Source organism: Pinus tabuliformis, chromosome 1_2 (assembly GCF_031772625.1).
Source record: "Pinus tabuliformis cultivar Carrire ecotype Pingquan chromosome 1_2, CPIR1, whole genome shotgun sequence".
Lineage (NCBI taxonomy): Eukaryota > Viridiplantae > Streptophyta > Pinopsida > Pinales > Pinaceae > Pinus > Pinus tabuliformis.
In genome coordinates this window covers 1,145,677,396-1,145,749,484 of record NC_142298.1, presented here as the reverse complement: position 1 = coordinate 1,145,749,484, position 72,089 = coordinate 1,145,677,396, and the positions used below count along the sequence as shown (strand labels likewise).

The 72,089-nt window shown below is 39.8% G+C and overlaps 2 pseudogenes; one reads left to right on the top strand and one right to left on the bottom strand.

The window, feature by feature from the left end:
• Positions 1-2,660: 2,660 nt before the first annotated feature.
• Positions 2,661-3,198, bottom strand: LOC149210268 (germin-like protein subfamily 3 member 3; annotated as a pseudogene).
• A 39,758-nt stretch (positions 3,199-42,956) lies between these two features.
• On the top strand, positions 42,957-53,885 carry LOC149210267 (endonuclease 4-like; annotated as a pseudogene).
• Positions 53,886-72,089: the final 18,204 nt, after the last annotated feature.

Below are 72,089 nucleotides of genomic sequence, written 5' to 3'. Positions count from 1 at the left end.
AGATCTTAAGTAGAAATATAAGAATGATAAAATGAATAAATATAGAGAATTATAAAGGAATTGGAAAATGGAGAAGTGTTGTATAACTTATAATATTGATATTAAAAGCAATATGCTATATCTCATCCCCTTCATAGAAGTTGGTATTCCTCCAATGAGAGTACGGTTGTGACTAAGAACCTTATGTACAATCAAAATACAATTAGGTTTCTTAAGATTGCTTCAAAATTCAGTCAACACTGGGGTTAGCACAAAGTTGCTAAGACTTTGCTAAACCATTGTGAATAAATGAGGTAGTCATTTCAAAGAATATTGATGTCAATCAAAATACAATTAGGTTTCTTAAGATTGCTTCAAAATTAGCACAAAGTTGCTAAGACTTTGCTAAACCATTGTGAATAAATGAGATAGCCATTTCAAAGAATATTGATGCCAATAAGAATACTCATCAAAAGTACAAATATTAAGGAAACTTCTCTCCAATATTTATGAGCATAAAAACAAATTGCTAAAACAAAAGAACTAAATTGTTATAGTTTTCCATAAGATTAGATAAACCAAAGTTAGTATTTATAGATGGTAGCAATCATTATCATAATCAACAACCACCTTTTCTATTCTTATCAGTAGTAGTTACCTTCACCAGTTGTTCACCTTCAACTAGCCCAACCACATAATATATACACCAATACACATCTATCACCTTATATCAACCACCTCTCAATGACTTCATGAATAGTTAAGTACTAATTGGGAAAGTATTGAAATAAAATTGAAATCTTATAGTGGAGCATCAATTATTTAAAAAACAATGGTAACATCTTTTCCCTTCACAAGGAAACGATTGACATGGAAAAATTTAAGAGGAAACAAAGGCTTGGACAAATTATTAAACCTACAAACTCTCGACAAATTATTAAACCTACAAACTCTAATAGATGTTGAAAAATCTTCTAACCAACTCAAAGTTTTATCACCTAACAAATATGAAAAGTTTTTTTTAACTTCAATATGGAAACAATGATATTATAGATGAATTTGTTGAAAAGTAGTTTAATCTCACCAAGATCTAAAAAGGTAGTACAATAAAAGTGAAGGATGAAGAGGATGTAAGATCTAAAAAGGTAGTATAATAAAAGTGAAGGATGAAGAGGATGTTGTAATAAAGATCTATATATATATATATATATATATATATATATATACAATGAAATTAAAATACAAAAGGTCAGTGTAAAGGAAGAATTTGAAAAAAAGAGAAAAAATGGGTTTGAAATTTTATATATAAGTTAACTCTTTTTAAAAAGAAAGCCTATTTTGTAAATAAAATAAAATAAAAAAAGCTTTAATATGGTCACAACCATATTATATGGAATTTTTCTTAGAGGTAATTTCTAACTTATGTGGTAGGGACTAATCTACCCTCTAGCACTTGTTTGTAGTTGTCAAGACCAAAGAAGCTTTCCATTCTTTATTAATCATTTCTCAATGTTGGAGCTCCAATGAATCTTGTGATGAATGCCAACTCTAAGATATTTGTATGAATTAACTTCCTCCTTTAATATGGTCACAACCATATTATATGCAATTTTTCTTAGAGGGTAATTTCCAACATATGTGGTAGGGACTAATCTACCCTCTAGCACTTGTTTGTAATTGTCAAGACCAAAGAAGCTTTCCATCCTTTATTAATCATTTCTCAATGTTGGAGCTCCAATGAATCTTGTGGTGAATGCCAACTCTAAGATATTTGTATGAATTAAATTCCTTTACATTGATAATCGCAAACATAAAGTTAGTGTAAATGGTCTTTTGAAATCTAATTATCACAACAAATTGAATAAAAACTCTTGATTCTTAATTTAACTTAAACAAAAAAATACAATTTATATATTTTGGAACCATCCATTCTTTAAAAAAAAACTCCCCACTTTGCATCTTCATAAAGATGACTGGAAATTTAATATTACATTTGCCAAACTGAAAATTTTCAAACCTAAATGAATCATCCAAAAATAGAAATTATTTCCAAATTAAAAAAAAGATATTAGAATGAAAGAACATATACAAATTCAGGTAAAATTTTATAAAAAAAATTACAATGAATTGATTAATTTCTAGTTATTATTATTTTATTTTTTATATAACATACATTTGCTAGGTTCCAAAATCTATAAATTTCAACCTGATGTCATTTAAGGCCATCAAAATGAAAAAAGATATACAAATTTTGATAAATTTTATAAAAAAATACAATGAATTAATAATTCAATTTCTAGTTATTAATTTTTTTATATGTAAAATGCATATGGTAAGCTCCAAAGTCTATAAATTTAAACATAATATCATTTCAAACTAACATTTCTTATTATTCAAAATTAGTTCCCAGGAAAACTTCACCAATCACTTCCGAAAGTTTAGAGAGAATTTACTGAATGAAAATCACATCCAACTTCTGGTACAGATTTCAGTTTCAACAAAACTTTTTTTATTTTTTATTCAGAAACATAGCTAAAAATTATGATAATGTGAAAAGCAACGGATATGTAACAACCTTACTAAACCAACATATCGTTAATGAATGAAATTTCATTAGAATGAGGCAGTACAAGTTGAAGCTTGAAGGATCGATACTTGAAACAGATATATATACATATATCCTAGTCGTTGCCTCCTAAGAAAGCCTTGAGGCGCTTCACCTCAACATAGGAAAGGAACGTAGTCCTCTCGATGACAGGAGGAATATTGCCGGCAAAGGGAGCGCCATGATGTCTCCTTTGTGGAGTCTTCTGTTGTACACAATATTGCTTAAAGATATGAATCCAGCACAGATTACTCCTTCAACCACCAGCAGAATCTCAGAACCTTCTAGATGGTTATGTAATGGAATGACGCCTTTGGGCACGAGGTTGAGTCTAGCTATCGACACGCCAAGGCCATTCACTGCAGAAAACTTTGCTGAGAAGGTCGGAGTTATAGCAGCACTGGGAAGGCCGGAGTTACAGCAGCACCGATGTTGTTGTTCACATTCCCGATATCTTCCAATCTGCAGTTAAGGATGAAGTCGCCTTGCAAGGATAAGCTGGGAGTGAGCGACAAGTCTGCCACTCAGAAATCTTGCGCACATGAAGGATGAAAAGAAAAATTACACTGGACTAGTACAATCGCTAGCAGGGAAGCAATATTGCAAGTTTCCATGATTGATTAATCCAATGCTATAATTTCAAAACCCAAAAAAGTTTATAGGGTTAGAGAATAACCTCATGAGTATCTTGACTACATATAATTGATTTCCATTTCACAGGAAATTTGTCCTTCCACTCCCTAAAACATTGTTTTCGCTCTGAAATCTACAGATCCAACCATTTTGGCCACCTCACAGAAATGGAGGCTTCTATTCACCTACATGCCAACGAACATCCAGATCAACTATTAACCTTCAAAATAATGGTGTTTTTTTCCAAAACAATGGCCAAACATGGAATGGAAAAATTACAGCAAGAAGAAGAGTATGGAAATACCAATGAACAAATAAACCAATCTTGCGAGAGAAAACTTTTTCTGAAAAAACAAGACAGGAATAAGTCTTTGTTTTAACCCATCAAGAAATAGTTAAGCAAGAAGAAACCATTCTGCGAGAAGAAACAGTTCAACAAGAAGAAGTTACTCATTTTAATTATTAACTACTTATCTGACGGTGTAAGATTATTCAATCGTCTAACACACTATTTAATGGTGTAGATTTGTACACAGTGGCATTTAGGAGAGTGGTTCCCAAAGGGAAATGCCTTATGGCGTAATTAACATGAAATTCCATTTTTATTATTAGTTGCAGAATGGTTTAATCATTTTAGTAGAATCAAATCTTTGCTAAGAGTTATTATTCCTACAAATTTGTTGTCAGTTTTTCCTTTTCTAGCCCTAACAGAATTGCCTCTTGTGTAGAAAATCCATTGAATTCTGATCTGCTAGTATGAACAATCTGAAAATAAATTTTCTTTTCACACAGTCACAGAATTTCTCTAGCAAATAGCAGTGGAATAGAACAGAAATAGGATGCACAATTTCACACAAGAAACAACACAATTTTCTAGGGAACCCAATAGAGAAAACCCTCACTTGCTTCAGAATTTTATTGAAGAAGAATAAACTACAGATCTCTTAAAACCAGCTTGTCTCAATCACAAAATACAATATTCTGTTTGTCTTAAACTAGGCTTGAAACACCTGCTGAAATGCTAATCTGCTCCTCGAAAATTGTGCAAACCTGAGCTCCTAAATCTATGTGCATTCCTTAGGAAATAGGTCCCTATTTCCTAGCGCATTCCCAACTCCTAAAAAATAGGAATTTCTCCTATTTTTCGGCGCACTTCTCAAGGCTGCCTTCCTTCTCCAACTCGCACAAGAGAAAACTTCTTGGCTCGTTCCTCCACAAGCTCTTTTGCGCACAAACTTGTCTTCAAAAGAATGAATATAAAGTGTGCCTTCGATCTCCTTATAAGCAATTCGATTTGGCTATTGTTAGTGAGTTTCTAAATTAGGAAGTTGAACTGGAGCTTTTCTAGTTAAAAAAAGTCAGAACACTTAGTTAACTGGATCCTCCTAAAATTTAGGAGGCTAACTCCACTTAAACATTCATTTCCCAATTTAACTCACACTAGAGGACAGATAACTCATTCCCCCACAAATTTGCGCTAGTCAAACTGCTTCTTGAACTCATCCACATCACCGGAACTCATGCATGATGATGAAGATCACTAAATCGATTCCTTGAATTAAGGCACAAATCAAGGAATCCATTCCTTGGCTAATTTCAACACTCCCTCTAAGCAAGGAAGGGATTATGTACAACTCCCAACTTATCTCTGTGATGAACAATACTACTTCTTACCAATGCCTTGGGAAGGATGTTTGTTGTCTGCTCCCCTGTTGGAATGTATGGTAGCTTGACTATCCTCTTCTGCACACAAACTCTAAGATGGTGATATCGGATTTCAACATGCTTTGAGGATCATGAAACATTGGATTCTCAGAGAGCTTAATGCACCTCTGATTATCAGAATTTATCATGGTAGGCTCCGTCCTTTTCCTGAAAATTCCCACAAGCAACTTCCTCATACAAATAGCATCACAAGCTAACTAACTAGCAACCATGTACTCGCCCTTTGTTGAACTAAGTGCAACTGATCTCTGCTTCTTGCAACTACTGGACCAAGAAACTACAGCTGACCCAATGCTAAAGATGCCACCTGAAGTACTCTTCCTGTTTGTGGAGCTCCCTGCCCAATCTGCATCTACAAAGCCCTCAAGCCTCACTCCATCAACCTGTTTGTACTACAATCCATAGTCCATTGTGCCTTTAAGATATCTCAACACATGCTTTGCAACAACCCAATGCAATCTGGTTGGTTAAACCATGAATTGACTCAGTTGGTTGACTGCAAAACAAATATCAGGTCATGTGTTGACCATGTACATCAACAACCCAATGAGTTGTGTGTATACTGTATGATCCACTTGCTCTCCTCTGCCAACATACACCTTCATCCAATTTGTGACTAGAGGTGTGCCCATGGGCCTACAATCTTGCATATGAAATCTTCGGAGAATCTCTGCTATGTACTTGCCCTGTCCCACGAAGATCTCACCATTACCCTGCCAAACCCCCAAGCCAAGGAAATAGTGCATAAGCCCCATATTTTTCATCTAAAACTCCTTTGCAAGGTCCTCCTTGTAATCCTGGATCAAGCTCTCACCTCTAGTCAATATAAGGTCATCGACATAGAGAACAAGAATGAGTGAAGTCCCTCCAACCATGATGTAATACAGGTTGGCATCCACCTCACTCTCAGTGAAGCCCAATCCTCAAAGGTAGCTGTCAATCCGAGTGTACCATGCTCTCAGAGCCTACTTGAGCCCATAAAGATCTCTCTTAAGCCTGCACCCATGTGTGTCTCTGCTAAACTGCTTGAACCCCTATGGTTGCTCTATATAGATCTCCTCCTCAACAACTCCATTGAGGAAGGTTGTCTTCACATCCATTTGGTGGATCTTCCACCCCATCTTCGCTGCAAGTTCTAGAATAGTCTTGGTGGATGAATACCATGCTACTGGGGAAAAAGTCTCCTCATAGTCTACGCCCTCAATTTGTGAGAAGCCCTTGGCCACAAACCTGGCCTTGAACTTCTCCACATTCCCATTTTCTCCATGCTTCAACTTGTACACCCACCTAGATCCAACTATTGATTTCCTCTCGGGTCATGGAACAACCTCCTGGACATCATTTTTTGTGATAGAGGAATACTCCTCCACCATGGCATATTTCCAAACCTACTGAGAAGCTGCCTCCTTATAAGAAGAAGGCTCAGTGTCCACCAACTCTGTCATCAGTTCCATATATCCAATGTACCTCTATCATTGTTTACTATGCCTAAACATGGTGCTAGGAGCCTCTTGAATCAACCTCTCAGCCCACTTGGTCTTCTTCCTCACTATGGTAGGTAGCTTTGGCTTATCTATCTGTTCTCAGCTTGGTTTCTTCTCCTCATCATGCTACAAATCCTCTTGCGCTACCCTCTTGCCATTCGACTGTGGTTGTGGATGACTCTGAGGTGTTGGTTGTGACTCCTGTTTGGGAGCAAGTAGTTCCTCCTCAAGTATTGCAATCTGCCCACGCTCTAAGGAAACTCTTAGAGCCTGATCCTCCTGGAATCTCACATCTCGCCTGAGAACTGTTGTCCTAAATCCTGGAAGATACATCTTGTATGCCTGATATGTCTCACTATAGCCACAAAGATACCCTTCTCTGTTGTGGCATCGAATTTTTTCTTGTTATCTTTGGACACATGACACTAGACCTTTGTGCCAAACATCCAGAAGTGTGAAACATTAGGCTTCTTGCTTGTGGAAACCTCCTCTAGTGTGACTCGTCCAAGCACCTTGTGTGGACTCCTATTCTACAGAAATACCACATTGTTGCATGCTTCTGCCCACAAGAACCTAGGCAGATCTTGATCATGAAACACAGCTCTGGAGGAGGAGGATCCAGAGGCAAACCGACCTGGTCGGGATTCAATCTCCAGACCAATGACCTTTATGAAACCTCCGCCAAAGGCCCCAGTTTGCCGCCTCAGCCGAGATTCGACCCCCAGACCAATTATGACCTTTATAAAACCTCAACCAGAGGCCCCGGTTTGCAACCCCAACCATCGGTGAACGAAAAGAAGGTGGTGGATTAGCGATTGGCCTACTTTATGTGTAACGAATATCTCACTCGCGGGACATCGCTAGGAAGACCGTGGCAGCCGCGGGATTCGAAACCCAATTGGCATGAAAGTGACAATAAATCGTAGGCTAAGTCCGGCTCTTTCGATCAGGACGGAGACGAGAGCAGAAGAGAGAAAGAGAGAGTGTATCATACCATCACGGATTTTCTCCAAGAGGGTGACGTCCATCACCCCGGCATAGTGAATCCCTCTCAGCTAGCGGCCTGGCTTGGATTCTAATATTAAATGTTAAATTCCCATGCATCTCCCCCATTTAAGCAAGAGCAGTCCGCCCATACAGATCGCAAGGATGTGATAGTGTGTTCGAATCTCAGGAAGATGGAGATAATTATGATGTAAATTTTCATTAAAGTCATGTTTTCCGTTGCGCGGAACAGTTGGCTATATTGCAGGTTTGCAGTTAAACGATTCGATTTTTTCGTATTTTGGAATTTCAAAGGGCAACAGGGTCTTCCGACAGTTTGGGGTTTGGTCGTCCACTCATTTTTCAGACTCCGTCGGTTAATGTGTTCTAAAACCAGAGGTTGGTTTTACATACGAGCATTTTAGAACCGGTAATAGGAGAGATATTCATTTTAGAAGTGGGCAAAGTTTTATTATTCTTATTTAAAAATATCGATTTCCAAAGTGTGTCTTCCCATTGGATTTAATTTAAGATTTTTTCTTCTTTCATTAAATATATTGGCAAAAATAAAGTGTTTTGAATTTAATTTTATGTTTTTTCACAGGCAATTTTTAACGTTTTGAGCATTTGTTTTTATGGGCCAATCATATGGATAATGTAAAAACGTGTCTTCATTCCATGATTTTTAGCAGCCTCTCCGCATCTTAAGCACTTTAAAGGTGATGCTGAGTGTGACCCACACCACGCATAATAATAGACGATGGATTAGGATTTGTGATTTGAGCTTGTTGTATGCAGGAAAGGCATTGATCTGTGATTCTTGAAACCTCACAAGGAGGATTTCATCCCAAAAAGGAGCCAATGTTAGCCTTGAAGACAAATGACCCAAAAAACGGATCCAAATATGCCTCAAAGTCTCCAAGTGTGCTTTAAAATTCACGCAAAGGGATCCAAAAATGCTCCTCGAGTCTTCATAAGTGTTTAAAGTCATCCATAAATCAAAATCCGTGCAAGAGGAAAGCCCTTGGAAGGGCGGAAATACACTATCGAGAGGCCTAAATCATTCTTAAACCATGAAAAAACCAACAGGCGCAGGCTTAAATAGTGGTTGCACAGCAGCCGTTAGATCTGGTCGATCAACGACCCATATCTAATTGGTGGATCGCATCGGCGGAGGAAAATCGACGCAGGCCATGGGGCGATGGCAATGGTGATTGGCGATTAAACGAGGACCGTCGATCGCGCACAAGGATCGATAGCCCAAATCACATCAGCGGATCGCAGATCGGGAAGACCAAGGGGCAGGGCCTTTACATATTCATATATGTGATTACGATCATATCGCATCACAACATCGCTATCAACAAAAACCAAAGGGCGGGGCCTTTTGCACATATGTAGTCGCGATGCGATAACCGGACCCGATGGGGTTCTAAAACAAGATTGCATAATATTTGAAATCCGCGGAAGCCCCATTTTCAAAACATTTTGTGTATTTCCGTTGTTTTAAACGAAATACAAAGGGAAACAGGGACAACGCTGATGCGATAAAGCCCAGACCCGAAAGGGCCTGGGAAGTGATATTTATGATTTTTGAAGTCCGGCAAAGCCAATTTTCCTGTGTTTTTAATGTTTTTCCGGCATATTTAAAATAATAAAAGAACAAAGGAATCCTACCACCTGCAATAGGTGACAACGACACGAAGGGTAGACCTGGTAGATAAATATGCCATGTTTAATGACTTTTGAAGTTTGAAACGTTGAAAGCTTGGCGGGATTTGTCACAGTTGCATCATTTCACTGTTTATAATAGAAAGAAGTCCCCGTTTGCATTTAAAAGATAATAGAGGCCCGAAGACCCATTCTATCACATAAACAAAGGCCGAGAAATAAATGTCGGAAGACAGAGGCCGAGAAGCAATCATGGGCATCGACAACGCGGTTTAGCAAACCAATAGAATCGATTGTGGAGCACATCTGGCACAAGAAAGCTCCCTGCCAGCACAGCCTAAAATATCTGAATATGGTTAGTCTTCTGTCAGAAGAAGAAACCATCGAGCGATGCTTGCCCATGGAGGGAATCAAACAATTAAGGCACAAATCAGGCAGATTAAGACTCCGAGCCTTCTAGAGAGCTTAGGAGCATTGTAAACAAGATATAAATAGCTGAAAACAAGATGTAATAGAGGTTCAAGTTTAGGAGATTATTCCTCCTATGTTCCTTCAAGCTTCTCATCTGCATTCTTTAACAATATAAGCTTCTTTTTCCATTACATGTTCAATGTCCATTCTCTTTACTGTTTTATGCTTGCACTCGAACAGTTTTTCATGTTTTCTTTATGTCTAAGGCTAGATAACTATCATCTTATCTCTGCTTTGATATATTAGATTTGCAAGCTTCTTTGTTGCCTGTTGCTAGCCATTTATATGTGTTATTATATATGCATCTTCCAGTACAGTTAATAAGCTCATTTGCTGCCTGTAGCTAGCCATTCACATATGTTCATGTATGCAATCTGTTGATACAGTTAGTATTATCCATATATTCATTAAATCTACAAACTATTGAGCATTAGTGGTCTAAAGCCTTGTGTTGTTGAGGGTGTTCATGCATGTCCTGAGTGAGAATAGAGCTGAAATGGTCATCTGACTTGTTCCAAACCATCGTTTATTCCAATAGTTCAGAGAACAATATTGAATATTATATGTTACCAGGCATCTCCGATCTACAACCTAGGAGAGATTCTTGGAGTGCTAACATAATTGGCGTCGTTGCCTAGGAGAGGAAACTAAAGCTTAGCTTCCCTGGGAGACAACACAGACCCAACTTTGATGATGGAAAAATTCTGGGCACTTTTTGGTTGTAATCATCCATCTGGTGACTCTACTGGAGGACGAACCTCTTGGCAACTCCTCGTCATAGTTCTGGCTCAGTTTGTGAGACATACTCGGAGAAATCCTTAGAAGCCACAAGCTGATCCAGTACCTGACCCGGAAAAAATCATCAAAGAAAGAAAGTCATTGCAGAAAGGAGCATCAGGTTCAGGTAAACCCAAACAATCTTCTATACCTCTTCAAAGGCTTATAATGGAACAAATATATGTTGAGAGTATAGCTTCTAATACTAGCAGTGAAGAAAATATCTTAGAGATTCATAAAGCTCCTTATTCTTTAGGTTCTCCTTTTGTTTTAAGCCCAAAGGAAACCTCACCTCCTATCCATCATACTCCCTTAGTCCCATCAATCACTCCTCAGCCCTTTTTCATTCAGACTTCCAGTACTCTTATAGCCACCATAGCTATGGCAGGCCCATAAGCACCTACCAAAATGGAAAGAATCATAGCTGCTAGGTATGGACCTCTAGTACTGCCCACTCCTTTGAATGCCATGCCTACTTGATATTATCATAAGTTGGAGGAATGAGATTGCCCTAGCCACAGTCAAGAAGAAGAGATACGCTACCCTAATCTAGAGGATGCATTCATGAAGAGAAGCCCTAATGATATCAAGAAGGATCCCTAACCTATACACTTGTCTCTACGCAAGTCTAGAAGGAGGCCTACAACCCTAGATGCAGATGGAAGGAAACCCTAATGTAGACCTAAAAGGCTGCCCTAAACGCTGATCTAATCCAACCCTAAACGCTGGTCTAATTCAACCCTAACTGCAGTCAAACAAGAGAGTCTTAGCCACAGCATGAAGAGTCAAAAAGACAACATGTAGGCTGCCCTAGACAATGTGAAGGGTTGTGTCGATAGCAGAGTATTAGCAACCGTATAAAGGGTCAAAGGGACATCGTGGAGGCTGCCCTAGATAGCGTGAAGGGATGTATGGATAGCAACTTCTCAAGGGAGGTAATCCGCACTCATTTCAAGGATTATTGCCAAGTTTAGAGGTGCTTGTTATGGTACTATTGATTCCCTAACCAGAGTTGTAGAACTACAACAGTGCACCAAAATTCAAGTATAAGTATGAGGATAATTTTATGATGAGAATGTTGTTATAAGAATCAGTGTAAGCATGTACAACATGGCAAGCACATCAAGATGTAATGGGACAATAGTTGTGACATGGCAGCAAAGGTACATGGTGCTGCAAACTCATTGGACAACACAATGATGGGACAACAACATGTTGGGACAGCAACATGATGGGACAACAACTTGTTGGGACAACATCATGTTGGGACAGCTCTATGATTAGGACAGCTATGACATTGTGCAACAGTGGCATAATAGGACAATAGCAACAACAAGTACATGGTGGCTGTATATAGTGGTATGGTACATGGGACAACTGCATTTAGTGCAACAAGTTCATGGTGCTGCAATAGTATGGTACATGCGACATCAACAACAACAAGGTGCAGCAAGCATAGTGCTGCAAGCACATTGGGACAACAGTATGGTATTTGGTGCAGCAAGTACATAAAGTAGCAATGGTGCAAGAAGCACATGGGTGACATCATGGTGCAACAGTAGCACAAGGTATAACAGTGCTAAACATTGGGACAACAGTGTAGCATAATGTCTAACACTGTGATGATGGGTGTAGCATGGTGCAGCATGGTGAGGTGCAACATGATGACGAGATGCAAAACGATGATAGGTGAAGGAGTCACCTTGGAGAATCAGTTGAAGTAGCATGTCTTCAACTGATCTCATCTTCTTAGAAATGATCTATGTACTCTCTCTCTCTCTCTCTCTCTCTCTCTGTTGAACTATTGAAGAACATATAAGAAGAATTCATCAAGGGGTTCCCCACATTGGTGTTTGTCCCTGGCTAGCGCCACATTTTGTGTCCTCTTGTCTTGGCTTGTCTTCAACGATTTATGTTTATATTCTATTATAGTTTACTTTAATGCTGATGTGATTTCTAATCTAGAAAATATATTGAGCTAATTGAGAAAATTGAAATAAATTTATCTGAGCATAGAACATACCTAAAATTAACACAACTCCACTAGATCCCAATCCTCATTTTTGTCCAAAGATGCCATTTCATCAACCATGGCCTCTTTCCAAAGTTTTCCATCCTTTGAATCTACTGCCTCCCTGACAATTCTGAGATCATTATTAGTAATAAATAAAAAAAAAGTTGAATAGAAAGAAGATGGACTATACCTTTCTGGTTGCCTTCTCTCCCTAACTGATCTTCTCAAAACTGGAGTTTGTGGTTCTTCCTCTTCCAATTCTTGTTCCGTTGTAGAGTCTGATTCTTCCTCCTTTAGCTCAACCTCTATCTTCTCATGTTTTTTGGTAGGACTTCATGTTTAATAACATCTTTCACGTCTCTAAACATCACATCTCGATTGTACACAACCTTCCTTGTTTCTGTGTTCCAAATCTTATAACCTTATAAACCATCCTTATACCCAATAAAGATGAACCTTTCAGATTCACTATCCAACTTGGTTCTTTTTTCCTTTGGAATATGCACATATGCATCACAACCAAATACCCTCATACGTGAAAGCGAGATTTTCTTACCAATCCATACCTCATGTGGAGTCTTATCCTCCAACGCTGATGAATGTGATTTGTTAACTAAGTAACATGCAGTCTCCACTGCCTCTGCCCAGAATTCATGTCCTAACCCGACACCACTGAGCATGCTTCTTGCCTTTTCCATCAATGTCATGTTCATTTTTTATGAAACTCCATTTTTTTGAGGTTTGCATCGAGATGAACTTGTCCCTTAGTCCTGAAAAATGTGAATTCCTAATGACTGAAGGGACCGTGCTAGGCCATACCATTTCTTGCCAAGAGTTACAGGTGGATCCTAACAAAATTGCTCTCATCAAGAAGGTTCCACCTCCTCAAAAGGTAAAGGATGTTCGGAGTTTCTTGGGATTAGCAGGATATTACCGGAGATTCATTAAAGACTTCAGCAAGCTAGCCTCACCATTGTTTGGCCTGTTGGAAAAAGATGTGGAGTTTAAATGGACTGACGATTGTCAGAAGAGTTTGAATGAATTAAAGGACAAGTTGGTGTCAGCCCCAATCCTGAGAGGTCCAAACTGGGCCCTACCTTTCCACATCCACACTGATGCCTCGAACAAAGTCATAGGTGCAGCTTTAGGACAAGTTGAGCAAAAACTTCCATATGCCATTTACTTTGTTAGCAAAAACTTGTCCAAAGCTGAGCTGAATTACACTGTAACCGAGAGAGAATTCTTGGCTGTGGTCCATGCACTGAACAAGTTCCGATATTATATCACTGGCTATCAAACATTTGTACATACTGACCATGCTGCAATTAGATATTTAATGAATAAACCAGATGTGAATGCTCGTATTATTAGATGGTTACTTTTGTTGCAGCAGTTTGATTTGACCATTGTTGACAAACCAGGAAGAGAAAATGTTGTTGCTGACTTTTTATCTAGATTGGATTTGTCTGCAGATGAGGATGGAGCAGTGGATGACCAGATGCCCGATGAACATCTGTTTGCTATTTCAGTACTCTCTCCATGGTTTGCTGATATAGCAAACTACCTTGTTTCAGCACAGTTCCCTCCGCACCTATCTTCAAGAGAGAAGAGCAGAATCATCAGAAAAAGTGCCTCATTTACTTGGATCGGGGGCAATCTGTTCAAGCTTGGCCCCGATCAGATCTTAAGGCGTTGTGTAAGGGAGGAGGAAGTCTTTGATATCCTCCTCACCTGTCATGATGGGCCTTGTGGAGGACATTTTGCAGCAAAGAGAACTGCCTTCAAAATCCTGCAGGCAGGCTACTATTGGCCCACACTTCATCAAGATGTCAGAAGATATGTCAGCCAGTGTGATGCCGAAGAATGGGGAAACCGACCCAAAGGGATGAGATGCCTCTCCAACCTCAGGTGACTCTTGAGCCATTTGAGAAGTGGGGTATGGAATTTGTGGGCCCAATCAACCCTCCTTCGAGGCAAAGGTCTTACATCATTTTATGTACTGACTACTTGACAAAGTGGGCAGAGACTAAAGCAATCAAAGCAGCAACAGAAGAAAAGGTGGCCGAGTTCCTCAGAGAAAACATCTTCTATAAGTTTGGTTATCCAAGAGAGCTGGTCACCGATCAAGGGAGCCAGTTCACATCCAACCTGGTTGAAGACCTACTAGCTCATCACAAGATCAAGCATAGGACTTCCACCCCCTATCACCCTCAAGAAAATGACTGAAGGGATCTTGACTAAGGTGGTGAGCAGCAGCAGAAAGGACTAGGCAGATCGCCTGGTTGAAGCCACATGGGCTTACAACACCACTTGGAAGACCACAACCGGCTTCACACCTTATGAGCTGGTCTATGGGAAGAAAGCTTTGCTGTCCATTGAATTTGAATATAACACTTTGAGGATGGCAGCTCAGCTGGACCTAGATCTCAGCCATGCACAACAAGAGAGGTTATTGCAGCTGAATGGACTGGATGAGCACCGGATGCAGGCCCTCCTTCACTCGGAAGTGGTTCAAATTCAGAGAAAGGTGTGGCATGACCAACATCTCCATGACAAGCAATTCCAGCCGGGAGATTGGGCCTTGTTGTATGACTCCAGATACAAAGATTTCAAGGGGAAGCTGAGAACCAGATGGCTAGGGCCATATGCAGTGGAAAAATGTCATGACAATGGGTCTGTTCTTATTCAGACCATTGATGAGGAAGCCATCCCCATGCTTGTCAATGGGCATCGATTGAAGATCTACAGGAAGCCTCTCTCAAGACAAGAGTTCATCAAAACTATGGAGAAGTCAGTGTTGGTCATAGAGAAGGGTTCTGCCTCTGCTTTGGGCATACCCTGAAGAATCTAAAAAAAAATAAATAATAATAATAATAATAAATAATAAATATCCTTGGGTGAAAACCTTTCTGAGGCGCCCAAGGCAGGTGGTAGGGGTGAAAACCTCATTGAGGCGCCCCTATTGTCTTTCAAAAAAAAAAAAAAAAAAAAAGATAAAGATTTGAAAAGATCCTTGAGTGAAAACCTCTCTAAGGCGCTCGGGGCAGATGGCAAGGGTGAAAACCTCATTGAGGCGCCCCTGTTATCTTTCAAAAAAAAAAAAAAAAGAAGAAGAAAAATGAAAAAGAAAAAGAGAAAAGAATAAAAAACAAGGTTAGCAAGTTCATATTGTAAAATTGCATGCAGGTTGCAGGTGTCTATGGAGGAGAGGAAGCCTCTCAACTCAAAGCCAAAGGTCCTCATCATGCTGTCAAGACACCTCACCAGCACCTCCTCCAGGAATACTCATTTTCTCCAAGGTATGTGCAATTTTATTACAGCTTGAGTCTTCTACAGGAAGACACAGATTTTCTACAGGAAGACGCAGATTTTCTACAGGAAGACGCAGATTTTCTACAGGAAGATGCAGATTTTCTACAGGAAGGTGCAGACTCTCTACAGGAAACGCAACCTTTCTACAGGAAGCTCTGTATTTCTACAGGAAACTTCCTGTAGAAGCTCAGAACGGCCCAGAATCCATTTTATGAGGAGATCTAACGACTAAGGATCGGTTTGGACGCATGCAAGCTATTGTTATCTCCCTTGCACATTGTTGTCACCTCGTCCTGCCATCCTTGTCGACATGCAACGAAGTTACCTGCACCAGCAAAGCAGATCGATGAGTTCTCAAGAAAAAGCAAGTTTTAAATGAAAAAACGCTGGAGATCTCATACCATATCCATCTCAGTCATCCAGAAGCCCTGAGAGCGTGATCGGGAGGCCAGATCCTTCGTCATGCAGCATGCACCCAAGGAGGAAGAACTGTTACCAGACATCCCGCGGGAGTCCTGTAACAGTTGAGCCCGCTAGAGTGTATACTCTTCACAGCGCTGGCCATATGCAGTGAACGCGGACGCATGCAGCCAAGCATCAAATCCATCATCGGCAGCCTGTAACCGTGAACCTCCGGGCCTGTGTAAGTTCACCAGCAGCAGGTAGATCCACTCATCATCGTCCAAAAACCGAAACATCGTGTGCAGCCGCACAGGTAAGTGTCTCGACCCTTCCTTCCATCAGATCACATGAATTTTACTTTGAATTGATTGCAAAGTGTAAAGGTGAATGGGTTGAGCGGCTGTATGGCCAGTTGACTGGCCACGTCGACCGGTTAATGGTCCAGTCAGATGTTTGGGTGGCGGCCGTGACAAAAGGAATGATCAGCACACACGTGAGAACAATCCCCATCGGAAAAAACGGATTTAGCAGAAGAAACGGCGGCGGATCTGCTGAAGGGATGATGCGGTAGTAAGTGAACTCGCAGAAAAATGATGAGACGACATCATCCAACGGTCCGGCGGGGACAACTCACCTCCGCGCCACGGATTCCGCCGGTTCAAATCTAATCGGCTAGATTGATCGCATGCATTTATCATTCGCCGTTTGAACCTCGAGTGAACATTCAGATCCCTCTGCAGTTCGAAACTCCAAGCCTTTGGCTTTCAGAACGGCTGAGAAGCACCACCGAGAGCGCAGACCAACTGCAGTCTTCCCCAGGAATCACGCGCTGCTTCTACAGGAAAGTTGCTCCTACAGGAACGCAGTTTCTACAGGAAGGCGGATGCCTCACGTAAAAAGGTGGCAGATTAAAAGGTAACCCTGAACTCTTCATGCAATTGGTTTTTAAAGGTGGCAGAATCGTCGTCCACAGTCTGGTCATAGAAAATTGGTGAAATTGTTGTCTGTTGTGCCTATACTGTCATTCTACAGGATGTCAGGGTAATTAAACTGTGTTAAGTTCCTCAGGGATAAGTTTTGTGGATTATGTGCATGACAGAAGCGTAATTCTATGCTCTGCTTCAGTAGACCAAATTTCTTCCACAATCACCACCTCTGGTTAAGGAAACTGTTTTATCATGCCGGGTGGGTTTATTAGACGAGAACCCATTGATTCAACCAAGTTGAGGGAAAATCAGGAGGTGGTGGAGCTCTTCACACGAGCACAATGGATATCCTTTTGTGACAAGCTGCAGGGTTACGACGATGAAGTGGCAGAAGAATTCTTGCAGGCTTTGAGGCCGAAATCCAAGACACTGGCCACAATAAACTTCAGGGGCCTAAGCCTCAAGCTCACCCCGCAATATATCAGTCGAATTACTGAACTTCCAATGGGTCTGCTGTGGGATAAGGAAGAAAGGAAGTTGAGCCAGCAGGCCAAGAAAGAATTCTTTCCACCTGAGGAGGAATTCTCGGAGGACAAAAATGGGGTGCGAAGAACAAGTTTGTTGCCACCATGGAATGAAGTTAGCCTGCAAATCATGAAGTATATAACCTGTGAAGGCCGTTATAGCATCGTGTACGGGTATCACTTTCGTTTCTCACTGAATTGAGGCACCGGATTGATCTCCCTGTAGAAAAGAAACTGAGCATTCCTTATTTCCTACTATAGTCTTGACTCTTTGATTGAGTGTGCCACAAAGCTAAAAGAAGGCATACCAGATCAGGTAGCCCACCATGGGTTGATCAAAATTCTTGTGGAGGATGCACTTCATTCATATAAGGTTCCCCTCTCATGGGAATCATTCAGGAATTTGACAAAAGATGGAGACATAAGGATGCTGACTGAAGAAAGTGGTTCCTCCAACAGTGAGGAAAAAGAATCAGTGGCCGCGGGAAAGAAAGAAACAGGCCAGAAGACCCCGACCACAGTGCAGAAGAAAGAACAAAAGAAGAAGCATGAGAAAAAGGATGACCAAGAAAAAGGTGACACACCCATCTTGTTAGCAAGAGAGAAGAGGTTGCAGAGCAGAACGGACAAAGCTGAGATGGTCCACATCAGCCCAAGTACCTCATCAGCACCCGCAACCAAACCAAAAAGCAAAACCCATGCAGCAAAGCAAGCCAAGGTGGCGACACCTGTGTCTACAGGAAAGCAGAAATAGGCTTCTATAGGAAGCCGGAAAACAGAGAAAGGGTCTTCTACAGGAAGCCCGAAAATTATTGGGAAAGGGTCTTCTACAGGAAGCCCGAAAGCTGTTGAAAAAGGGTCTTCTACAGGAAGCCCGAAAATTGCTAAAACAGGGTCTTCTACAGGAAGCCCTGACAAAGTGAAACCCAAGGAGAAGAAGGCTGATATTCGTGAGAGGGAGGCAGCAGCTGTGCTGGCCGCCCTCAGCACGCCACCTAAGCCCAAAGAGAAAAGAAAGAGGGAGGCCCCTCTATTCTTTAAAGCTCGAAGAAGTGTCTGAATAAAGACAGGCAAACCACAGCCTCCGTCCAGCAGCCCGATTGTTATTGAAGATACCCCTACTTCACCCAAGGAAAAGTCTCCCTCAAGGATCACAGTCACCTATGAGAAGGGGAGCCCAAAGAAGACTAAGTGGCAAGCAAGGTTAGACTTGTTGACCGAAAAAGCTCGGCTACAGGAAGCTGAAAATGTTCTACAGGAAACTTTGACCCGGCTACAGGAAACAGAAAGGAGGGAAGAAGAAGGACCCTCATCACCACCAAGGGAGGGTGAGGTAGAGCCACCTGAAGAGGTAGAAAAAGAACATATACCAGAACCTAGCCCTTCGCCTAGTCTGAGTTCATACTACACCTTTTTAGAGGCGGGCAAAATCATACCGCAGAAATTTACTGTGCCTCTATTTTTTGCATTAGAGGAAGAAAGAGTCTGTACCCACACATGGATGCAGATCGCTAAATCAAAGGGTGTGGCAGACATAGGTCCCTTACAAGAGCAACTCAAGGAGGTCAGGAGTGAATTCGCCATGGCTAAGCATGTGGCTAATTGCCAACGTGTGCTTCTACAGGAAGAAAACCAGAAGCTGAGATTGCAGCTACAGGAGCTAAGGGCAGGGGCAGGTACATCCTCCAAAGACACCACAGAAGAACAACAGGGCAAAAAGGAGCTGACCACCAGTCTTGAGGAGCCAATGACACTTCTACAGGAAGCAGAACAGCAAGCCCAAATTGAAGTGCAAGCTCTAAAAGAACAGCTGCAGCAAAAGGAAGCACAATTGGCCTGCATGGCCAGTTGGGCCATGGAGGAAATAAGGTGCAGACAACCTGCAAAATCCTATGGTTTGTACTTGAAAGACCAATGGCTGCAGTTCCAAATAAACACCTTGGCACAAAGAGGTATTTCTCAGATCCAAAACCCACAGCAATTTTTTGAATTGTGCAGTACTAGTTCGTCAGAGGATAAGGCTAAATTAGCAGAGTTCTACCTCCACAATTTGGGCTTGCCTAATGAAGCTTCCTGGGATCCCAATACTGCCTTGGGTGATATGCAATTAATGGCGTTCGCTTCATGGTTGAACCATGAGGATCAAAGAGCAGCAGAAGAAAAATCGGTCATGAGCCGAGAAATAAACGAACCATTGCTCATTCGAGCGGAACCAGAGGATCCAGTAGCACTCATCTCAGCACACCAACACTTGTCTACTGATCCCACAGCTTCCTTGAGATTTATGGACCAACAGGCCCAAGCCATAGCTCATTTTGAAGACATGGAAAGACTGTTAGGAGAAACTGCTGCCCAAGCATGTGCACGCAGATGGAATACCTTGGCACACAGTTTGAAGATCCGAGAGTACCATACCCCAACTCGGATGAGGGAAGCTTTGGTAAGGGTAGACCTTTACAAGAAATCAATGCAAAGCCTCCAGGCCAGCTGGATTGGCCTTAAACTCAGCCCACCACTGCTGCTAGGATTGGCTGAAGGTAGCACAGAGATGGATGACAGTGAACAATGGGAAGAGGTGAACAGGAAAGCTGGGTTTCATATCAGCAAGGAGGACACTACCACAGAGGCTTGGGATGTAAGGGTAGCAATCAAAGCAATGAAGGATGAAGAGTTGGACTAGTTGCTCAAGGATGAGCAAATGTTTTAGCTGGGGGGTGATGATGAGCCCCAATTTTTGGTACAATTTGGGCTCATTGGGCCTACTTACCTTGCTCAACCATTCATCTTTTATCACTTATGCATTCATTTCTTAGTATATTTGTGTTATTTGTAGGAAGAAGGGCAGGCATTATATCTATGTGGCTAATACATGATGATTTCAGGTTTTTGGCATTAAAGAGAGCAAAAGACCACGCAAAAGGAGACAAGGAGACGACAAAGGTGGCATTGCAGGTTTATAGGGAGGTTGTCTACAGCCTTAAATGACTTCCCTCGTGATTTTCACCTTAACTCCGAGCTCCAACAGCTCTCCCCACCGAGCTTAAAGTCAGCCAACAGATTCTACAGGATTAGCAGTTTAACTTTCAGTTGGACAGCCAAGCTCCACGAATGGAGGAAGCCAGCTTGATCTCCATTGTGTATAAATATGAAGGTCGTAGCCTTTGATAGAAGCTTTTTGAACTTTTGAATTACTATTGTAATTTCTGAGCACGAGTTACAGCTCGATGTTTGTTTTTGTAAGCCAATTTTGGCATGACATTAGACTCTTGATTATGAATAAAGGCAAGCAGATTGGGATCTAATTCTGAGTTTTTAAGGGAGCTATAGCTCTCAGGTTAGGGCCCAACCTGAGAGCAATAGACCTCCTCTTCTTTGTAGTGTTATTTGCCTTTCTTTGCAGCACTTTATTTCCTCTGTTTGACATGCATTTAGAATTTACAGTCTGCCGATTTGGTTTCTTTAATGAGATTGAGTAGGATTAGCTTATGGTTAAAACGCTTTCAGTTGCTTAGATTAGAATAGAAGGATTGTAATTCATTGGAGCTCCAAGAAAAGGTTGATAGTGCCTTCACTGCCATCTCTGTTTAGAGATTGGGGTGCAGTCTATCCCAACCACCAAAAAAACCACAGTCTTTTACTTTCATGCAAGCTGCAACACAGTCATTTTAATTGTAGATCCATCCATGCACTTTGATCTTGAACCATACTTCTTCATTTTAACTCCATGCACGACTTCTCTTCATGATTTACATTGTTGTTCATTTGTTTAAAAGCACATGTAGCACAGGTTAATGAATTCTCGTTTTTGGTGCAAGACATAAGCAATTTGTTTTATTTACACTGCTCAGCATCATTCCATTTCCTTCTTCTTCTTCTCAACCACGCCTAAAGCCACCTACTCGACCTCTGTTCAGCTTGTTTACCTCCCAACTCTTCCATTGTCCACGTAGCTCCATTTTCTTGACCTTTCGTTGCTTCCATCCTTCTATCCACCAACCAACTTCATGCACTCTTTCTCCATCTTATTTCTCTGCCCCTAAGCCATCACAAGCTCCATCTCCATCTTACCTATCCACCCATACCGCTCCATCACTTCACCATCACCCAAAACTCCCACGGTAGAACATCCTGTAGAAGTTAGCAGACTTCCTGTAGAATTCCTGAGTTTCCTGTAGGAACCCCTGCAGACATCCTGTAGAAGCCTGCAAACTTGGTTGCCGAGAATCTGAACGTTGTGGACTCCTGTGGAATGATGTTAGGGATCCCCTGGGACCTCTCCTAGCCCTCTTGACCTTTCCCAAGCTTTCTCTCCCTTCGCACCGCCTCTGCACAACCAAACCCTAATAAGAAACAAAATCATAATCACTCCAACCATTTAAGCAAAAATGCAAAAACAATGTTCTTTTCAATGGAAGTAGTTTAAGTTCATGCATTTCATATCACTAGAGGTAATGGCATCATTCTTAGACATTTGCACTCCCACCATTGCATCATAGAGATTAAGCTAGTCAGATTAGGGTTTACTAGGGTTTCCATGTTTTGGTCGGCTTTCAGTTCATTTTTGCAAAGTAGATTAATTTCCTTTGAGATAGCCTTCGTCCATCATTTAGCAAGCTTCTTCTGAGAGCATATAGAAGTTGGCTTGAGCCCTAGCGGACTTGTGCCAGTTGACCAAGTGACAGCTGCGACAAGAGCTAGTACTTGTGCATACAACACCGTCGCTTCCAAGTTTGTACGAACTACCGGTTTGATAAAATTAGAGATAGGAAGCCCCAGGAGTTGTAGCATTATTGCTACAATACTGGAGCCCACCAAAAGAGACATGCATATCATCACAATCATATCACATTGCCTTGGAACCTTGACTTTTGTAATCTGAGCCCAGGGTCTTGCGCTCCAACATGACCCAATCAAAGTACAAATTCTAACATGTGAATAAATGTGATGACGTCAAATATGCTAGAAAATTTCTTGATTACCAGCCAATGATGTGAATTTCTAACAAGCGCAAGAGAAACCACCAGTAATGACAATGGTCCTCAAGGTACTATCAGCACAATTCACAGAATGTGAATAAACGAACTGAAGTCGAACACCCATGAAATCACCTGATCGAAAGCTAATGATGTGAGCTTGTCGTCGAGTGCGAAGAACTTGCCATTAGGGCATGCAAGCTCTAAGGTACTGGAAGGGAGTCTCTTGGTCAACTTCCTGGATAATGAGATGAATTCGACAGGAAGTGATTGTGTTAAAGGAGGGCCATGATGTATCCCACACCATCGACATGATACAAGGGATGAAAAATGATTTTGGATGATATAGAGAATTAGGGGTAAGTGTAATTGCAGAAGGACAACTCTTAAACATATTGTCGCCACAACTCTAGAGTTTGGAAGCTTTTGGACCCATAGGATCGGTGGTCATGATGACATGATAGAGATAAAATGGAAGGCAAAAATAAACGGCCCAACCCAGGAAGTTTAATATGAAGTGAGGATAACCCAACCCGACACAAATTAGAAAGTGTCATGTTCAAGAGTGAGCTGCTGACACGACTAATAAAATTTCCCATTTTCCCCCACCATTTCTGGCAGGTACCCCAATTATTTTTTAATCGCAAGCTTGAAGGGGATAGCATATGCTTGCATTGTAAGTTCATCCTTCGGATGAATCCGACCTAGTGATTTTAATGAGCCCTAAGAAGGAGAAGCTCATGTTCATTACGGTGACGAATCCGATGTCATTTAATATTTTAATGAGTCTGAAAAAGGTGTAACTCGGTATCTTTTTCATGTTTAGAGATTTTGAAAAAGACACGAAAAGGAAAACTCCACATGGTCCATTTTTGTACATTTATGTCTCTAGGGCCCGAAAAGGTAGAAAACGATACTTGAGAGAACTGCTTGACCATTTCAGTCAAGGAGTACCTTTTTCGTAAATAGTTCATCTCATCCAGAAAAAGGGGTATAAATATACTAGGTAAACGACATTTTTCAACCTTTAATGAGTTCAAAACGATAAGAGCTCGATAATCTTTTCATGTTTAAAGAGTTGGAAAAGAGCTTGAAAGCGGGCCCCCTGTTTTTATTTTCTTTTAACGAGTCAAAAAGGGAAAAATAATCGACAATTTTTTCATTTTTTACGAGTCAAAAAAGAGCTTAAATATTACTTGTCCTGGAGGAACGAGTGGTATAAAGGGTAGCAACTAGTTCCGGCAATGATGGAACTGCTCAAAACATGTAATGGTTAAGAGGTTGGCTAATAAAACCACTCATCGTTGTGGTCCCTCAAGAAAGTAAAAACAACCAAGTGGAAGCATATGATCGGCCAAAGAGATGGTGGCAATGGAATGAAACAACCAAGGCTCATTTAGTTGATAAAAATGGCAATCATGAGATGTAAATTGGGCATGGGTTCATTTTTACACAAGCTTGAACCATGGAGAACTCTTCTTGGATTCGGTTTCATGTTTACACAAGCTTGAAACAAAAAACTATGCTTGCTATAATTTTTCATGCCCCTGGCATAACGACTCAATCGAGGTACATGTCCCCCAAGCTTCATTTCAGTCAACTAGGTGGATGGAATGAAGGTTCACTTTCGAGATCCTGGAAAGACTCGACTAGGATTTTATGTGATCTTAATCAAAGACTTGATTTGGAAAAGGGAATTGCTTCATTATTTAATGAGGTTGACACAGTAAAATAACTATTCTCGAGACTCTTGTTTCATTTTTTAACGAGCTTGAAACAAGACAAAGAACTATGCTCACACACTTTGTTTCATTTTTTGTGGCTAACCTGCTCTCGGGCTAGAGGAATTGTTTATGTCTTCACTTAGAATTTTACTTCACCACAAATTGGCGACTCTATTGGGGAATATTTCCTTACGTTAGAACCAATTAATAGGGCTTACCTATTACTACGTTTATCCCATTTGGTGATGACCTTGCCTCGTTGCTCCAGCTATCTCCTGTTTCCTTCTCCGAGCATCTGAAACAAGTAAACAACAACAACCATGATAATAGAGAAGTTATATTCAACCTACTTAACTAGTCAAGAAACATTAAGCCATAAACAAGTGAGATGACATATTATGCAAGAAATCAATCGATAGTTGCATATATATTAAATCAATAAGAGATTACAACCATTGTCTTGACGTTGTTGTTCTCCTCCAACAAATTCGGGTTCCTACACACTTTCGTTAGCATTCCATGATGGCCTCAACAATGGTATTTTTAAGGCTCTTCCCTTTAGTCTTCACACTAAACAAAATTCACACTTCTCCCTCACACACAACTAGAGAGTTACAACTATGAATAACTTGTTGATTACTCCACAATCAAAACTTCAGCCAGAGCCTAATTGGAACTAGCTTGTGCTTGGGAAAAAGGGGGGTTTATATAGCATGGATGGAAGGGAGATGGTTCCTCTTATCATGGGAGAAGGTATTATCTCTTAAGGTTGTTCAATATTAATAGGGGAAAGGAGCCCAAATTGATCTCCTCGACTCCATCTAGCCAAACCATTTACCAAACTTCCATTATGAAGCTTCTAGAGCTGGAAGCTTCAACCCCTTATTTAAAAAACTTTCCAAAAGAGGATCAACATGATTGGAAAAAGGTTTAGTCGCTCCAGGTGGCGCTAGGAATAGTTATAATCCCTGCATATCGGCGCAAGGAGGACACAAGTCATTAGAGCCAGTCTTGTAAACTAGGAAAAACAAAAGATTTTGGGAAACTGATGCAAAGGGAAATTGTTCTTCTCATGAAGAAGGACACAATGGAAGTTTCTTCATGATAGGAAAGCATTAAGGGTTCACTGTAGAGGTCCTCCAGGGTCAAGGAATGGGGAGTACAAGGACAGTGACAAAATGTTGTGTAACAACAAGCGTATTGTGCTCTTTGCCTTCCAATCCAACTTCACCCAGTCTTTTGTTAACATTGTCGTTGGTTTAGTACTCAGATCTACTGCAATCCACTGACCTTTATCCACCAACAGATCTTTCATATTGAGCTTCCAAAACTCAAAACTTTGACCATTAAATTTATTGATCCCTATCTTTTCACTATTCACCATCTTCTTTCACCACAAGAATTGATCTTGCAGATCTCCCATTGAACAGGTTTTACTACATGCCCGAGCAAAACCCCTATGCAATAAAGGCGCTCCCTTGAATCCGAAACAACTTTGATACCAAATGTAGGTTTTAACCCTATACATAAATTACCTGCAAACGAATTCTTCAAACAGAAAAATAAACAATGGCGAGAACAAAAAACAAATATACATAAAGATTTCCCTTGGATCCCAAAACTGGGACTACCAGATTGATTTTTCATTATGTTCCTTTCAATGTTACAATACATATATTTACATGAAGAATCATTCATAAACCCCAATCTATTAACCCTGGATTAGAACATAATCATAGTTCCTTTGACTGAATCTACAAAATACCATGGGCAGAAAATCATCATGCCCAAAACCATTTGCAAATCCCATGCACAAAACCATGGGTAGGTTTGTCCATCATTTTTGGGTCCGCCCAACTATTATTGGGTCTACATAAAAAAATATTTCCTATGGTGTTTCCCTAAACCCTATGCAGGGGGGATACCTCCTCCTGTGACCCCCCCACTGCGCTCGACGCAATGTGTAGCGCATAGAGCTAGTCTTGGAAAGAATATAACACACACCCAACATCTTTCAAGGCTAATAAATGAAAATGACATGAAGAACATGTCATACAATTATATTATATATTACAAAGGCTAAAATATAAACTATGAAAACTGATCATAGCTACAAAATTCAACAAATAAGTATCTGTCTACGTATGAACAACACCTCAAATTTCCTATCCTCTATGGCAGAAACTGATATCAAGTTATTCTTAAACCCAAATACATAAAAAACATTCCTCAGTGCCATAGGCGACAAAGATTCCCTCTTAAAAGAAACATTCCCACACCCAACTTTCCTGATGGTGGGGTCATCTCCAAGTACCACCTCATGAATAACTCCATCCTCTGAGATCAGTAAAGCAATCTCTAACACTTAACATATGGCATGAGGCTCCACTATCAATAATCCAAGCATCTGAGGAATCTACACTAGAATCAAGACAAACAACCAACGAGAACTTCTTCTCAAACCGTGTGGAAAAATCATCCACCTCTGCTGAAGCTATAACCTGCTTCTTCTTCTTATTTGGGAAAGTCATCGCATAATGTCCCATCTTATGGCAGGAAAAAAATTTAACTTTACTTATATCTTTCTTTTGCTCACTCTTCTTCTTGGCCCTATCCTTGGGCCCCTTCGTGGATTTCTTATTGACCTTGGTTGCAAGGGCCACATTCTCTTCATCATCTCCAAGCTATTGGCTAGAAGAGAAACCTCCAAGTCTTAACTCCTCTTGCATGAAATCATCCCATAGTCTTGCTCAATCATGAAAGTTCTCCCTAGCAATAATCCCATGCACAAATTTATCCCATGGTTTAGAAAAACCATTGAATACAATTCTAACTAGCATAGAGCCAACCACTCCAACTTCAATAGCCCCAAACTCATCATGTATATGTGTTAGTTTGGTAAGGTATGAAGAGACTGTGTTAGTTTTTGTCATCTTGGTTCTCCTTAGTTTCTCTTTAAGCATCAATTTTCTATTATGATTTTAACTTTGATATAATTGGAAAAGTGCTTCTCAAATTTCAAATGCATGGGTCTTACGTGTGATATGAGGAATCACATGGTCTTTGATTGCATCAAGAAGAATCATGTTTACGTTCACTTTCTTCTTGTTGTAGGATGTTAGTTGAACTAGATCTTGAAGAACAACACACACTCTCTGTGTGATATCCCACACCTCATTCTCCTCCAAGGTCAGCACAATCATCTCTTTCCATGAACTAAAATTTGAAGCTCTTTCCAATCTATCCTCAAACCTCAAACCAATAGCCATGAAAAAATAAATCCCCTTAAATTGATGAGTAAAAATTGAGTACAAGGTATTGTCCCAATTACTAATTCAATCTTTGTAACCAAGCTCTAATACCATTAACAAATCACTCAGAAAATCCACTACAACTCAAATTTCTCTTTATAACTTTTGTTAAACTCTTTGTCAACACATAGGTTGTAATTCCGATAAAAATTACACTCAGAAATTTGCGTTCATTCAATAAATTGAATTTTGATTTTTATGAACAATAACATAGATGACAAATTCTGAACTTTTAAATTAGCAAACAACTCAAGAAATGATGAAATCATACTCATAAATGTTTGGACAAAAGTCCTTGGAAAAACCCCAGAGGGAAAACCGGTTTGGGAGAGGGAGGATTTTATTATTATGCTTCAACAATCAAAGTTTACACAATAGAATTAACCCAACAATGAAATTACAGACTTATCTTGATTTTCAAGCCACAAAACAACCCCCAAATCAGTGGTATGACCTACCTTGAATTGCATGCCCTATGTTGTTCAAAGCGTATAGCTTGTATGAACTGTACATCCCCAAAATTAACACCAAAATTACCTTTGAAAGCATTCAAACAACTATTTTATAGTACAACACTCCCTCAGAAATTTGTGCCCCCTCTCTACCTTGCATTTTGTGCCTCTAGACTATTGTATGGATTGCTTTTTCTTTGTTGTATGACCTTCCATTGATTCTCACGTTGCCTTGGTATTCATGCCAACATTCTTGTTTCGAAATTCCTTCCTTTAGCTCAACCTTCTCCTTTCAATGAATCTCTCACTCAACAATTAGAGTTAGCTTCTCCTTGGGATTTGTGCACTATAAATCCAAGAGAGGGTGTCTACTGACCTTCCACCTAGCCTCTAATATCAAGGGTTGAGATTTAATTCCAAGTCCTCTTGATCCAATGGATGTGTTTAAATCTTTCATTGTCATTAATAAAGTGCACTTTTCTCATTAACTTTAAACCTCATAAAGTTAAATTAAACCCCAAGTCACTTTAGGAAAATTTCTTAAGTGATAGCTTTAATTCCATGTGGAAAACACTTTTCCTAGCTAACTTCTAACAAAGGTGACATTTTTTTGGTCCAGCCTTCAATCGACGGGTGTCATGTGAATAATGATGGAATGGAGGGGAGAGGACTTCATGGCCAAGTGTCATTGTAAAAGGGACCATCATGATGGCGATCCTCATCTTAAGTGTATGGATGTGAGGAGGGAGCAATCGTGGATGCATGAGTTACTAATTCAACATTTGTTTTTCCACCCCTTTTGTGCGCCTTTTATTTTTTTAATTTTTTCTTTGTATTATTGCTTGTTGCTCAAAGGGTTAGAGTTTTCTTTGTATGATGTATAAAAATTATTACCCTCTTAATTATGAGGCATCTCATTTCCCATCAGGGGTTAGGACATGAAAGGGTTTCTTTATGATGTAGAGGAACACCATGTGTTATAGAGTCAGGTGATGGCCACCATGAGTGAGGTAGATCTCATGCTAGGATTTTGCCTACATGCTAATGTGTATGTCTTGGCCATCTTTTGCATTTTGATCTTTCTTTTGTTTTGTTTGTGGCAACCATATGCTGTTTCTTTTTCTTTTAGTTGCATCAACCAAAGCCAAGTTCCAAGCCCTACTCAAGTATGAGGATGTATGGGTGCCAAATCTAAAAAAACCAATGGTTAGTTGAACGCGAAGAAGAGAGGTGGAATATAAGGCTTATATTGTGAGATGGAAAGTGTTAAGTATCGAATAGGGAGAGATGGGACTATGTGATCTGGAAGGATCCAAAAATAAAGATGACCTTGAAAATAGCTCAAAATAAAAGTCATCATATGGAAGTGAAACTAGAATCAGATCATAGTGCTCGTCACCCTGATTCCAATGGTGCGAATGAAACTCAAATTCGAGTTCATATGCTCAAGTTATAACTAGTCAAAGTTTTGGTCAAACTTGGCCAAGTGGCAGTCTTAACGAGGCAACAATTTGGCAATGACCTGGCGCATAGAATACAACCACCGGAATGGGCAAATTTTTCACCTACTTAATTTTTCTAATGTCCCTTATTTTCCGAGAGAAAATTTTCGCATAGTGGCCCTTATATTAAAAAATTAAAAAATATATATAGGAGCCGGTTCACTCGTGATCAAACTTGGCCAACCAAACCCCAACAATTAAGTCATCATATGGAAGTGAAACTAGAACCAGATCATAGTGCTCGTCACCCTGATTCCAACGGTGCGAATGAAACTCAAATTCGAGTTCATATGCTCAAGTTATAACTAGTCAAAGTTTTGGTCAAACTTGGCCAAGTGGCAGTCTTAACGAGGCAACAATTTGGCAATGACCCAGTGCATAGAATACAACCACCGGAATGGGCAAATTTGTCACCTACTTAATTTGTCTAATGTCCCTTATTTTCCGAGAGAAAATTTTCGTATAGTGGCCCTTATATTAAAAAATTAAAAAATATATATAGGGGCTGGTTCACTGGTGATCAAACTTGGCCAACCAAACCCCAACAATTTGTTGTATTATATATAAATATATATTAAAAATTGGGTGGGAAGGCCACCCTTGGCAGACCCGCCTAACCTCGTTGGCTCTACATTCAAATATAACCAATGGAATATAACGATGGTTTCACTCCACGACACTTGTTAATAGATGTTGGGGCTGGCGGGGATTGAACCTGCTCGACCCACATGTGTCGGCCCCCAATGGGTGGCCTCGTATTAAATGCAACCACCAAACCAACGACCAATTAAAATAAAACAACACGCCATCCATATGGGGGGTCGGTGGGGTTTGAACCCCCGACCACCTTGCTCCAACTTTAATGCCTTTACCAATGGATCAAATGACCTGCATTGAAATGTCCACCCACAAAATTATATATGAACTCAATCAATTCATTTGACTAAGCATAGTGGTGGTGGAGGAGTGCCTGGACGGTGGAAACTTAAGCTCTCCATTTTTAAGCCATCATCTGAATTGGAGGTATAAGGATCATTTTTATAAAAGTTGCGTGCAACTAATTTCTTTGATGCCACTTAATGAAAGAAGGCCTCCCCAATTTTGAGCAGAGCCCGGAGACATAGCTCACATTGGGAGAACTCTGTAATCAAATCGTTTTGTCTTTTATCTCATGTTTGGTTATGGTTTCCACTTCTTTTCATGTGGTTTAAGTTACTTGGTTAAGATGCTTTTTTATATGCAATTCAGAATGCATCATTGGAGTTAAAAGATCTTGATCAAGTTTGGTATTAGAGTAGGTATTCTTGATGTGAGTTGCACGAGTGAATTCTAACTAGGAACAAGCTCCAAAGAGGTGAAAAAAAACAAAAATCCTTTGATCTCGAAGTGGGGAGTGCACCACGAAGACAAAACATGGTAGATGAGGAAGCTCGAATGGAGGAAGAGCGCAATTATTGCAAGATATTATTCACTATGGCAGAGAAAGTTGACAAGTTGTTTGCAGAATATGAGAAGACAATCAAGCCTGAGAGGAAAGAGCCAGATAATCATGTCTCAGTAAATCATGGAGGTGGAGGAGAAGAGCCTCTTCTCTCTCCGTCTTCTAGTGAAAGTTATTCTTCTTCCTCTTCTCATCATTGTAACAGGAATCAGAGGAATGCATTCAAAAAGCCCTTTTTCAAGCTGGATGTCAAATTTGATTTAATTGTATTTAGTGGAAAATCTAATCCAGAAAAGATAGATAAATGGATAAGATAGGTTGAAGTGTTTTTCCACATATAACAAATAAAAGAGGATGAAGCCAAGATCCAACTAGCATCCCTTCGATTGAGTGGCACCACTCTTATCTAGTGGGAAGGAAAGCTACAACAAGGTGGTAAGAGTAGTTATAAACTTCTTTCACCTTGGTCTGAGTTCATTTTCACTTTAAGAGGACAAATTTACCTATTGGGTTATAAATAGAAGACCATGATGGAATGGAAACATTTGAAGCAAATTCAAGGTCAAACTATTCAGAAATTTACAGAGGAGTTTAGAAAACAAGCACTAGCATTGAATTTTCCACGAGACACTTCTGAGACGTCAATGAAATATATAGGCTTTTTGAATAGTTATTTGTGTCATTCATTATTATTATTTGAACCTAAGTCTATTGATGAAGCTAGTGTGAAGGTTGTACATCTTGAAAGCAGGGAGAAGTATGAGCAAGATGACCGCCCAAAGAAGGTAGTAGCAGCTAAGAGAAGAGAAGCAAGACCCTCTTGTACTCATTGTGAGAAAGAAGGGCATGATAAGGAGAATTTCAAGAAACTCCATCCAGAATTGAGACCTACACGGAACGATAGAAAATAGAAGCATAAGATAGTTGTAACTGTGCAACAAGACCAAGAACATGAATCAGAGGATAGTGAGAAGATCACAGTCGTGGGATTTGCAGGCAGTGGACCAATTGAATTGGGATCAGAATCAGGTGATGAAATGAATATTGTAGCTTGGGATTGCAACTTGGGTTTCGATTCAGGTGACGAGACAAAGATTTCAGCAGATGTTCTGCAAAAAATGAAAAGGACACCAAATGCGACATGGCTCCAAGAACTCGAAGAAATCAACCAAAGCATTCAGGCAAAGAATTTTGAACTAAGGAGACTCCAACAAGAAGCAGAGAAGGAGAAACAAATGTTGCAACATCAATTACAATCCAAGGAGGAGGCCTTGGAAAAGTTGCAACATAACAAGCCTGAGGTAAAAATGATTTTTCAATTTCATGTACTTTTTATGATAATGATTTTGCTGCTTTTGAGAAACATACTACATGAATTGGATCGAAATTGTTGAAGAAAATGGGGTATCAAGGAAATGGCCTCGATATCAATGGCTAAGGCATTGTGAACCCCATAAAAGTGGAGGAATTTCCTCATTATGTAGGACTTGGATATGACAGAAAAGAGGTTGGGGAATGCTCTAAGGCAACCAATGACCAACGAATCACAAATGATAAGAGCACTTCATCACGTTCCAGTGATAGTGAGGGTTCCATGGGCACTCATCAGAGGTGCATCAGGAATACGCGTTCTACGACGATTCATAAAGTTTGGAGGAGAAAAAATCATTGTAGTTATTGCAATGAGGTTGGACACCAGAGAGCCATGTGTCAAATAATCCATGCCCAGAATGCACCGTTAAAGAAGGCAGCTGGAAAAAATGCTCAACAAAAAAATCCGCCACATTTATGGTGGTCCACTTTATTAAGCAAGATATGTTTTTTCTAGATATAGTAGCTTGTCATGGCTACGTTTTGTAATCATGTGTTGCGAATAATTGTAAAAGTGATGATGTGTTTTCCATCGCTTATTAAAGCAACGATGATGTTTTTGGCCTTTTGTTCATAGTTGGGGCATTAGTTTCTGTTATAATGTAAACTTGACCAAAGAGTGCGTGTTATAAATTCTTGGTAAGTATGGGGTTGTTTGAGTCATGTGTGGTTTTGTATGTGATTGTAAAGAATGTACCAGATTGCATGCAATGTAAATGTTGAAAGTGTGGCTTAACGAAGACACAAATAGTGTGCAAGATGTGTTCATGCTTTTGGAGGACCAAAAGCTCCTCAGTGGGGAGAAATAATCCAAAAATAGGAGTGGCCTTGAAAATATCTAAAAAATAAAATTCATCAGAAGAAAGTGAAACCAGAACCAGATCGTAGTGCTCATCGCCCTAATTCCAACAATGTGAACGACACTCAAATTTGAGTTCGTATGCTCAAGTTATAGCTGGTCAAAGTTTTGGTCAAACTTGACCAAGTGGTAGTCTTAACGAGACAACAATTTGGCAGTGACCCGACACACAAAATCCGACCACCAGAACAAGAAAATTTGTCACCAACTTAATTTGTCTAATGTCCCTTATTTCCTGACAAATTTTTTTTGTATAGTGGTCCTTATATATATATATATATATATATATATATATATGGGCTGGTTGGTCGACGGTCAAACCCGGCCAACCAAACCCCAACGGTTTTATTATATTATATATAAATATATATTCAAATTTGGGTGGGCGGATCCTCCCAACCCCGTTGGCGCCACATTCAAATATAACCCAATGCATATTGGGGTGGTTCCACCCCACAACGCTTGTCAACAAATGTTGGGGCTAGCGGGGATTGAACTTGCCTGACCCATGTGGGTTGGTCCTCAATGGGTGACCCTGTATTAAATGCAACTGCCAAACCGACGACTGATTAAAGAAAGACAAAGTGCCATCCATATGGGAGGGTCGGTCGGGTTGGAACCCACGATCACCCCACTCCAACTTTAGCGCCTTTACCAACAGACCAAACAACCCACTTTGAAATGTCCACCCACAGCATTATATATGAACTTAATCAATTAATTCGACCAGGTAGAGAAATGGTGGAGGAGCGACGGAACCAGGAGCGACCTGGGCAGTGGAAACCTGAGCGAGGGTATCTTGAGATGCTAAAAAGATTCCCTTAGAGGGCCAGAGATGCCTATGTCAAAATTTGAGAAATTTATAGTCATTTTTATACGACTTCGTGACACGAATCCAGTGGTGACATCCATTTCTCCAACCGAGCTCTCCATTTCCTGGCCATCATCCGAATTGGAGGTATAAGGGTCATTTTTGTAAAGTTTCTTGTAACTGATTTCTTTGATGTCACTTAATGAAATCAAGCCTCCCCACTTTTGAGCAAGGCTCGAAGATGTAGCCCACATTGGGTGAACTCCGTAATCAAATCGTTGTCTTTGATCTCATGTTAGCTTATGGTTTTCACTTCTTTTCACGTGGTTTAAGTTACTTGGTTAATATGCTCTTTTGTATGCAATTCTAAATGCATCCTTGAAGTTAAAAGCTCTGGATCACTATGTTATCTCAATTAAGGTTTCCCAAGTTGCGCCTCTCCTATACCCATTGGGCCATTAGAGGAGGTTCCACTTTACTAACATTGAAGATTAACCCCCCATTTAAGGCAAGGGAACAAGATCACGATCAGAACCCCCTTTCCTCCCAAGTTACCCCATAATCCATGTCAAATGCTCGAATTATAACAAGTATAAACACCTAATTGCAAAATGAACAAAGTACCTCTTGATTTGAAGCCCACCTTCCAACATATGCTCTTGCTAGATGGGCGAGGAAACATATGACTGATGCAGGTGGTGGATATATGAATGACACATCGTCATTGTCTAGTGGTGGTTGTCAGGTGTTGCTTGCTGACTAATTAGAAGAGATGATGGGAGAAAAATTTCTCCTATAAGGTCACCCACTTTTAGTGGGTAACATCTAGCTCCAACTGGTAGAGTGCATGATCTGTATATTCTAACAGTGAGTTTATTGAGAAATCAAATAATTTCCTGAGACCGCAAACCTTTAGCCTTCGCATTATAACTAACTTGTTTGGATACATGTGCATTGAGCGTAGGGTATCACCCATATTTTATATAAAAATAATAAATCCATACATAAAGTGAAATCTAAAGTGAAATATATTATAAATGCAATCTACTTTACATGAAACATGAGATAATGATTTTAACATGCGAAAATAATATGCAATTTACGTACATTACCATACAATGCATGAGCTAAGTAAAGTCATACAAGCAATGTAACTGAAGTAGTAGTGGATCAATATAACAACACTTGCCCTTACGAGCCTTTATAAGACAAGGAAACGAAATATCACTTCCTCCGCAAAATTTGCATGATGAATCATAATGATGGGAGGTGGGAAAATAAGATGGCCATGCATCAAGGGTTATGGATGAGGAATGAAAAGAGAATCCAACTTGTACCGTTAGATTTTTTCCCGCTATTTACTTGGATTAGGTTTTTTCGTGTGAACGCTCTTAAATGTGAGAAAATTATGTATTTCATACTTAATTCCATAAACAATTAGATAAAAAAAGTTAAATAAAAATAAAATAAATAACATAAAATATAAGAAGTTTTTAAAAATGGTTTTAAATTTTAATTAAAATAAAATATAAAATTTTAATTAAATTAGTGAAGTGGAAAGAATAAAGTTATTTTGCGAAAAAAAATAATATAGAAATATTATTATATTTAAATTTAGTAATAAAAGAAAATTTAGATATTATTAAAAAGTGATTTTACTTTTTTTAAACAATGGGAAAGTCTATCATAACTCATAAGTCAAACTAGCAAAGGGGACAATCATCACTAGCTAATATATCATAAAGCAAGTTGGCTCATCATTGTTATTCAAGGAAAACCATATCACCTATAACTATTCGTTGGTGGTTCATAAGGGAGCAGGCTTTCATTCCTGCTAGATGCGTCTAGGTCTTGAACCATTAACTTGTTCCCTTACGTCCAAGGAAGACGAGCTCTTGGTCAAATAGAAGCAGTTTTAGGGCATACTCTAGGTTCAAAAAAATGATTAACTTTAAACCCAATGATATTTCTTTATTTTGAGTATTATATTATTAAAATAAAAATAGATTCTCACAAAGTTCATATTAAAATCTGATGTTAAACACTTTTTAAAAAGATTTACAGATATCCACATTAAATCACAATTTTAAAATATTTTTTTTAATATCTAACTTTCTAAAAACACTTTCTATATTCCTTAAAGGTGATACAGGGAGATGTAGTGTGGTAATGTTACATTTAAAAATAATAAAATAATTTTTATATTAACAAATTAAAAAATATTGTCCACGGGGTTTTGGATAGATAGTGACCATGTGCACTCTTAAGACATTCCTAGATGTTAAGTCACCAGTTCAATTCCTCGCCCTATTTGGGTGTTATTCTTCGACATGACCATGATGTAGCTTTACCAATGTCGAATATATATATATATATATATATATATATATAAAACTAAAAAAATAGATATTAAGGGATTTTTTTTATCCCAATGATAAATAAAGTACTTCATTGTCCAGCATAATTTTATATCATCTATATTTTTAATTTAAAAAATACAAGTGTCAACCCACGTTAAGCACTGAAGGAATCACATATCACATTGCGCAATGACAAAATCACACATCACCCGCATATTAGGTTGTAGAATGTGTCTCTCAATGTAATAATGATCAATAACTATTAAATAGATGGAAGAGATTTAATCTACACTTAATATTTTAAAATATTCTTAGTGGTAGTCACGAATCAAAAGGTTGAAATCTATACCTTTTTTGTCCTTTTAACTAAAAAACAATGTCATATTAACATGTGTTATATAAAATGACTCATAATTTTTTAGACCCGTGGTATTGGTATTTATAAGTTATAGTATTGCCTCCGGTGTTAAAGCCTATTTACAAATTAAGAATCTCTATGGTTAAGAATTTTGTTACATGTTTCTTAAAGGTATATATGTTTATCTCATTTAATAAATATTGTTAATTATAATTTAAAGTAAAGTTGTAATTTAGTTTATTTTTATGATTTTATCATGAAAGTGTTTTGATGCTTATGATGAATTAATGTCCATCGACAGTTACCAACCACGTAATTTATATGATTAAGTGATCCAGGTGGATATTGGTGGCCACCCGCTAATTCCACTTGGATCCCCTCTAGTGCTTCTTACAGTTTTTATCAGTTTCCTTAATTATAGCACAGTTTACTATTTTTAGCAGTTTTTCGGGTCCTAAACTTCCGGAGCCGTTTTGAGGCCCTAAACGACGTTTTTTGGGAAATCCAAGCCAGCGATTTTTTGATAAAAATCGCTTTTTCCGTCGTAGTCCTCAGAGAAATCTTTCCAACGGGCTATCATGCACGTCAAACGGAGATAGTATGACCAATTCGCGACCCCGGGAAGTTGATGTACCAACTTACCCAAAAACGGGGCCCACAATTTGGCATTTCATCTTCTAGGGTTAGGTTTTGGAATGTGAAGGGTTTTCCATTGTTTCTCAACAATAAATAGGCCCTCGAGCCTCATTGTAACACAGTTCAAAACAGTTCAGAGGCATGTAGCCGACACATCTCTTCTCAGAGATAAGCTACCATCGCCCTAGCTGGGTTATTTCTATTTGTAAGCATATTTCAGTATTCTCCATTAATGAAATGAAGTATTTTTTCCGCGGCATCTCTGTTTTTATGGTTATCGCATATTATTATTTCTGTTGCATCTCTGTTTTTATGGTTATCGCATCTCTGTATTTATGGTTATCTCTGTAATCTATTGCGTTCCTGCTTAAATCCGGATCAGTGGTATCAGAGCGGTCTGCTTTTTCTCTGTTTTTCTTTGCATGTCCCCAACGAGGTCGGGATATAAGGAGTTAGGGCTTGAACTGGTCGAACCTTTGCAAGACCAGCCTCGCAAATCTCGACGTCCTCCCATGGCGGATGAGAAGAAAGACGAGGGGGCAGGAGATCATATCAAACTTGCTCGAAGAAGCGCTCGAGCGGCAAAGGAACGCGATGATGGATATCTTTGCGCAGATCCTTCAGCGGCTACCCAGAGGCGACGCATCGGCTTCCAACAGCTACTCTAGAAACGCCACACCATTTAAGGTACAAGTTAATTTTGAAATCCCCATCTTCGAGGGTCAAATAGACGCAGATGCCGTAGATAAATGGTTAAATCTGCTAGATGGGTATTTTTCTGTTCACGAATTTTCAAGTCGGGAGAAGATTGTTTTCGCTCTCCTCAAAGCAGCCCCCCACGTCAAGGACTGGTGGGAAACCTATTGCGAGCAGAAGGGTGAAAGTACAGGCTCACCATTTTCAACCGCACCCACTTGGAATGACTTCCGGGATGCCATCAAGGAGCAGTACTACCCCGTCGGAAGCTATGAGGACAAATACATCAAATGGACCACACTGCGGCAGGGACGAGACCAAGATGTGCCGGAGTTCACAAACATTTTTCATACCCTTCGCACACAGTTGGGTATCAAAGATTCTGAGCTGCATCTGGTACTCAAATACCGCAGTTGCCTACACAGATACATCCAGGAAGAGATGGAGTTCTTGAACATCTCCTCACTCGGCACAGCATACCGATACGCTGTCAAAATCGAGCAAAAGTTCAAACAGAAGAAGCGAGACTTTGGATCTGCAAATCCAAAGCCCAAAGGACAAAGCCAAGGCGGGGTGACCCAAGACAACCCGTCGAAGCTACAAGAAAAGAACAACACCACGAAGCCAAAGAAGGACACAGGAAAGTGGTGTGAGTTCCACAAGAGTCCCACTCATAACACAAGTGAGTGTCGGACCAAGCAGTCGCTGGTGGCCGAGTTGAAGGCTTTCGAATCAGATGCATGTTCCGACTCTGAGTCAGAACCCGACAAGGGGAATGACAAAGGGAAGCAGATTATTGATGCGGATCCCAGCGCCACTGTTGCTACTGCCAAGATCCAGAAAAATGAGCCCGAAGATCCAGAGGAGGGGGAACGTCTTTTGCACTCACAGATGTGGGTGAAGGGTTCGCCACTGCAATTCATTATCGACAGTGGCAGCCAAAAGAACCTCATTTCAGCAGAGGTCGTGAAGCGGTTGGGCCTACCAACTACACCACACCCACAGCCGTACAGTATCAGTTGGCTTCACGAAGGACGAGATCTCAAAGTTCGCCAGCAGTGCCGCCTTCCCTACAGCATCAAGCCCTTCACAGACGAGGTATTGTGTGATGTTACACCTCTGGATGTTTGTGATGTACTATTAGGACAGCCATACTTGTGGAGGCGACATGCTATGTATGAGTCAAGACCTCGCGCTGTCATCATTTCTTTGGATAATTCATTATACAAGATACCGGAGGTAGCCCCACCTACCGCCACCTCTTTGATCACTACTAAGAAAGGCAGCAAGCTCATCTCACAGACTAGGAAATTTATTTTCTGTCTGGTTCGTTTCCATTGTAAGGGGAAGATCGTTGCTACATCCATGACCCCCGCGAAGGGTTCCTCCACACAGCAGCAGCAACAGAGGGATACAGTCATGACAGAACACAGGAACAACTTCTCGTTACCTGGAGGGGTACCACACAAGTTTCAGGTGGGCGATAAAGTTTGGTTACATCTGCAAAGGGAGCGCCTTACCAGAACCCATCAGAAACTCAGACCACTTCGACATGGTCATTACACCATTACCAAAGCTATGGGAGACAATGCATTTGAGCTCAGCATTCCCCCATTCCTTGGCCTGCACCCGGTGTTCAATGTCGACCGCCTTCGGCCATACTTTCCACCATTACTAGACACGTCCGACATTGCAGAACAACTCACACCCACAGAGTTAAATCCAGCTTGCATGGAACAAGTTGCAACTGATCGGATCATGGACACACAGATCAAGCACACTCGCCAGCAGAATATCCAACTGTATCAAGTTGTCAAAGCAGGACAACTCCTTCACCAGGGCAAGTGCCTCACCAGGGACCAAGTGCAGCAGAAGTTCCCTCATCTCATGGAGGAACTCAACGCAATGGGGACCATTGCTTCCTAAGGGGGGAGGAATGATCCAGGTGGATATTGGTGGCCACCTGCTAATTCCACTTGGATCCCCTCTAGTGCTTCTTACAGTTTTTATCAGTTTCCTTAATTATAGCACAGTTTACTATTTTTAGCAGTTTTTCGGGTCCTAAACTTCCGGAGCCGTTTTGAGGCCCTAAACGACGTTTTTTGGGAAATCCACGCCAGCGATTTTTCTGATAAAAATCGTCTTTTCCGTCGTAGTCCTCGGAGAAATCTTTCCAACGAGCTATCATGCACGTCAAACGGAGATAGTATGACCAATTCGCGACCCCGGGAAGTTGATGTACCAACTTACCCAAAAACGGGGCCCACAATTTGGCATTTCATCTTCTAGGGTTAGGTTTTGGAATGTGAAGGGTTTTCCATTGTTTCTCAACAATAAATAGGCCCTCGAGCCTCATTGTAACACAGTTCAAAACAGTTCAGAGGCATGTAGCCGACACATCTCTTCTCAGAGATAAGCTACCATCGCCCTAGCTGGGTTATTTCTATTTGTAAGCATATTTCAGTATTCTCCATTAATGAAATGAAGTATTTTTTTCCGCGGCATCTCTGTTTTTATGGTTATCGCATATTATTATTTCTGTTGCATCTCTGTTTTTATGGTTATCGCATCTCTGTATTTATGGTTATCTCTGTAATATATTGCGTTCCTGCTTAAATCCGGATCATTAAGCTAATATAATATTGAGCAAATACATAAAAGTAATATAAATTTTCAGTGCAAAAAATAGTCAAGAAGAAATGCATAAATTGAATGTGGTTTTATAGTGTAAATTAACTCAATGGATTCTACAGTGTGTAAAATAATGCTCAGGAAACACATAAATTAAATGTGGTATTATAGTGTAAATTAACCCAACGGAAGATAGAGAAGCACTTTATGCCCACCCTTACATTCCATCACACCTTCATATCCCATCCCACGCTTGCCTTCATGTATTATGAAAATCAAATGCACAATTTACTTTTCCATTCTACCATTGTAATATTATATTTTTTATTATGTTGAATCAATAACTTCTTGGAGTACTATGGGCGTAGTATTTGTTGCCGCTATCACACCAAGAGTATATTTCATTGCCCATAAGTCATATATACCAGGAATTTATGGCTTAGTAAAAACTAAACCTCCATGAGAGTGGGGGATTCTAATCCTTGAGCCTTATCATAAGGGGCCAAAGATGTCCTCCTATGGGATTTGAACCCGGTGAAGGGGATAACATCCCATTGTGCCAACCACTTGGTTGTCCCATGAGGAGGCATGTATTTGCAATATTGTTTTTACCATGGGGAATCGCTAACTCGTTGGAGTAATTTGGAGGAGACCCAAGATCAAATCTAGCAGTTGTCACTATAACACCAAAACTATATCCAACAACGTGTAAGCTAGATATACCAAGAATTTATGACTTAGCAAGAGCCAAGACTCCACGAGGGTGGGGGAGCCTACATCTTGAGCCTTCTCACAATGGGCCAAAGATGCCCATGTGGGATTTGAAGATGGGTGGAGGGGATAACATCCCATCCCATCGTGCCAACCATGACCACATCCCACGAGAGGACTATATATATAACCATGATTAACTCGTAACTCATAGGAGTAATCTTGGCGAGGGATTGTATTTGTAATATTTTTTTTAACCATGGTGAATTAGTCACTCATTGGAGTAATCTTGGTAAACCTATGTTCAAACCTAGTGGTTGCCACTATAATGCCAAGAGTATCCAATAACCTATAAGCCAGACATACCAGGAATTTATAACTTACCAAGAGCCAAGAGTCCACAAGGGTGGGGAGTCTACTCCTTGAGCCTTATCACAAGACGCCAAAGATGTCCCCCATGGGATTTGAAATAGGGCGAAGGGGATAACATCCCATTGTGCCAATCACTAGATCATCCAAAAAAAAAAACACTTTTTTTTTTTCTTTTTTTAAAATAAATGGCCACAAGAGATTTGGACCATAACTTTTTTGCATAATATCTTAACAAAAACATCCATTCACTATCTTATCTTTTCAAAACCTTTGGCCACTAAATTTTTAAAAGGAGTTGTCTTTAGTACCACTTTATGGACTTTCATGCCAAAATCTAACTGAAAAATTTGAGGTGAAATCTTGATGTGTGTTATTTAAACTGGTTTTTTGACTATATATGGATTCAACACCATAAAAAACCCCTAAGACACTTCGACTGGGCAGGAGTTACCCATCAAACTTTGTGATTTCAATAAATTCCGACGAAATTTAAAAAAATACATTGAAAAAACCCACCAAAAAATCTCACTTAAACGAATCGATTCGTACAAAATATTATGCCCCATACTATGAAATTATGGCTTTTAATGACGTTGGCATTTTGCAAGGACGCCGATATGATCTTTCTTACGTAACGTAAACACATCAAGCTGTTAACAAAATACCGTTACATCCAAACCACGTCGTCCAAGTTAATTGGATTATTTCTTTAAAAATTTCAAATTATATATCATATCGAGTTTTATTGTTCGTTCGGTCAACGTCAGTGCGAAACCGGCAAAGCGCGCCGGACATTGATATTCCCTAGTATACTTTACGTGACTGAACTTCAAGCCCCTTTCAGGGCTGGTTCCGTTTCCTCCACTAACCACTAACTATCACTTTGAATGGAAACACTATCACACGCGCTGAAAGTATAATCTCGTGGGAATGATTTTGCTTTTAAGAGTGTAAGCAGACTGTGGAATTGTGATCCCTCTGATAATATGGATGTTTTAATATTGATGGATTGGATGCCAAAACTTCAAGCAATGCAGTGCTGTGAACGAGAATACTTGCGCTAAACGGATTCTTCACCTTCACATTTTCTACACATTGTATAAAGATGAACGATGCTTTTACTGTTGTGCTGAGCAGAGTCGTCGTTTCTTGGGTGAATTTTGCAGTAGCTACGGAATCAGCAGATTGCAACATAAAATATTTTGGGAAAACTACAGAGGATTGGAGAGGTTTTGGTGATAATGGGTCGGTTTGGGTGTTTAATGTTGGTTGGAATTGGAATGGAGATATTTATCTTCCTTCTCCTTGTTGGTATGGCTCCTCAAAATGGTGTGAAAGCTTGGGGAAATGAAGGACATTATTCTATTTGTAAGATAGCTGAGGTAATTATTATTATTTCTTTTTATTGTTGTTTTCATTGCAAGGAAGTTTGTATCTTATCTGTAGCTTCATGTATTTTCATCGGTTTTCCTTATGTTTCCTTTTCATTAACACTTTAGGTTGGTGTTGGGCTGTTCATGGACAAAAATGCAGAGTTTGATATAGATTTCTGAGTGTTGTTTCCGTAAGTGGCATTTAAAAAAAATAGAAATCCATCACTGTTGGCTGTTGAGATTTTCTGTTTGGGATGAAATAGGCAAAAATCTCTGAAGGTGACAACAATAGGAATTCAGTTCCTAGATTAGCTCCAGTTTGTTGGGAGGGAGTTAATGCCTCCTATATTTGATGTGAGGGAATTAATGAGGCTGTTAGATTCTCTGGGCTATATAACAGGCAACCATTCGGATGGTTTGCTAAGAGTGTGAGAGTTTTGTGAGGCTTTCATGATGTAATCTCCTGATTTGATTAATAAACTCCTGATGCCTATGTTTGGTGGACGTAGCCCAGATTGGTTGGGTGAACCACGTTAAAAATTGTCTCCTATGTGCTTGATTGTTCTGCTGTGTTAATTCTGTGTTTATTTAATTTTTGCGGTGCACCTGATCCAACAATTGGTATCAGAGCATGTTGGAGGTGCTGAGACTTGCGTACTGGAGGTGGATTGGCGTGATCGTGGATGTTTGCTGCTGCGTATACGTTGCTGTGCGTTGTGATTGGAGGTGCGCTGTGTAAAGTGATTCGGTAGCACTTGATCAGCGTTGGATTTGGTGGGCGCTCTTCAAACCGTTCCGATGCGGAGAACAGCGTGTATTGACAACGGTATGACGCAGTTTTCAAAAACGTATTCTTGATATGCATTAGAAACTGTGTATTGAAAACGGTATGACGCAGTTTGAGTTAAAGCGTTTTTAAAACGATAGTTTTAAACACGGTGTTGATATGTTATAAACAGCGTGGGTATCTATTTTGAAACCAGCGTGGATATATGTTTGTTTTTTAAAAATAGCATGGGTATTTATTTTCACAACAGCGTGAATATGTATTTTGAAAACGGCAATGGATATTGTGATAACCTGCGTTGATATATATTCAAACACGGCGTTGATTCATATTTAAACCGGTGGGAATGTACATTTAAAAAAGGGCGTGGTTTTTTCCAAGATCTGCGTTGATATATTTTAAAACGGCGAATTGCAGTTTTGTTTTTTGATGTACAGCGTGCGCAGCACAGTGTTATTTTATACTAGGTATTAGAATACTGTCTTTGTAAGCCTGAACTTTGCTTACGGATGTATGAAACTGACGGTGGCAAGAATCATTTGCAAACTAAATCCTGGTTGGATTCATAACGAAGGCTTTATATATATATTTGCTGGTTGTTTAAACAGTTAAATAAAGGCAAATAGAATAAAGACAGTTCTAATATAAGTGCACAGGGCAGTTTGTTTTTTTTTTTTTTTAAAGGCACAGGTACAAAGGCATAGGCAGTTTTTCTTTGTTGTGTAAAAACAAAGGCATATGCAATTTTGTTTTTTAAATTGCTAGTATTTCAAATTGAAATTGGAGATTCTTTGACGAGATGGCCAAAACACAGAGTGCCCGTTTTGAAATAGAGAAATTTAATGGGAAAAATAATTTTGAGATCTGGAAGGTAAAGATGCACGATCTGCTGGTTCAACAAGGTGTGACGAAAGCACTGTTGGGGAAAAACAAAAGACCTCCTTCCATGACGGAGGATGAATGGGATGAGAAGGACGATAGAGCTCTGAGCGCAATTCGGTTATGTCTGGCGGACGATGTTCTGTTCAACATTGTGTCAGAGAAAACCGCCGCAGGCTTGTGGTCGAAGCTTGAGAAGCTCTATATGACGAAATCTTTGACAAATCGGATTCTCCTGAAACGACAGCTTTACGGTTTGCGGATGAAAGAAGGTACCTCAATTGCTGTAATACCTTATTGGTGCAATTAGACAGTCTAGATGTGAAATTTGATTTAGAGGATAAGGCAATAACTCTATTATGTTCATTGCCTGAATCCTGGGATCACTTTGTTACTTCCATAAGCTTTAGTACATCAGAAATTCTTGAGTTTGACGATGTTGTTGGAGCCTTGTTGGCTGAAGAGACAAGGAAGAGGTCGAATGCAGACACCTCTACATCAGAGGTAATGATGGCCAGAGGTCGCTCACGAGAGAGACACTCCGGGGGCAAGCATAGCGACTCTCGTTCAAAGTCCAAAGGAAAGAAGCCAAAGGTGAAGTGTTGGCATTGTGGCAAGGCTGGGCATCTGAAAAAGGATTGCTGGAAGCGAAAGCAGGCTGCTAAAGACGGCTCTTCGATAGAAAAGAAGGAAGCCAACACCACAGATACAGGTTCAGTATCTGGTTCAGGTATGAGTGATGAGGTATTGTCTGTTAATGTTTCAAAACATGATCAACATTGGTTGTTAGATTCCGGGGCATCTAACCACATGTGTATACATAAAGATTGGTTTAAAACATATAAATCAATTGATGATGGTGTTGTGTACATGGGTAATGATGTAACATGTGATATTGTGGGAATTGGGAGCATACAACTGCAAATGTTTGATGGGACAACAAAAATATTAACAGATGTGAGGCATGTACCAGATTTAAGAAAAAATTTGATTTCATTAGGAGCACTTGATTCAAATGGATATAAAACTGTAATTCAAGGTGGAGTAATGAAAATTTGCAAAGGCATCTTACTAGTTATGAAAGCTAAGAAAGTAGGAAATCTATTTCAGTTAGAAGGTAGAACTGGGTCAGATCATGTGTCTGTGTCTAAACATGACAGTAGTTCCATTCACTTATGGCATCAAAGATTGGGGCATATGAGTGAAAGAGGATTGAAAATTTTGGCTGACCGAAAGTTACTTCCTAATCTAAGATCTGGAAAATTGGATTTCTGTAAACATTGTCTGTTTGGTAAACAAAGTAAACAAAAGTTTAAAACAGGCAAACATACTAGTAAAGGCATACTTGATTATATCCATTCAGATGTTTGGGGTCCAGCCCCTACAGCGTCATATGGTGGTTCGTCTTATTTTGTATCATTCATTGATGACTTTTCTCGGAAAGTATGGGTCTACATGTTGAAAAAGAAGTCTGATGTTTTTACAGTTTTCAAGCAGTTTAGAGCATTGGTAGAAAACAGCACTGGTAGAACTATAAAATGTTTAAGAACTGACAATGGTGGTGAGTTTTCCTCCAAGGAGTTTGACAGCTATTGCAAGGATGCAGGGATCGAAAGACATAAGACCACGGTTTATACTCCTCAGCAGAATGGAGTTGTTGAACGCATGAACATGACTCTTCTAGAAAGAGCAAGGTGTATGCTGAGTAACGCCGGGTTGCAAAAGGAGTTGTGGACAGAAGCAGTGGCAACAGCTTGTTATGTGATAAACCGATCTCCATCAACGGCGATAGGCTGCAAGATTCCGCAAGAGGTATGGAAAGGACACCCTTGTGACTATTCTAAACTCAGAGTGTTTGGTTGTGATGCGTATGCTCTAGTGCCTAAACATCAGTGAACTAAATTAGATCCAAAGTCTAAAAGGTATATCTTTGTTGGGTATGGTGATGGAACAAAGGGATATAGATTGTGGGATCCTACTACCCGCAAAATCATCATCAACAGAGATGTAAAGTTTAATGAATCCTCTCTTGTACAGTTAGATGTAAATAGTAGATTGAAACAGGATGATGTATCTGATTCCCAACATATTTAGTTTGACAGCATTTCTAATGATAGTCATAACGACCATAGTTCAGATTCTAGTCATGAACAGGTTTCAGAATCAGATTATGAACAGGGTTCAGATGGAGGACATGAACAGGTCTCAGATGGCGATCATGAAGAAATTCCTACAGTTGATAGACAGCCAATTGTAGAAGCACCAGAAACATTCTTAAGGAGGTCTACAAGGATCAAACGTCCTCCAAGAAGGTATGATGATCATGTTACTTCAGTTGCTTTGATCGCTAATGATGATGAACCTTTGTGTTATCAGGAAGCTGTAATGGAAAGCAGCCATGAAGGAAGAAATGATGGCCTTAGGTAAGAATGGCACGTGGGATCTGGTCGAACTTCCCAAAGGCAGGAAAACTGTGGGATGCAAGTGGGTGTTCAAGCTGAAACGGGGTGTGAATGATACGAAAGACAGGTACAAAGCGAGACTGGTTGCAAAGGGGTTTTCTCAGAAAGCTGGCATAGACTTTCATGAGATATTTTCACCAGTGGTTAAAATTGTTTCAATTAGACTTGTGTTAGCATTAGTGGCTTTGCTTGATTTAGAGTTGCAGCAGTTAGATGTTAAGACTGCATTTCTACATGGTGATTTAGATGAGGAAATATATATGGAACAACCGGAAGGGTTTGTTCACCATCGCAATGAGAAATTTGTCTGCAGGCTCAAGAAGTCATTATATGGCCTGAAGCAGTCGCCTCGGCAGTGGTATAAGAAGTTTGATTCTTTCATGTTGAGTCAGAAATATGTAAGAAGTGAATATGATCATTGTGTTTATTTTAAGCAGTTAAATAATGGCATGTTCATTATCTTAGTGTTATATGTTGATGATATGCTTTTAGCAAGCAAAAGCATTAAAGAAATCAACAGGTTGAAGACTCAGATGGCAAGGACGTTTGATATGAAAGATCTAGGAGCGGCAAGACAGATTTTGGGCATGGAGATTTTCAGAGACAGGGGCAATGGTAAGCTGTGGCTATCACAACAGAAGTATGTTGAGAAAATACTTTTGAGGTTTGGTATGAATAATGTGAAGCCTGTGTCAGTCCCTTTAGCTTCCCATTTTAAGCTTTCTTCGAGTTTATGTCCTAATACAGATGAAGAAAAGGATTATATGTCTCGAATTCCTTATGCCAATGTAGTAGGATGTTTGATGTATGCGATGGTTTGTACTCGACCAGATATTTCACATGCAGTTGGGGTTGTCAGCAGGTACATGGAAAATCCGGGTAAAGAACACTGGCCAGCAGTGAAATGGGGGCTTCGGTACTTGAGAGGCACAAGTAGTTATTGTATTTCTTACAATAAGAGTAGTGAATTTGTTTGTGGATATGTTGATTCCGATTTTGCAGGTGATTTGGATAAGAGAAGATCAACTTCAGGGTACGTCTTTACTCTTGCAGGTGGAGCTATAAGCTGGATGTCAAAGCTACAAAACATTGTTGCTTTATCCACTACTGAAGCAGAATACATTGCTGCTTCGCATGCTTGCAAAGAGGCGGTTTGGTTGAAAGGTTTGCTTGGTGAGTTTGGTAGGTTACAGGACAACATCAGGTTACTTTGTGACAGTCAAAGTGCAATACATTTGGCTAAGAATCCGGCCTATCATAGTAAATCAAAGCATATTCCAATCAAATATCATTTTGTAAGACAGGTTATCACTGAAAGGGGAGTCTCTCTTGAAAAGGTGCATACAAAGGAGAACTGTGCAGACATGTTCACGAAACCAATTTTGTTGGAGAAGCTACGCTGGTGTTTGGCTTCTCTTGGCTTGCAGAAAAGATAAAATAATAATAACAGGGCATCAGGGGAATTGTTGTCAAGGTGGAGATTGTTGAGATTTTCTGTTTGGGATGAAATAGGCAAAAATCTCTGAAGGTGACAACAATAGGAATTCAGTTCCTAGATTAGCTCCAGTTTGTTGGGAGGGAGTTAATGCCTCCTATATTTGATGTGAGGGAATTAATGAGGCTGTTAGATTCTCTGGGCTATATAACAGGCAACCATTTGGATGGTTTGCTAAGAGTGTGAGAGTTTTGTGAGGCTTTCATGATGTAATCTCCTGATTTGATTAATAAACTCCTGATGCCTATGTTTGGTGGACGTAGCCCAGATTGGTTGGGTGAACCACGTTAAAAATTGTCTCCTATGTGCTTGATTGTTCTGTTGTGTTAATTCTGTGTTTATTTAATTTTTGCTGTGCACCTGATCCAACATTGGCTTCTTCTAGTTAAATTTAGAGATACGATTGTCTAATTCAATTTATAGTCCACACCATCTAGAGAGATTTCCTTGTGAGGGGGAGCCAGGTGCCAGTTAGATATTGAGTATATCCCCATCTTCTTTGAACTCCACTTCTCGACTTTGTCTATAATTAACACAAAATCTCCTATTATTATTAGTTGCAGAATGGTCTAATCTTTCTGTAGAATCCAACCTCCGCTAAAGGTAATTATTCCTACAAAATTGTTGTCGGTTTTCCTATACTAGCCCTGTCAGAATTGCCTCTTGAGGCTCTATAAAAGCTTATTCTGACTAATAATGATTTTATTATTAGCTGCAGAATGGTCAAATCTTTCAGTAGAATTAAACCTTTGCTAAGATTCATTATTCCCACAAGTTTGTTGGCAGTTTCTCCAATACTAACTCTGTCAAAGTTGCCTCTTGAAGCTCTATCAAAGCTTATTTTAATTAATAATTTTAATTATCTGATCGCGTTTTGTTTAACTACCAAGTGTGGTTTTTAATACTTTAGACGTTACATATGCTTTTATAGGAATTGCATTTTCATTCTCATTCTAGTTATGTCTGGTTTCTCATATACCTAGTAGTCGTTTTGACCTATTCATGATTACTGGTCGGATATTATTAAGTTATCGTATGTTATCTACTACCCCTTTAAACCTTCTTCTGGTAACCTTTCTTTAAATCTTTTTCCGTCCACCTTCTTGATAATATATATACCCAACACTGTTCATAAAGACCCTATCTTGGATATACAATAATGATTTGTTTTGTATATCTAATAGTGATTTGCTTTCCCAAAATATTTTACGATTTCTTTCTGATCATTTATTCCAAGCCACCAGGTTCGGGATTCTTGCCCGCACTTTGTCCCTTACTTTCTACCTTAAGTTTCCTTCGAAGATTATTGCTATATCATCTTGGGAGGGCTGTTAAATCATTTATTGGTCTTCCATGTTGCTTTTCCTATAAGCTGCCTTTGAGGATCGTTCTCATCTCCTTCATCACAATCTTCCAAATATGACCTCCATTAGGAAGTGTACTTATTCTGGCTATATCTTGCCAATGAGCGTTTGGTGTGTACCTTTCTTTCCGTATATGGGCCAAAAATGCTGACCTTTCTTTATGTTGCCTCTAACTCAGTTTGCTTGAAAAGCAATATTTAAATTTTTCATTTTTCTGACTCCCAAGCCTGTATTATTCTTTAGGGTACATATATTTTCCCATGTGATCAGTGGCCATTTGTTTTCCAAATTGGGGGCCTCTCCACAAGCAGTTTTTATATATTTCTCCATCTAATGTATTATTTTTTGTGGCACTGGTATCATTGAGAATCGGGATACTGATAATGCTTGTAAAATTCTTTTCAGTAGTACTAGGGACAAAAAGCGAAATGTCCCACCTTCAAGTTGTTTGTTTATCTTTGATAGAGAGATTTCTTCCATTTTAACCCCCTTCCACTATTTATCACTAGAGGTACCCCTAGATATTTACTTGATAGTGAGGATCTTGGGGAAAAGGGTATTTTGTTGATATGCACCTGAATCATTAATGGGGTGTTAAGAAAGAATATTTGGGATTTACCTTCTTTTATCTTCCTTTCTGAAGCTTAAAGGAACACATTCGTGGTTTTTAAAAATGTTTTTCTCTTCCTTTCTGAAGCTTAAAGGAACACATTCGTGGTTTTTAAAAATGTTTTTCATTAGAGACTATAGCAGTGAGACTTTCTTTTAGATTTTAAACTTTACCTAAAATCAGTTTCAAAGCTTCCTTCAATTTGGCCAAGGAAGCTAGATAATCATCCAACCTTTCCACAGCGCTTCAGTTTGTGGTAATTCAAAGTCTTCTTGCATCCATTCACAGTGAAACAGCTTTGTCGTTGTTTTGAACCAGCTTACTTGAACTCCCCTTTCATATTGTTATCATCACTAATAGGTTACCTATTACTATTTATGTTAGTCGCTTCAGTTTCCAAACCTTAGAGAGCTGGAAGCTTTGGATACTAGTACTATCTGCCTATTTTCATTGTTCCTTACTAGTCTTATTGTTATATCACATTTTTTTTAACCATTATCTAATCTCAGACAAAGATATTCAACATGAATGCCCTTTTGAGGGTTGCAATACTTTCTAGTACCGTATTGATCATGCTTGCTACTTGACCATGCTGGTAAGGATAACTTGCGATTGACTTATTTGTCTTGGTATTCCCATTTTCCAGAAAAAGCTATATGGGCTGTTCATTCCCCCAATTTCCCCAAGTTGACAAAAATTATAATTTATCAATAAATTGAGCAACAAATAGATGTTGCATGGTCAATGACTACAAGATAAAAGGCCCACGTTCATCTATCCCATAACAATGCAACATGGGCCCTCACCCCACCTTCCAAGTAAATGGCCACTATAAGGCTCCATAACCTTACCCAACAAACCAGGCATTAAGCATCCTCTCTATCCATCGTTGGAAACAATTGTAACCAAATAACCACACAACATGAGAAACAACGTTTAATTTTAAACGATTCTAAACAGGCAAGGGCGATAAACTGTCCATCCCCAAGCTGCCCTAGTCAATCTTTAAAACGGGTTGTTTAGTTGGGAGTCTAGGGACTATTAGCTGTGTGAGAATATTTGTTTGAGTTATGTATATACTTACATAGACATTTTGATACTTACAACGACCATTGTTTCTATGGGCAAGTGCAGCCACTCCTAAGTGAAGAAGCATCAATGGCAGTGAAGAAACTGCTCCCTGAGTATGCAGATGGTGATCTTGCTTCTCTTTGTTCGTGGGCTGATCATATGCGATTCCACTATTCCTGGTCAAGTCCATTACACTTCATTGACACGCAAGACAACACGTGTTCTTATGTTTATTCTAGTAAGTTATTCTATCGAAGATAAACTTCATCCCATACTCAATTATTTTAATTTGGATTTTCGTTTCTGTTTTTAGTGAAATACTCTCAGATTGTCCATCAAATTGGTACTTTTATGTATCTGTCTGATTACCATAATAAGATGGGTATGACATGAACTGCTCGAGAGAATTATCTCATCTTCATGATAAACTAAAGGTTGTGCAACATATAAGAAATATCCGAGTAACAACCTTATTAGAGATCTCAGAATTTTTCTGTTTGTTTGCAAACGGGGGACTGCCATAATTCCGAAGGAGAAATAGGCATGTGCCATAAAAAAATTACACTTCTCAGCTTGAAACTTATGGCAGCAGAGCCGACAGAGAAAAATGTATGTTTATCTTGTATTGCCATCATCTTACAATGAGTTCTCTATCCGTGACATGTTTTTTACATCTCAAAGTGCTTTCATAGTGAATTATATTTGAATGTGGTCTAATTCAAATAGCAGTGGAGGCTAATACCCATTTGTATAACTTGCAGATAATTTAACAGAAGCTTTACTATTTCTCTCTCATTTTATGGGAGATGTCCATCAGGTCATATCCTCTCTATTTTTACATTTTTTACAGTTTACATATGGATAATTTGTTGGGAACTTATCCATTGATACTGATTAATGAAAAATATATTTGCAGCCTTTACACGTGGGATTCATTACAGATGAAGGTGGAAATACAATCATATTACAGTGGTATAAGCAAAAGAGTAATTTGCATCATGTAAGTAAATGCAATATCCTCTTCCCAGTAATTGGATTAACAGTATGGTGTTCTTTTCAATGAGTTGTGTTCCTTTGAATATGGTTATCTATTCTTTGAAGGTAACAGTTACATCTCTTGACAAACTCAGTTAAGTACACCAGATATCTACAATGGCGTTTATTGGTGCAGAGAGTATTTTTAAGACATAGATTGGTATAGTGACTAGTCATCCTGTTCATCCCTCCAACTACTAAGATGAATAAGCTCAGGGCTCAAACGTAACTGCATAAATGGATGAAACCTGTCACCTTTGACGATTTTGGCATTTGATAGGATGTATAGTTGTCCAGGGCGGTGGTTTCACTCCAACTAGTACCAAACACAGTAATACATGTCGATTTCATAGAAAAACAAAAAACGTGACGTTTAGCTGTTGTTAATCACAGAGAAATAGAAAAGATTGTATGGGAACACATAAATTAGCAGAACAAGACATTGACAGCAGCTACAATCTCTTTCCAGGTAGCTAGACCGTCAATGCATGCAGTGACCTACTAAAACTGATAGATTGGTTGCTACCTTAACATATACTTAATTGATTGTCTGGCCAGATTTTATCAAGTACCCAATACAACTTTCTCTGAATTGTACAGTGGTTTCGAAGAAGAACATATCGATATCCATGGACCATAATTTGTCTTGCAATTTGTAGGTCACCTTTAAGGCCTTTTTAGGGACGTAGTTACATTTCAGAGTTAAATTAGGACCTTAATGGAACAGACCATGAACTATGATTCTATTCTTTATATGATTCAACTCATTTAATATTTCTATGGCAGAATTATTAACGATTTATTGGAATTTAAATTGCTGACATCAGCCTTCAGGTATGCAGATGAAAGTATCATTCTTGCTTGCAAACAGTATTCTAGAAGGTATGTTCATCAATTCACATCAAGGATGTCTTTGTGTTTCCAGTATTTTTTGGGGCATGATTGCTGAAATGCTGTCCTTTGCAGATGACTACTTCCTGTCTCGCTTGCCGATCGTTGAGAAACAACTTGCAAAAGCAGGTGTCCGGTTGGCTGCAACACTCAATCGGTTATTCAATTCAAAAGACGGCTACAATCGGAAATCAGAACTCTAGAAACAAAAGGGATGGGTTGCTTGCAACAATAGTATTATAATCTATATTTAGATCAGAAACGATGCTTGGGCCACTGAAAACCATCATCGCTGTCATACATTTTGATTGCTTTTGAATCAATTGTAGCTTAACCCAGAGGAACATTGGTATGAAGGATTCATGTATCATAAAGATGTCGTGTAGCTCTGTTCAGTGTTTACATAGCCATTTTAATGTTTTTCATTTTTTAATTTTCCTTGAATTTTAGTTACTGCCTTCATATTTATTTGTTTTCAATAATTTCATGGTCCTTGTGACACTAGAGCTCCTCCTTGAATGATGGGACAGGATAAAAGCCATGCAAAAGCAACATCTTCCTGGATCCTCGTAGCTCCTTTTTTTAAAACAAGAATCTATGTTAGAGCTTTATTGATTAATAAGAGTCAAATAAAGAATTTGTCTTTCCCTGGGCATTTATAATTCCAAAGTTTGTTTCACCAATATATTTGTGGTGTATCAATGCTATCTTATTCTTGGCTCACAATTATGAATAGGGTTTAGGGACTAGAGAAGTTATCCGCCTCATCATTTAGTTTTATGAGACACCTTCCCAAGTTTTCAGTGTTGTTATCCGATGTGCTCACATCGTGTTCAGTAAAGGGAATTCCTCACTCGCTTAATTCGAACGAGGAATAGAACTTGTTTTTTTTGGTCACTTATGATTCAAGTCATATAGCTTTCTCCATTGATCCATGCGATATACTATGAATTTCAATCCTTTTTACAATTATTACATTTGATTACTTTTTTCAAGTCAATTTCTCCCCAAGCAAACTAGTGATAATGCTCTATATCTTTGTTTCCTTGACCTCTATGCCTCAATGAATGATGTCCTTAGTTTTTCATCTCAAGAATCAAATGGGCTGGGAGCTTGTGTGCTTCCTTGCATCCAATCCAAGGGTCCAGGCCTAATTGTATGTTATCCTCCTTCCCATATTTCTAGACTAGTTAGTTACTAACAAAGGAGAATGTTGAGATTATTGCTTTCCAAATGATTGATGAATTTTGAGATTATTGTTGTCCAAATGATTGATGAATTTTGAGATTTTTTTATTTGGATTTTTGATCCAATACTCTAGTATATCTTGAGAGATGTATTTCTCTATTGTAACTTAAATCCAAATCCCAAATCCTTGAACATGCCTCCAAACGTTTTTAGCAATAGAAGCCTTTGAGAACATAAAAATGTTTTTTAAGCACCATCAACCTAAGGATGTTGGGATAGCAAGCCTTGTCTAGGATGCTAACACCATCATTTTCTTTTCAGCCTCTTCATACCAAATAATTCTAAAGAATAAAGCATATTTGCCAAAAATTTTCTAGGCTACCTTTTGGGATTCAAGAAAGAGACATCCAATATATGAGTATGGCTTCAAGAAAAACTTTAACTAGAACAAGTCTACTAGCTATGGATAACCATCAATTGTACTAGGCAGTAAATTTTTTCTCCACAATTGCCAATCACCTTTTATATAAAGATTTTCTTTCATGAAAGCCTAGGTATTTTAAACCAACATCTAATGTGTTGCCTAGTAAGGGAATACATGTGAGATTTAATTCTTTTCTATATTTGAGAGACCCCAAATATGAATCGAAGATTTAACAATATTTATTTGCACTCCAATGGCTTCGTAGAAGAGGTCCATGATTTCATGAAGTTTCGCAACCATTCTTCTAGATCCTTCACACAAGATTAGTATGTCGTCAACAAAAGAAGATAAGCGACATTACAAGAGAGCCCCACGCTAATACCTTTTTGGCTTCCATTCTTAAGGAATGACTTTATGAATTTACTAAGACCTACTACTAAGAGAAAAATAAGGGTGGATAGAGGAAAACCTTATCTAATCCCCTTTTGAGGTTTGAAAATGGAGGAGGCAATGCCATTTAGGAGAATTGCAAATGAAGCAAAGTTAATGTAGCTCATTACCCAAGTGACAAAACCATGACAAGAATCTAAATGAATAAGAATAAGTTTGATATATAACCAACTCACCTAGTAAAAAGATTAGGAGAGTTCAACTTTTAAAATTAAAGCTTTTATGTTCTCGGTTTTAATCTAGTGAAGTCCTTCTTGTGCTACTCAAGCAACGTCATGAATTTCTTGCTTTTCTAGGAAGCCAACCCATTTAGAGGAAATATGCAGTGTACTTAACCCCAAAATTTTAGAGCATTAATATAAAATATAGTGCAAAAGATAGGACAAAAGAGAAAGGTGAGTTAAATCATATGAAATATCTTGTTGATAATAAATAATAGAGAGCTATGTTCATTTGCCTCTTTTAGGGGCCAACCTCAAAAACAATTCCTTTAAAAAATTCCTGTTGGGCAATTTATTGGGCTTAAATTGTTGCATTAAATTATCGACCAGCGAAACTCGTAAGCTTTTGATGGTGCCAGCAATATATATGCAAGAGTAGGCAACTAACTCTATGTCTAGCTAAATTATTTACGATTCAATATAATATGCAAGGGAAGAGGCTCCTAACTAAGGAGGTCCTGGTTGTCCTTCCCTACAGTATCATAGAGAAATCATTGATTACATAAAACTAGAAACTTGAAATGAAGACAAGCGAATGAACTTTAATTGTTGTTCAGATTCAAAGAGAGAGAAAGACTAACTTAGTCTCTTGATTGTCCTCTCATGTACTAATCCAAACTAAACTAAGATTCATTCATAAGTATAAGAAATGAAATGACTTGAAACATAAAAGCACAAAAGAATGAATTTCAATTACCATATAAATCAATGGAGAGAGAGCCTAACTTAGACTCTTGGTATCTCCTCATATGATACTTGAAACATAAAAGCAAAAGAATGAATTTTAATTATCATGCAAATCAAATGGAGAGAGAGAGAGCCTAACTTAGACCCTTGGATATCCTCTCATATGTTGATAAGATTCTAATTTAAAACTCATTCATCAATCACAAACAAATACTCAAACATCTAAGCAATTGAATGAAATAAGATCTAATATGAAATAACATGTTTCTCTCATCCTTTTAGAGTGAGCTCAATTCTCTTAAGAACAAGACAAATTATTCCATATACTACATTAAGGAAACTTATATCTAAAAACTACATAATGGAAATAAAACTACATAATGGAAATGTATGTAAAATGGAGCTTTATTCTATTCCATCATAAGTTGGATACAATGCTCTAAGAGTCCTCCCTTTGGAATGGAGGAGGTACTCCTATTTATACAATGAGATGAGATAACAAACTCATAATGATGATCCACTAATCTCTCTTTAGTTCCATACACGTCTCAACCATCTAGACACATAACCCTATCCTCCATGATCTCCTCCATGAGGTCCATGATTTTCTCCATGATCTTTTCCATGAGGCTTATCTTATCAAATTCGAATTTGATCATTCAAGGCCACATAAAGATGCCCTGGAAGCTTCCTTTGTGCCTACACATGTCAACAAACTCATTCTAATTGTTAGGTATAAGTATAAGCATCTTATTTTCTAAAGTTTAGCCATAAATTCACTTAAAAATGTTAAGAATTAATAAACTTTGGAAAAGCATTGTTATAACCCAATAATGAGGTAAATGTAATGATATGGAGGTGGAATGGAGGTGACATGAAGGTAAAATGTGAAGATATTGGTGAATAATGGAGTGAAAATAGGGACTATTTTGAGGCCCAACAATTCCCTATAAAACATAACTTTCTACTCAAAATATAGCTATCCCTAGAGAATCTTAACTACATATGGGCTCACACTTATAATGGGAAGCACACTAACTAATTTAGGCCTTGTCATCACAAAATCTAGCAGACCTTAGAGAGAGAAGCCCTACAATACTAATATTAAACAAAGTGACAACAATGGGGTCACTGTCACCATAGGCAAAACCCCCTTCTCTTTACGTATATTCACTGATAGAGGAGTCTCAGTCTATAAGAAGGTCACCTAATTGGCATTTTAAGGCTAAGATATAAGGTGACCCGATAGGTCTTTAAAGGAAATCACAATTTCAGGTTCAATGCTCTAAGTGAGACAATACACTTTCCTTAGAGAGACCAATTACAAGCAAGCCAAGACCTAGGTCTTGTTTAATGAGTTGATAGTTGGGGTGGCCAAAGGTCCAAGTGAAGAGAATGGATTTCCAATAATGATTTTCAACAAGAAAAGGGTGCATGAAACCCTAAAAAAGCCTCTAAGTTGAAGCTAAATCCAAACTAGGGCAAGCTTATGGCTAGTAACTAAGGAGAAGAGATTTGTGGAAAAAATTGAAATGAATCACTACCAAAAGAAGGTATTTTGTGGCAACCACTTTCTTCTTGGAATTTAGACTCTCTAATTCCAAAAATTCCTCTTCCCTAGGAATTCACACTAAGCCCTAGCTTGGTTGCTTGGTGTTAAAGGGGCTGAATTAGGTAAGAGAGAAAGAAGATTAAAATTTGTGTATAAGAGTTAAAGTGATCATCAACAAGGTAGGGCTAGTGCCTTATCCTTGGGTGGATGGAGTCTATGAGTTTATTAAATGACCCAAAAGCTACTAGGATGAAGGATAAATGATGCCCTAGCATCAAAGACCCTAATAATTACCTATCCAATGGATCAACAAGTTTCATGGGATAGCTTGATTAAAGTTCACCACTAGGATTATCATTCACATGTTATTCATGAGTAATGCATGCAATAAAGACATCTAGATACCTTTCAATAGATTCCAACAAATTAAGACACAATAGCAAACCCTAGATTAAATATATTTCATACGTTAGACATAAAGAAATAATATTCAACAACAAGCTCAATTACAAGACAACATGCAAATCTTTCCATCCACTCATCCAAGACAATAGCTCCAAAGACAAACGATTTTCTCCAAATATCAAAGTGCACTCATAGATATGATCTCTACCACAAGAAAAGAGGGTCAAAATTATCTAAGAGACGTTGAAATTGTGACAGCCCTAATCACCTTTTACATCTATTGTAAATAAAATAAATTAAACATGGGCTTAGTCAAAGGGACATTGATTCCAAGTCTAAGGAGGATTTTGTTTAGAGGATATTTTGGGTTTTTCTTCTACTACAGCCATGGAGATTGACACATAGAAAGCAAAGGGATGGTAGCATTATGGTGGTTGGGTAAATAGGCAGACACAAAAATCAATTAGCAATGACAAGGTCAATTAAAAACAAAAATATGGAACAAGATGGACATATGGGCTACATTTAATTGGTCCACAAGTTCTGGGCCAAAATGGAAAAAAATACAAGATAGGTTGGAAGAAGGGATTTTAATGAAGGAATAGTCAGTCGAATAGTGACAGGAGGAGACATATTCCTATACATAGAGATTATGCTGCAAAGGCGGAGATGAGTAAGGGGAGGAGATTGAACGAATGACAAGAAAATGTTGCATTATTATTGAGCAACCATCATGTGTTGAGGGCCTCTTGTATGGTTGCTCAAGAGATCTGGACATTACACTTATGGTGATTCACCATATTGTAGTGAAGGGTATGCACGTCAAATACAGGTTTTAAAGAATGTCTTGTGTTGGCTTGAAAGGTCTTGACCTAGGTTCAGAGTTAGTTGCGCCAACCAACAAAACCCTAAAATGTTGGTCCTTTCGGCAACAACCTGCGTAGCACATGCTGCAGTCTCACCTGAAGCAGTATTGGGGGATGACAGAACCAGGTTTCTGCATCCAGAGTCCCGTGTGATAGGTTTCTATTACTTTTAAGACTTTATCCCGACCTTCGTGAAACCTAACCCTTAAAATGCAGAAACCACAACACATTACAGGAAGCATAATCTAACCCTTCGCGGTGCACTTTAAACATTCTTATTATCAAGTAAACATGTAGATCTACCACTTTCGTGCATCAATTAAGTGTTTCTTCAGATAAATGCAGAAAACCGAGCGAATACACATAAATTGCGTAAGTAAATATAAATGCATAGATACACACTTATTGCTCCAAAATAGTCTTTATTAGACATAATCCTTATGTTAAAAACTCTTCTTCCCTGCGCACACAGCTGCAGGTGATCCAGGTGGATGTTGGTGGCCACCCACCTATCCCATTTGGACCCCCACAACTGTCTCTTTCAGCTTTTTTAGTTTCCTAAATTGTAGCACAGTTTACTATTTTTAACAGTTTTTCGGGTCCTGAACTTCCGGAGCCGTTTTGAGGCCCTAAACGATGTTTTTTTGGGAAATCTGGGGGCAACATGGGTCCATGGACCGATGTTGCCCTTCCCAAAGTGATAGTACTCGGATAGATCTTTCTAACGAGCTATCGTACGCGTCAAATGGAGATCGTATGCCAAAGTTACGACCCGGGAAATTGATGTACCAATTTACCCAAACGGGGCCCACAATTTGGCATTTCATCTTCTAGGGTTAGGTTTTGGAATGTGAAGGGTTTTCCATTGTTTCTCAACAATAAATAGGCCTTTGAGCCTCATTGTAACACAATTCGGAACAGTTCAGAGGCATGTAGCCGCCACATCTCTTCTCATAGATAAGCTACCATCGCCCTAGCTGGTTTCTTTCCATTTCTGTTTGTAAGCACATTTCAGTATTTTACAGTAATGAAATGAAGTATTATTTCCGCTGCATCTCAGTATTTATGGTTATCTCATCTTTGTATTTATGGTTATCTCTATAATTTGTTGCGTTCTTGTTTAAATCCGGATCAGTGGTATCAGAGCGGTCTGCTTTTTCTATGTTTTTCTTTGCATGTCCCCAATGAGGTCGGGATATAAGGAGTTAGAGCTTGAACTGGTCGAACCTTTGTAAGACCAGCCTCGCAAATCCCGACGGCCTCCCATGGCGGATGAGAAGAAAGACGAGGGGGCAGGAGATCCTATCAAAATCTTGCTCGAAGAAGCGCTCGAGCGGCAAAGGAACGCGATGATGGATAGCTTTGCGCAGATCCTTCAGCGGCTACCCAGAGGCGACGCATCGGCTTCCAACAGCGACTCTGTAAATGCCACACCCTTCAAGGTACAAGTTAATTTTGAAATCCCCATCTTCGAGGGTCAAATAGACGCAGATGCCGTAGATAAATGGTTAAATCTGCTAGATGGGTATTTTTCTGTTCATGAATTTTCAAATCGAGAAAAGATCGTTTTCGCTCTTCTCAAAGCAGCCCCCCACGTCAAGGACTGGTGGGAAACCTACTGCGAGCAGAAGGATGAAAGTACAGGCTCACTATTTTCAGCCACACCCACTTGGAATGACTTCCGGGATGCCATCAAGGAGCAGTACTACCCTGTTGGAAGCTATGAGGACAAATACATCAAATGGACCACACTGCGGCAGGGACGAGACCAAGATGTGCCGAAGTTCACAAACATTTTTCATACCCTTCGCACACAGTTGGGTATCAAAGATTCTGAGCTGCATCTGGTACTCAAATACCGCGGCTGCCTACACAGAAACATCCAGGAAGAGATGGGGTTCTTGAACATTTCCTCACTCGGCACAGCATACCGATACGCTGTCAAAATCGAGAAAAAGTTCAAACAGAAGAAGAGAGACTTTGGATCTGCAAATTCGAAGCCCAAAGGACAAAGCCAAGGCGGGGTGACCCAAGACAACCCGTCGAAGCCGCAAGAAAAGAACAATACCACGAAGCCGAAGAAGGACACAAGAAAGTGGTGTGAGTTCCACAAGAGTCCCACTCATAACACAAGTGAGTGTCGGACCAAGCAGTCGCTGGTGGCCGAGTTGAAGGCTTCCGAATCAGATGCATGTTCCGACCCTGAGCCAGAACCCAACAAGGGGAATGGCAAAGGGAAGTAGATCATTGATGCGGATCCCAGCGCCACTGTTGCCACCGCCAAGATCCAGAAAGATGAGCCCGAAAATCCAGAGGAAGGGGAGCGTCTCTTCCACTCATAGATGTGGGTGAAGGGTTCGCCGCTGCAATTCATTGTCGACAGTGACAGCCAAAAGAACCTCGTTTCAGCAGAGGTCGTGAAGCGGTTGGGCCTACCAACTACACCACACCCACAGTCATACAGTATCGGGTGGCTTCATGAAGGACGAGATCTCAAAGTTCGCCAGCAGTGCCGCCTTCCCTACAACATCAAGCCCTTCACAGACGAGGTATTGTGTGATGTTACACCTCTGGATGTTTGTGACGTATTATTAGGCCAACCATACTTGTGGAGGCAACATGCTGTGTATGAGTCAAGGCCTCGTGCTGTCATTATTTCTTTAAATAATTCATTATACAGGATACTAGAGGTAGCCCCACCTACCGCCACATCTTTGATCACTGCTAAGAAAGACAGCAAGCTCATCTCCCAGACTAGGAAATTCATGTCTGGTTCACTCCCAAAGTACGGGGAAGATCGTTGCTACATCCATGACCCCTGCAAAGGGTTCCTCCACACAGCAGCAGCAGCAAAGGGATACGGTCATGACAGAACACAGGAACAACTTCTCCTCACCCACAGGGGTACCAGATAAGTTTCAGGTGGGCAACAATGTTTGGTTATATTTGCAGAAAGAACGCCTTACAAGAGCCCATCAGAAGCTCCGACCACTCCGACATGGTCCTTACACCAGTACCAAGGCTACGGGAAACAATGCTTTGAAGCATAGCATTCCTCCATTCCTTCGCTTGCACCGAGCGTTCAATGTGGACCATTGTCGACCATGCTTTCCACCATTTTTGGACACATCAGAGATTGCAGAACAGCTCACCAGAGACCCAGCTCAGCAGAAGCTTCCTCATCTCAGGGAGGAACTCAACGCAATGGGGACCATTGCTTCCTAAGGGGGGAGGAATGATCCAGGTGGATGTTGGTGGCCACCCACCTATCTCATTTGGACCCCCACAACTGTCTCTTTCAGATTTTTTAGTTTCCTAAATTGTAGCACAGTTTACTATTTTTAGCAGTTTTTCGGGTCCTGAACTTCCGGAGCCGTTTTGAGGCCCTAAACGATGTTTTTTGGGAAATCTAGGGGCAACATCGGTCCATGTTGCCCTTCCCAAAGTGATAGTACTCGGATAGATCTTTCTAACGAGCTATCGTACGCGTCAAACGGAGATCGTATGCCAAAGTTACGACCTCGGGAAATTGATGTACCAATTTACCCAAACGGGGCCCACAATTTGGCGTTTCATCTTCTAGGGTTAGGTTTTGGAATGTGAAGGGTTTTCCATTATTTCTCAACAATAAATAGGCCTTCGAGCCTCATTGTAACACAGTTCAAAACAATTCAGAGGCATGTAGCCGCCACATCTCTTCTCAGAGATAAGCTACCATCGCCCTAGCTGGTTTCTTTCCATTTCTGTTTGTAAGCACATTTCAGTATTTTACAGTAATGAAATGAAGTATTATTTCCACTGCATCTCAGTATTTATGGTTATCTCATCTATGTATTTATGGTTATCTCTGTAATTTGTTGCGTTCCTGTTTAAATCCGGATCAGTAGGGGCTCACGTACTCAGCTTGCAAAATTACCAAGGTCTCCACGCACACAGTTGCAGGAGCCTTCCCCTTCGCCTAAGTACAAGAAACAAAATTTATTGCCTTAGACTACTTTCCTGTACAATGATCTTCAATGACTAACTGACTTCCTATGACTCGCTATGAATCCTTTATATAGCTTCTTTCATTACAATTACATGGTTCGCGAACCAAGGGTGAGTCAAAAAACATCCTATGTTCTAAAAAACTAAGGGACTAAAGTCCCTTTGACTCTTGAGACCTTCGCGCATTGCTCCTCAAAATGCAAAGACTTTACATAATTAACAAAATTTACCCCAGCGGGCCCTGTCCCAACAGGCCCCCAACACAATTTCGTGACTCGTCCTCGAGTCACTCTACTAGTGGCACCTCGATCTTTGCCTATAGCTCACTATACTCAATCTTTAACACCTGCAGGTCTGTTGTTTCCTGTGTAGTAGATTGGTGCACTTCCTCAACCAATTTTTCAGTGGTTGGGCCTTCAACTACAAAGCCCATGGTCCTTTGTGTCTACTACATCCCTTTGAGCTTGCTCTACACTGATAGATTCAACTGACTAGCCTCATCTGCCCATGGCTACGTCCTTGAAGATATGATTGCTTCCTTGTGATGCAGCTCATCGATTTCATTTTGGATGAGCTTTCCTTCTTGTAATTTGGCGAACCTTTGCACCGGGGCTAAGGTTCACGTTGTTGACTTGATTTTATCAAAATGCCTTTGCTTTTCCCTGATGTTCGCTCCAAGCTTTTGCAAAGTTGGATCCTCTTACAGCGAGGTCCATAATTCCATGGCTTGCTCAAATAACTCAGTGCATCCTTTGGCTGCAACTTTGAAGGTGGCCATTCCTTCTTTAATAGTAGCTATGCACTGCTCTCTGACTTCTGGAGCGGTAGTGGGCTTCAGCTTTAGTTGTAACTCTGAGATTCATAGCTAGAGCTCAAACCTAACTCGTTCAGTTTCATCCTTAGACTCTTTAATTGCAATGACCAACTTTTGAATTTTCTCCGTGGAGGCCGATTTTGCTGGAATCTTGATCTCTAGAAACTTAGTGTAGGCATGTGCAATCGATGCTTCCAGCTGTTGGCTTTTCACTGTGACCTCCTCCTTTTCCTTGAGGGCCCGCACCTTCTCCTCAAAGATTTTCTGGTTATTAGTCTTGACCTCATTGATAACCAACAATAAGCATTTCTCTCGTATCCTAAGTTCATCAGACACCCCTTGGTGTAGCTCGTGTAGAGTTTGAATGGGAAGTGCAACCAAACTGAGACTTAGAGTCTTCATATGCGCAGGTGCGCCTGCTCTTCAGCTCAGTTGTTGCGTAGGGATCCCTTTGGTAGTTGTACCATGCAGAGATCCACAGTCATTTTTGCATCCAATACTGACCTGCTTACTTGATTCGGGCTCGCTTTCTTCTCACTTGCCTGTCCCATGCTTGCTTGCAGAATACCTATTTGGAAATGCAACTCCCGCAAGCCCTACTATACCTTACCAAGTGTTTGTTGGTACTGTGCTTCAAAGTGGCTCATTAGGTCCATCGTTGCATCATGGATCACATCCCTAATTTCATCCAAGTCCTCCTCTATGACGACCAAAGGCATCACAACCGCTGTTTTGTCAGACTTTTTCTTCTTGTGTTGTCCTTTGGAAGTCCTCTTCCTCTGCTTCTTGACAATGAAGGGGGACTCCAGCTCTGCACCCCTTCTTTCTCCTTTGTTTCTTCATCCACATGTCTTTGTTTGATGTCTAACTCGTCAACGTCGATGGTAGCCTGCGACGTAGTCTTTTCCTGCCCTGCTTCTTTTTCCTTGGCCGCCACTTCTTTCTCCTTCACAACAACTTCTTTCTCCCTCGCAACATCTGCATAACCTTTTCTCAAGCGGCAACTTTCTATGCCTCCTTCTTCTTTTCTGCTATCGTGGTCTATGCTGCTAAACCTTCAGCAACCGTACTGGTACTTACGCCGACATCAGAACGGGTGAGCCAGTCACTTGGCCAATTCCTGACAACCCCTACTATATCTTCCTCGACAACTAAGTAAGGCCAATTGTGCCATATGCCTCTGGCATCCTTCTTTGTGCAAATGTGCAGATTATGGAAATATGCCTTAAAATCAATGATAGTAGTGTATTGCATGTGAAAATTGGGAGATAACCTTGGTCGTTGGTTGATCACCATCCTTAGTGCTGTCTCTAACAACACCTAGAATATCTTTGTCTCCATTACGCGCGTGGGGTCTTTAGTAGCCCAGAGCGAAGCGAACCTCGTAGCCTATGGTAGATTTGAGTCCTTCTGAGGGAATTGGCTCTCTGCAGGCGTCCTCCAAACCACTAATGCGATCTACAACAATAACCAAGCGTAGTGAAACACCTTGCCCTCATCCTAGGCCTCCCTACAGTCCTCCAGAAACTCTTTACATAGATATTGAGCCTAGTTATACTAGACCCCTTTCACGCACTATGTAACCAAAGAGACAACTAGTGCTGGTACTTCATCTGCGCGACATTTTCTCATGATCTTACCAGCGAAGATCTGTGTAGAAAATTGCACCACGCCATCTAATATAGACTGGATAGAATACCCAAGAGAATTTTTCACCAGACTAGATTCACCCTTCATTTGGTTCGCCAACTTCTTCTCCTGCGACTTTCCTACAAAAGCCTCCACAGGGTCCACCCCTTGGGATGGTAGCAACATTATGTGGTGGATCAACATATTTGTGATCAGGATGGCTTCTCCCAACTAGAGGCACCCATCGTGCACTAGTGTTAGCAATTGGCACACACAAACTGTGTTAATAATGGTGCGACTAAAGTGCGACACCCACAACATGTTTAAGAGACCCGCGCCCCCCCAACTCCAGCCACCTAGCTCATCAATTCAAGGCGCATGAGATGCAAATTTTCATAGTAGACCTTCTTGAGGTTCTTACTCGGTGCCAACTATGGAAACTTCTCGTGGTGCCCCAGGTCCCAATCCTCCATTTTCAAATTTGGTATCTGAGCTAGCAATAATCCCTCAAACAACACATTATTCGGTAGTAAAGGCCTAGAGACCATGAACCTCACGGAATCCAGGTCTTTGGGCACCTTCACCATGGATTTACAGGTGGTATGTACTTTGGCAGCTGAGTTATTGGCTCAACCTCCTCTGCATAAATCTCCTTTATGCCTTCGCGTAGTTCTTCCTCATCTAGGTCTAATGGATTTGTTGGTTGTTTGGACTTATCCATCTTTCCCTTATGGCGGATTTTTATCGGATTTTTCCGCAGCGATTTCCGCACCGACACTTGCTGAGGTTTCTCTTTCTTTATAGAAGCATATGGCTTAGTCCTGGGTGACCTAGGCGCGGTAGTAGGCAATCTTGAAGATATAGGTTGAGCCACCGCTGTCTCAGGTGGGACTGACTCTGTCTCAAGGTGAATTGCAGTTATTTTCTCAAGGAAGATAGTACGGTTCCACTCAAGCAAGTTGGCGAACTCCAGACGTGAAAGAAGTTCCTTCAAATTCGTCTCAAACATACAAAACTTAAGTTGGTGCAAAACAAGGCGAAAAATATTAAGGAAAACTTTCAGGAAGTAAAGTGTTTGAACACGGAGTGGTGTGCTATATTTATAGACCAATTTGAATTCAAATCCAACAGCTCCCTCCAATTCTTGGTCATTAATCACATTTAGCAACATATTTTCGAAGATATGCTCCATAAATGCTTTTTCCCTGCTCCTTCCAACGGAAAAATCACCATCAAATCAACTACAGTGCATCAAATGGTCATTTTTAGGCCATGCTGCTCGGGATCCATCCACCTAGCGTAGCTCCTTTGGCGCAACTCCCCTCGGTGCCATCCTTTGACTTGTCGCACAACCCCTTCACTTTGCCTTTTTAACTTTCAGGCAATGTAGTTTATAGTCCCATACTTCCTTTCTATTTACTAGAGTACTAAGACTATCCCGCAATCATATAGTCATTGCGCAGGGGCGAGATCAGACGTGTACAACTTCAATCAACTCCCATTGACCTTTTCTGGAAATAATTCCCCATTCAGCTTCGCGAGCTAGCTTGCACCTCCATCTGTAATTTCCTTCACAACAGATGGCCCCAACTAGTGCATCTGAAATTTTCCCAGGAACTTGTGAACTTACTGTCATATAGAAATACTAAATATTCAATCTTGAAGGTGCGTTGTTTGATATGATGATCATCCCATGCCTTTTCATTGTCCTTCTATGCCTGATGATGGAATCCAACCAAGAAACGATCCTCCTCCAACTCAACAAGTTGCGCGAGTCGTTCCTCCATGGTATCACGATCAGCCATGTCCGTAACTACTGCAATCCATAATCTTGGCACTATGTATTCCATGGGCATTACAACCTCTTGCCCATATACGAGTCGGAACGATGTTTGTCCCATCAACTTCCTGTAGGTAGTCCTATATGCCCAGATGAATGCTGGTATGTGCACATCCCAGTCATTTCGCTTCGCGTTGAAAATCTTCGTCAAAGCACTTTCCAAAATTTTATTGAAGGCTTCTACTGTGCCATTCACTTGAGGGTGTTAAGGCGTACTCTTTTGATGATATCTGGAATTCCTCAAGCAATGCGAAAATTGTCTCATTAAAGAAGTGCATGCCCCTATCACTCATAAACATTTTAGGGCAGCCGAACCGAGATAAGATATATTCAAAAATAAACTTCGCGGCAGTAGCAGCGCTACAATCCTTCACAGGCTATGCCTCTATCCACCTGGTTAAGTATTCAGTCACGGTAATGATATATTTGTCCCATGTCTTCTTCCTTAGTGGTTATATTGGTACCAAAAAGTCTATTGGCCACTTATCAAATGCCTGCAATGTCACTTGTAGATTTAGAGGCAATTCATCTCTTTGCGACGGTCTTCCCATACTATGACAAGCATTGCACACCCTCCAATATATTTTGGAGTCCTTATGCATAATGAGCTGCCAAAGTCTAGCATGTAGGATCTTTTGTGTAGTTTCTCTTCCTACATAATGTCCTCCCACTACTCCTTCATGCGCTTTTTCAAAGATACTTTTCTGCTCATACTCTGGAACATACCTACACAATATTTCATCAGAGCCCATTTTGTATAAGTGTCTGGCGATAATAGAGAAATCGGTAGCCTAGAGCATTAGTTCTTTATTTTGTTGTGTTGAGTACCCTTCAAGAGTGGTTCCTGTAGACAAGAATTGAATGAAATCTGCGAAATGATCATCTATGACGCGAACAACGAAGAGATATGCATGGTAACCCTTCATCCAATTTTGTAGGCTCATCCCCATTCTCAATGCACAATAGGTGATCAGGACCAACATTCAGGTGCCTTAGCTTCACAATTACTTCAAAATTATATTTCTGGAACAACAACAACCATTTTCAAATCTTTGCCCCCAAACAGGCTTGTTGACCAAGTATTTTGTAGCAGAATGATCTATATACATCTTGAAGTGTGCACCCAACAAATAGTGCATGAACTTCTACAATGCATACACCATTGCTAAACCTTCACACTCTGTGGTTGAATAGTTCTTTTTAGCCTTGGATAATTTTCTACTTGCAAATTCTATTGGATGGTCGATATCTCCTTCGCCTGGTTGGGTTAGCACAACTCCTAGTGTGAAGCAGGAAGGATATACATGAACATGGAACTCCTTCCACTCGGGGAACACTAAAATGGGCGCGGTGACCATTTTCTCCTTTAAGACATCCAAACTTTTATGGAAATCCTTGTCCTAGAAAAACGTCGCATCCTTCTTCAATAATTTTTCCATAAGCACGGGGATTTTCACATACGCTTTGATGAACTTCCTATAATATCCCGTATGGCCCAACGTTGTGCGCAGTGGCATAACATTCTTCAAGGCTTCCAAATTGACGATTACTACAATTTTGGGAGGGCCTACCATCAATCCATGCTTGCAAACAACATGGCCCAAAATAATCTCGTAGGGTACGCAGAATATGCATTTATTCAAATTAAGGGCTATCTAATGCTTTCGAAAAGTATCCAACATGAGACATAGACTAGAAACATGTCACTTTAATAACCCTGAACATTGTCTAGTCATTGAAGTAGACCTCCAAAACTTTATGGATAAATTCTTTGAAGGCCGCAATTACCACCCTAGAGAAAATTGCAAGGGCATTCTTAAGCCCAAAAGGCATCATTGTATACTCGAAAAAAACCCATTCTATCACGAAGGTGGTCTTACTCTAGTCCTTCGGAATGATATTGATCTGATGGTACCCTGAGAATCCATCCATGAACGAATAGGCTTCATATCCTCCAACATTCTCCAGTACCTCATCCGTCAATGGCGTAGGGAATGGATAGTGGACACATGCGTCATTCAAATTCCTTAAGTATATGCATATCTTAATTTCTTCTTGCATTTTATTTTCTTGAACCACCATGGGACTAACCCAATCCAATTCCTTGACAGGTTCAATGATCCTGACTTCAACCATCTTATCCAATTCCTTGCGTACTTTTTCCTTATACTTAGGATTTAATCGGTAGGGGTGTTGTTTCACTGGCTTTGCACCTGACTTCAAAGTGATTTGCATGACTACTAGATCCCCTACTATCTCTTTTAGAACAGAGAACTTGGTGGGAAACAAATCTTGATATTCTTGCAATAGCTTCATGACTTAATCTACTGTATCTTCGTCCCAATAGTCACCTATGTTCGCGAACTTTGGTTGCGCTTCTGATCCAATATTCACTTGCTTGGTCTTTAAAAGCTCTAATATATCAAGGATTTTTGCCTTAGGTCCCTCGACATTGCGCTATCCTTCGAACTTAGGAATGTGGATGTTCCTAGGATTTTCTTCACGACCCTCCATGATCACATTGTAGCACTCAAGCGGTCGTGCAAATACGTACCCTAATCTGATTGTACCCATTCAACCATTCTTCAGGCATTTTGAATATAGCATATTTGATCGTCTACAGTGCTTCATCTATACACTCAAACCCATATTAGAAGCTAAAAGTCAACATAAAACTTTCTTTCAAAACATCCCATTCTGCGGTCCCATGTTGCAGCTCTGTTTCCAGATAACAGTTTATCGAGATTGTATCCAAAGTGTGGCAGAATATATGAACCCACTCTGGCTACGATTCTTCTCCCCATGCTTTTGTCCAATGAGCTAAGTGCTTGTGCGGATCGTCCTTCTCTATGATATTTCTCCACAATGCGGGTATTAGCATACCCAAACCTCAACTTCATCATTCTTCAATATTCCTTCCAATATACAAAATTGTTTTTATACATGCCCCATCAACAGGTAGGCATAGCTCACAGCACAATGTCTAGTGCTTGGAACCGATGTTCTTATGGTACAACCCTTTCAAATTTATCCAAAAATAAATTGACATCTTGTAAACCATCATAATATAGAAAAACTGCGTAACTCGACAAATATACATTGTAGAGATTTGGTAAGCCTGTTGGAGCACAACGATGATACTTCATGCAATCCGTTCTGCCAGTGCTCGAGCTCCTCATCAGAATCTGAATGACAAGAGTTGTCCTTCTCCCATTTTATTCGACCATCCACCATAGGATTGATCCAATCTTCATCCCACGTAGTCAGCTTATAGATCTTCTCAATGTCCTTGTCTTCCTCATAATCACAGACTGGTTCAGTATACCGTGCACCTTCAGCTAGATCCAATGGCGCAATCACCCTTAGTTCTATCTTTTCAAATGTCATGTTGCACTTCTTAAGGTTGATGACCGAATTCATATAAAATGCCCAATCGATTCCTTGCAGTGCTGGATATGGGTTACTGTCATCCACTATTTCGATTACGTCAAAATAGGCTATGGCGCACGCCCCTTCAATGTCTACAATTACTCCATGTAGGCGCCCCATAGGAATAATATTTTGTTGATTGGCCATTCTCAGCTGGATTGGGGACCACTGTAGCACTGATCTTCCCATTCTTTCCCAAGTTTTCTTTGGAAGAACATTTGCATCAGACCCCAAATCAAGAATGGCATAGTCCATTTCATATTCTCCAATCTGGGCAATTAATCTCATTTTGCGACTAGTCCTTTTCTTACTTTTTCCCACCTTATGTATTGTGCACTGTTTTAGTACAGGATTGTTCTTACCAGTGCAATTATCTATCAATTCTTGTAGTCCTTCTATTGCCTTCTTATCCCTTGGGAGTTTCATACAAGTCTTAAAAAATGTTGTTAACAATGACTGGTCTGTCTCCTGCGTAGTACTAATCTCTTTAGACTTCCCCATATTTTGAGTCCTTGATGTAGAAGCTCCTTCATCTGAGAAGCTCCTATTTTCTTCCATAAACATTTTCGTCACCTTATTTACATTAAATCCTATCTCCTTATCAGCAGCCTTGCATACCCACACATCGACTTCTAGTTGTTTCCCCTTATCATCTCCAGTAGCTATACCACTTCGTTTAACAATATTGACACTGGGCCCATCTTCATGAGGCTCCAACCTCATCATCTGGATGTTCTGCATAGGATGTTGGGTCTGAGTCTTCTTTTCTTGCATCTTCGCGATAAGCACTGGGAAATATTCTGTAACATGGTCAAATTGTCGACAATATTGATAGGAAGCATGTCTTGGATTCTAACAATCACGTGCAAAATGACTTGCTTCCCCATAATTGTAACAGATGATTTGACCACGACC